Source organism: Cupressus sempervirens, chromosome 1, assembly GCF_028749045.1.
Source record: "Cupressus sempervirens isolate cs-2001-9-10 chromosome 1, ASM2874904v1, whole genome shotgun sequence".
Classification (NCBI taxonomy): domain Eukaryota; kingdom Viridiplantae; phylum Streptophyta; class Pinopsida; order Cupressales; family Cupressaceae; genus Cupressus; species Cupressus sempervirens.
In genome coordinates this window covers 654,826,355-654,898,443 of record NC_143118.1, presented here as the reverse complement: position 1 = coordinate 654,898,443, position 72,089 = coordinate 654,826,355, and the positions used below count along the sequence as shown (strand labels likewise).

General features: G+C 35.0%; 2 long non-coding RNA genes across 2 annotated transcripts; one reads left to right on the top strand and one right to left on the bottom strand.

The window, feature by feature from the left end:
- Positions 1-44,379: 44,379 nt before the first annotated feature.
- Positions 44,380-45,316, bottom strand: LOC149579595 (uncharacterized). The gene is made up of 2 exons (XR_016352433.1): positions 45,174-45,316; positions 44,380-45,018 (listed from the first exon to the last, which is right to left on the bottom strand). It is a non-coding gene; the product is annotated as an uncharacterized LOC149579595 (long non-coding RNA).
- Positions 45,317-47,271: 1,955 nt separating this feature from the next.
- On the top strand, positions 47,272-71,705 carry LOC149579594 (uncharacterized). The gene is made up of 2 exons (XR_016359105.1): positions 47,272-47,771; positions 71,122-71,705. It is a non-coding gene; the product is annotated as an uncharacterized LOC149579594 (long non-coding RNA).
- The last annotated feature ends 384 nt before the right edge of the window (positions 71,706-72,089 follow it).

Genomic DNA, 72,089 nt, shown 5'->3' with positions numbered 1-72,089 from the left:
GTTGAGAGTTAGTGAGCAAGACATTGCTATCGCTTGCCAGCATTTTGATGTTGCTCGTCAGTTGTTAGCAGTTTATGGATGGGGTTCTCCTACTAGTGATGAGCAAGGAGGCAGTTATCTTTCCTTGACAGAGTTCCACTCTTTATGGGAGGCTATCTAGATTCTGAGATAGGATTATATGCAGTTGGTAGCCGATAGAGATTATCTTATGGAGTGGGGAAGTACAACATATGATGCATTGTTGGCCAAGGAAGATGAGGTGAGTGAGCTTACTCAGCAGCTTGAGGTGACTTCTAAGATTCTTGGGGGTACACAGTTGGCTTTCAAGGAGTCACAATTTCATTTGGCTAAGGTGACCATGGAGTTAGAGCAACTACAGTCTTTACCAAATTCTATACAGTCACAAGCTATGGTGCCTGGTGATCCAAGGATGTCCATGGTCGAGATTGTCAAAGATGATGGAGATGGGGATGCATCTAGCCTTGATACTAACATTGGCATATCGAGTTTTTCCCCACTAGAGTCAAGTTCAGTTGAGTTGGGTGCTGCAACAGATTGTTGTGGTATGCCTGACATGATGGTGACCTCTAGTACTAATGGCATGAAGACTAGAGATGATGTATCAAAGACCATGTGTGATGTTGGTGAGCTGACAGTTGGCATGGTTCCTGCTAGTAATACTACTCCCTTGGAGATGTCTTCAGAGGTAGTAGTCAGTTCCAACTTGGTTAGTGATCAATTGCAGTTAGTTACATCTAGATTGCAATCTGATCCACTGACTGAGATTGGCGCATTCTATTGACATTACATTGTGAGGTATGCTCATCAATTCACCTTTGATGACCATGTTGGTGAGATGATGATACAGAGATGTACTTTGGTTCCTAGTGCTTATCATCAGTTATGGGATAGTTTGATGCCTCGGGATGAGAGTTGTGATGGGCATGACATGGTGATAGGTCCTGCAGTTGACAGCTTGATAATACATGACTTAGAGCAGGAGTTTTGGAGTGATTCTTTGGCGGGTGTTGTTATTGATTCTACTCCTTTGGCTATGGCATCTCCTGACTTAGCTGGTGATCAGTCACAGTGGGTTGTATTACTTGTTCATGGTGAGCTGTTGACTGAGGTTGGTTTTTTTTATCAACATTATATTGCAGGGTATGTACATTAGTTAGCATTTGATCCTTGTGCTGTGGAGTTGATGGCAGAAAAACTTGGTTTGGGTTCCATTGCTTGCTGTCTATCTTATGATGGCTTTTCACCATCAGGGGTGCATGGGAGTTATGGTTATGAGACAGTGGTCGATAATCTACAGAGTTGTGTTGACTGTAGGAGTTGTACAATGTGTGGATTCTCCATACTTGGTACAGTTTCATTCGGGAGCGTTCACCATTGTTGCAGAGTTGGATTGTACATTTCGTATAGGCTAGTGGGATGCGTTGATGGTATTTACTATGTTGGCAATTTGATTTGTCCACTTTAATTGAGTTTTGATGTTCTAAGAGTTTGTGTCTCATGGGTTTCTGACTGTGGAAGTTGTGACTTTGGAGTTTGGTTTAGCAGTAATTGTCAGTTTGATTATGGATTCCTCTTGGTTATATTGCAGAGGATATTGCAGGAACCTGTGTTAATTGGCAATAGTATAGTTCATGACTACATTTGGGATCCAGGTGGATTGATTGGTCTATTTTTCAGCCATTTCTTGAGGACAAGCAATATTTGGAAGGGGAGGACTTGTCATGTCCCCTTTTCAAATAATTAAAAACAATAATCTTTGCTAAGGCGGGCAGGCCCAAAAAGGTGAAGTTTCGGAAAAAGGGGATAATCTTTGGAAGCTAATGGACTAATAAATGAAAATTATTATTCAAATATGTTTTATTAACCCCTCTTGGATGTGAGTTAGGGTTATGCCCTCTTTTAAAGGGTTTGGAGGCATTTTGGGCTGATTTCAGAACTTGATTTTTGCACATTGCTTTGTTGTTCTTCAGAGGCTGCCAAACCTGTGGAGAAGGAGACCCAAGAATGGGAGTTTGTAGGTTTCTAAGAAGGCTAAGGATGGTATTTTTAAGCCATTCTATGTGCATGCTCATGCAAAGTTTTCCTTTTGTGCTGAACAGTGCAGATTTGTGGTTTTTCGGGTGTGTTTTTTGTAAGAGTTTGGTGTTTTCGGTTGAGTATTTCATATCAGTTTGGGTTGCTGCTGTATTTAAGACTTTTAGATGTTAAAATAGAGCTGAATATATGTATTGATCATGATTATACTTCTATGATAGATTATTAGTGTTTTTGTGGTGTTTTCGTGCTATTCTATGTTGTTTTTGGGAGCTTGATGAGCATTGTTTTTATCCTCCATTTGGGAGCTGTTGTGTAAATGTTATACAGATCTGAAAATTTCATTTTGTAGGCTGTTATGCTGCTGAAATTTCTATCAAAATGTCCACTTTCAGATTTACTAATAATATGTGAAGCTGTGAAGTTTTTGGCACTATTTTCGGCATACCCAATTTGGGGTTTATTGAGAAATTGGTGGATCTTTGAAAGATTGGTTGTTTGATCTTAAAGATCTGATTAGAGGATTGAAATATCATATAAAATCAGTAAAGGGAAATTTCATTAGTCACAATGAATGTCTTATTTGTGCATGCAAACTCTCCTTAGCTCTCTGACAATTCATAAAAAGTTTAGGATTTTTCCTCCTTAAGAAGACCTAGGTGACTTAGGGTTAGGCATGAAACAACGATTATGATTCAACCATATTTTTGCTTAAACCTTCCCTTTACCTAATTGGATGCATGTAATACATAGAGATTCCCACTTAAGATTCATCCTTATAAATAAAATATTGTGATTCAAGCCTTAAGTCAGCCCAAAAATAGTTTACATAGTAGTTTGTGCCAATACAAATAACTATAACAAAACTATGTTACTCGACATCTGAAGTCCCTAGTGCTCAGCACTAACTAAGACTTCAATGCCATCACTTAGCAACTGAATGAATCGATATGCACTTCTTGCTTGGTTCCTAAATCACTCGGCACATACTAATTGATCGACACTTGAGTGACTTGACACATGAGTAACTTGACATTCATTTTTTACTTAGCATGCTCTTACTTATATGTTGTGTTCGACATATGTTACTTTGTTTGGCATGAACTAAGTAAATGAATTAAGTGTATAGACACTCAGGTGTCAAAACCAATCTAAGATTAACAATCTCCCCCTTTGACATGAGTGTCAAAAACACTTGGTCATACATTAATCTTATTCTTACAAGCATAACATAGATGTCTATTCAGCTTCTATACAAAATTTCAAAATATCAAAATTTTGCAACACATGACTTATCCCTCAAAATTTCATAACTTCCCTTGAGTTGTTTGATCTATTTTGTACTGTACTCTATATCAAAATCTTTCTCCTACTAAGTAGATTTGTGTCAATTGATACTCTCTCTATTCTTACTCCCTCTTGGATAGATATCTCTTTGTTCTTCTTGCTCCCCTATGACTCTTACTCCCATTACTCTTACTCCCCTTTTTTGACATTGATGTCAATGGGTTATACTCTAATAGTGTATTTTTCCAAAAATGATTTATGGACCTCAAGTATAATTTTAAGAGCTACATTGCAAATATCACAAGCTACCTCTAAAGACTTAATTTGGATGGCTAGCTCGACAACAAGGTGGACTAAGCCGTCTAATGTAGAAAGATTGGGATCTTTCTTCATAAGTGTTTCTACATAGCCTACTTCCTTGTATAAAATCTCCATGTGAGGGGTTAATGTCGATTGGATGATGATCAATTTAGCCCTTATGTTTGCTTCATCTTCTTGTAAAGATGTTGACTGACTTTGGGATTGCAATAGGGTCCTAAAGTTTTTCTTACTTTGAGTTGGAGAATTGGGCAATGTTGCATTGGATGATTACATTTGGCTCTCCAAACTGAGGATGTGATTTCTTATCTCTTGTGTGAAGAGTGTGGATTACTTAGTTTGGTGTATAGAGAGAAAATGTTCTATAGTACCTTCTTCATATTATCCATCTTAGTTGCCAACACAACTTGCGTTAGTGCAATATCACTAGATGTCTTCTCATTCACCTTATTTTCAAACTTCTTTTCAGCTCACTCTAATAGTTTGACATTAGCATCTAGGTCTGTGTCACTTACTCTTTACACAATACTCGTCAATTGTTCAATGATTGGCTTGGTTTCATCTAGAGTAGGTAGACTGAATGCATCTAAGAAAATTTCTTTGATATCAATCAAAGCTTGCTTTTGCATATGCTCCCTTTTGAGTAGTTCTTGATGTTTCTTCTTTGCTAGATCTTCTTGTAGTATACCCATCTACATAATTTTTATTATTGCATAATCAAATTTAGGCAATACAATCTCTTCATCTAGGCTGATATATCCATAAGTAATTACCTCTTGTGCCTTAGATGAGCTAGCACTCGAAACTAAGAATTGTAATGGTGTAGCATTTGCGCTTGGCTTTTGAAGAGCTTGACTAGAAGGAGTACCAGATTTTGATAATGTCACTAGTGCTTGGATTGCTACTAACTCCTTCAACTTGGGTGTCAAACTAGTCTTGTTAGGCTTATCCTTTTCTATCTTTGTGGTTTCAGTTGCACCTTGGTCTTATGTTGGAGGTGTAAGTATATCTACCTAACCTGTTTGGTCTTGAGTCCCATCATTACTCAGTGTTTCAACCTTGTCCACTCCAACTATCTCAACCTTGTCTTTATCAGCTTTGTGTGCATTTTCTAAGACTAGAGTGTCTTACATCAGTGTATTGATAGTGTAACTTGTTGTCTCCTTTCTTTGGTATACAAAAATGGGTTGTGAAGGTTGTACACTTATGACTTGAGGAGTAATTGTAGATGTTTCTTGTGTTTTCACCTCCTCCTCTGCAGTTATAGATTCTATCCTCTGTATTTCATAAACACTTACCAATATAGGGTTTTCGTGCATAATTTGGCCTAGAGAGTGGACTAGACAAGTATCCTTTCAAATCTTCATCTGTAAGGGGATTGATGTTGTAAGTAGTAGTGTCAAAAACATCCTTTACTTTGACAATTTTAGTGTTTACACTTGTCACCTATGGAGGGCTGGCACTCAGCATTAGTCTACCTTGTTCACTATGTTCTGGTTGTTGTTCTTCCTCAACTGATGCCTGATTGTCAATATTCATATCAGTCCCTCCCTCTACTATACCTTGATCATTATCATCTTCTTCATTCTCTCCTACCTCAATAGGTACTTGGTTAGCTTCTTTGGTTGTTGACAATCCATACGTGATCTTCCACATTTGTTTGTATTTTTGTACAACATCCTCTACATTATTTTGTAATATGCTAAATGCCCTATACTTAGGTACAAATCTTGTAGCATATTTCTTTATAGCTTTAGACATTTCAGCCTTACTAAGTTTTGGCATAACTTGAGCAAGGGATGTCTCCCTAATTTATCTTTCTGTGTTCAAATAATAATTCCATTTTTTCTTGCTATTGAACCAAAAGATCAACCTTTAGCTCTTTGTGTTCTTCTTCGAATTCAAATGATGTTAAATGAGAAAAAATCAATCAAATAGGCCTTAAAACACTGCATTTAATGCTAAGTGCTTACACAACTATAATCTTGGCATCAATTGATTTTCTGCTCACTCTGCATCCACATGTCTTTCCATATGCTTGGAAAACACTAAGAGCTTGGCCTCAACTAAAAAAATTTGTTAGCTCAACATCCACTAACATTTCATTTGACAACCGTATGAAACTTTTCATGCTCAGTAGTAACATGAAAAACTAACAAAACTTGAAGATTTATCCTTGATTTCTAATAACACTTTGCATCTTTATTCATGCATATGTAAGCTTTTCAAAAAATAAATCCTTGGAACTGATGTATGGTATATCTTTTAAATATCAGTTCCACTTACCTCTTGATTACTTAATTTGACGAGGTGTGACCACTTGGCACATTGGGTGAAGTGATCCCATCTGCACTTGATGTGATACAATCCTCCTTTCTCTTCCACATCTTGTTCATCTCATCTTTGACATTTTCAATATCTTCCTTTTCCTTTGCCTTTGTTGAACTTAGAACTTGGTGCCCTTGACCTTTTTGGACAATATCTCCATGTGTGACTAGTCTTCAAATAGCTAAAACGTGTGGTTTGACTTAACCACCTTTTGTAATCACTTTTAAAATGTATCATAATATAGTTCTCAAGAACATCTCCATACTCTTGACAATGGAAAAAGCTATACCTTGTATTATAATCCTTATTATAAGAGTTACCATTGCTCTTTACTATTGTTTTCTTGTTTGATAACCACTTGGGTTTGGATCTGCACTCAAAATCTCTATGCCCATACTTTTGACAGTTATAATAGTATCCTTCAAATCTTTGAGTGTGCATGGTCTCGTTTTTGCATTCATGTGCCTGATGACCTTGTTTGTTGCACTTGTGGCAGTGACCCATGTTCTTTTACTTAACATTCTGACTTACAGTCTTGCTCCTACACACATTAGAAGTATGTCCTTTCTTGCCACAATTATGACAAGTAGGTTTAGAGTTCTTACCTTTGTTACTTCTTTCTATAGCACTTTTGGAGATTCTCCTTCAATACTGGTGTACTCCTAGTCCAAATGTATCATTGTTAGATCTAGGGGATCTCATCAATTGTTCAAAGTACTTGATGGCTTCATTGGGTTTATTGAAACTTTTATCAAAATCCTTTTTCCTTTTTAGATCATTGCTCAACTATTCATTCTACAACTTTAATGTTGTGATTTCAATGTCCCTGGCATTCAATTCATGATTTGCAATCATCATTTCACCCAAAGTTTCTAATTGCATGTTAGTAATTCTAGTTACCTCTAATGATCTCTCTTCTAGTCTACTAGTCAAAACTCTTTTTTCATCTTCAATCATGACTTTGTCTTCCATAGCTTTCTTTTTCTATTCGATCACCTCACATAGTAATATGGCTTGTGATTTTTGCTCTATCTTAAGATTTATGATCTCTTCAACTAGGGTTCTGTTCTTTTCTATTAGATTTGCAACTATTGCATCAAATTCATTGGAGTTTACATTTGCAAATAGCTTAGTAGTGTCTGTCTCTTGGTATCATGTGTCATTCTCCTCAATAGCAATTTCCTTCCTTCTTCTCAATTATTTCATTAGATCTTCTTTTGCTTCATTCAATTGATGTAGAATTATTTATATTTCAATATCCTAGTTCTCAATAACATTTCCCACCTTATAGACTTCCATTTATAAGATCTTTCCTAAAAGTTGTTAAGCTTTACATTCAAAAAACTGTGCTTTGATACCAATTGTTGGAATTACAATAGGAAAGGTAAACTCTGAAGGGGGGGATGAATTAGTGCTTTAAAATTTAACCCATAAAAAAATCATTCACCATACATCCATCCCATAATTTAACAAGTAAATTGAAATACCATGTAAAACATATACATCTAAAGTACGTAAACAAGTAAGCATTCACACATATATGACACAAGATATGATTACCCAAAAACCCTCCAATGAGAAGGTAAAACTAGGGTGGGGATGACACCCACAAATATTCACTACTATAATAATAAAGTGTAAAAATGAAGATTGCAATGTTTGATCATGAAACATGATCTACCCTTTGAAAGGTCTACCCTGTTAAAATCTTACAAAGACTGTTAGGTCTTACTCTGTTAAAGGATTTTAACACCTGTTAGAAGTGTGCCTAGTTAAAGGACTTAAACTCACAATTAAGTAAGCACCTTGTTAGAATATTTCAATATAGCATATTAGGACTACTCTATTAAGAGATTTAACTGATTCACCTGTTAGAATATCTTAGCATTGATCCTGCAATTAGCACTCTATTGCTTGATGTCAAATCACCTCTATCCTGTTGTGTACTTGATCCTTCTTGATTAGATGTCTCTTTGTTGTTCATTATTTCCTTCCTCTATTATCCTTTAACTGATTATGTAATGTAATTTAGATCATAATACCTTAGTCACCATGAATGTCCTATTTGCACATGCAAACTATCCTTCTCTCTCTCTCTCTTTGATCATTCATAAAAAATTTAGGGTTTGTCCTCCTTAAGAAGACCTAGGTGAATTAGGGTTAGGCATGAATCAACAATTGTGATTCATCCCTATTGCCACTTAAACCTTTCCTTTACCTAATTGGGTGCATGTAATACATAGGGATTCCCACTTAAGATTCCTCCTTATCAACAAAATATCATAATTCAATTCTTAAGTCAGCCCAAAAATAGTTTACACAGTAGTTTGTGCCAATACAAAAAACTATGACAAAACTATGTTACTCAACATATAAAGTCCCTAGTGTTTGACACTAACTAGGAATTCAATGTTGTCACTCAACAACTAAATGAATTGGCATGCACTACTTGCTCAACTCTTGAATCACTTAGCACATATTGACTGCTCAACACTTCAGTGACTCGACACTCACTTTTTACTTGGCATGCTCTTACTTATATGTTGTACTTAGCATATGTTACTTTTAGCATCAATGTTTCGAATCACACTATGTGATCCATCATTAGGATTAGAAAGCAAGAGATGTAAAACAATGTAAGTTGCAAATTTAGAATAGACTCACAAGATAAAATAACCAAGAAAAGAGGGATTGCACAAACCCCAAAGCTAGAAAAATAATAATAATACAAGTGGGGTAAAAAACTAAACAAGAAAGCACAAGGACCAAAGAAAACTAGGAACAAGAATAAAAATAAATGTTAGAAAAGCAATTAATAAATCTTAAGAACATGCTCGATGAAAAAAGGTCGGGAGGGGGGAGAATAAAAACACGAGTTAAGAGGAAAAAACTAAAAAAGATCTAACAAATATGTGCAAGCCAAGAAAATCCTATATGTGTGTCTACAAAATATATAACCATAAAAACATGCATGTCAAAAATTTCCTATAATGCAAAAACATATCAATGACCAAACACCTATATATATATGTATGTATGTATGTATGTATGTATGTATGTATATGTGTGTGTGTGTATATGTACATGTATATATGTATATATGTGTACACACACACACACACACACACACACACACAGAACAACCTTAACAACACACATACACCTATATATATATATATATATATATATATATATATATATATATATATATATGCACATGTGTATATGTATGCATGCTTCCCACCCATACATATACTTTATTGAACATACACATCCCTATGTGATTATGTGCTTGCATAAGTGATTGAGGATGTGTGTGTGTGAAAATAAGAATGAGGGACCAAATAAATGAAAAGATCACCACAAAAATAAAATTAAGAGTAACATGTGTGTGTGTGTGATCCCATACATTGCACAAAGAAAAATATGAATAGATGCATGAACCTATCTATATATATGTTATTTCAATGTAAATAGGTATATATTTACATATATCTACAAAAAAATTTAACTATATGCTTACATATGCACATATGTATATATTTACATACATACGTGTGTGTGTGTGTGCGCGCGTACGTGCGTGCGTGCGTGCATGCGTAAAAATAAGAGAACAATAAAAATAGAAAAAAGGAAACAAAAAATAGGATGGAAGCAAAAGGAGAGGAAGAACAACAATCAGAGCACCTAGGATGAAAGTGCAATGAAAAGACACAAAGTATAAGAGGAAAATGAGACACGCCTAGTTAAGAGGACCTAAGAGCCAAAGGAGTAGAAAAGCACCGACAAGACAAAAATAAGAAGAAAAACCACACCACCCAAAAAGAGACAAACACAAACTAGACAAGCACAAACAATGAGAAAAGAGGAAGAACCACAAAGACACAAATGTTGCTACCACCTAGAGGAAGGGGGGCCCAAACCACCTAAGAAGTGGAGGAGGACAAAATCCCAAGGACAAGAAACAAGGAGAGGGAGAGTAACCAAGCAAGAAGGAAAGGGAGAGAGAGATTAACCATCACAATAAGGGTTTTTGTCCCTTGAGGACAACATAGGATGCCAAGAGGGGTTGAGGATCCAACCATCATCATGATTGAGGTTTTGGGTGGTGTGGTTTTTCTCCTTATTTTGGTCTTGTTGGTGCTCTTGTAGTCCTTCAGCTCTTGGGTCCTCGTAATTAGGTGTGTCTTTCTTTCCTCCTCTACTTTGTCTCTTTTCATTGTACTTTCATCCTAGGTGCTCGATTGGTGTTCTTCCTCTCCTTTTGCTTCCATCCTATTTTTTGTTTCCTTTTCTATTTTTATTGTTCTCTTATTTATGTGCATATGCATATATATACACATACACATATATAGATACACATGTACATATGCAAATATGCATATATGTATGTGTATATGTATACACATATCTATACACACACACACACACACACACACACGTGTGTGTGTGTGTGTACATAAATGTATACATATATATACACATATATGTTTATATATATATATATATATATATATGTGTGTGTGTGTGTGTGTGTGTGTGTGTGTGTGTGTGTGTGTGTGTGTGTACATTGAAATAACACACACACACACACACACACACATAGGTTCATACATCTATTCATATTGTTCTTTGTGCAATGTATGGGCACGCATGTATGCGCGCACACGCACACACATATGTTACTCTTATTTTTCTTTTTTTGGTGGTCTTTTTTATTTATTTGGTCCCTCATTCTTCTTTTCACTCACACATGTCCTCACACACTTATGCAAGCACGTAATCACATAGGGATGTGTATTTTCAATAGAGTATATGTATGGGTGGGAGGCATGCATACATATACACATGTGCACACACAAATACACATATGCATCTCATATGTATTTACATATTTACATACATTTATGTACGTAATTACACACATATATTTATATATACATGCTAATATTCACACATATGTAGGAATATATAGACACACACATATGTACATAGATATTTACATATGTATGGATGTGTATATATATATATATATATATTTGTAGATGTATGTGTGTTGTTAAGGTTGTCATATATATTCTTGTGTGTGTGTGTGTGTACACACACACACACACACACATATGAATATATATAACAACCTTAACAACACACATACATATTTGTAGGTGTATGTGTGTTGTTAAGGTTGTTATATATATTCATATGTGTGTGTGTGTATATGTGTGTGTGTGTGTGTGTGTGTGTGTGTGTGTGTGTACATATATATCTGTGTGTATATATACATATATACATACATTATATACACATACATACATACACACACACACACACACACACACACACACACACACACACACACACACACATATAGGCATTTGGTCATTGATATGTTTTTGCATTATAGGACATTTCTGACATGCATGTTTTAAAGGTTTTTTATGGTTATATTTTTTGTGGATGCACATATATGATTTTCTTTGCTTGCACATATTTGTTAGATATTTTTCACTTTTTCCCTCTTATTTTGTGTTTTGATTCACCCTCCTCCCCATATTTTTTCATCAGGCATGTTCTTAGAATTTATTAATTTATTTTCTAACATTTATTTTTATTCTTGTTCCTAGTTTTCTTTGGTCCTTGTGCTTTCTTGTCTAGTTTTTTAACCCACTTGTATTATTATTATTTTTCTAGATTTGGGGTTTATGCAATCCCTCTTTTCTTGGTCACTTTATCTTGTGAGTCTATGCTAAATTTGCAACTTACATTGTTTTACATCTCTTGCTCTCTCATCCTAATGATGGATCACATAGTGTGATTTGAAACATTGATCTTGTGAGTCTATGTTAAATTTGCAACTTACATTGTTTTACATCTCTTGCTCTCTCATCCTGATGATGGATCACATAGTGTGATTTGAAACATTGATGGTAAAAATCTCAACACAATCTAATCCAAAAGCTTAGCACCATAACTTTTATGGATTGTAAAAATCTGATCTCCTTAATATGTTACTTTTTTTGCATGAACTAAGTAAATGACTTAAGTGTATAGACACTCACTTGTCAAAACCAATCTCAGATTAATAGTAAACACATGTGTGCAGTAGAGAACATACACATGTGTGCACCCCATAAGGGTACAAAACTACAAACAATATGACCATTTAGGGGTCATAAAGCACACCTAGCACACCATGAAGGTGTACAAGATGAACTTATGTACATTTCAGAGCTTAAAAGGGGGATTTTAAGTGGTTTTTAAAAAGGTTTTGATGTTTTGGGTTACAATTTTTGTATAGTTAAGGTTTTTTTGGGTTAGATTTTTAGCCTTCTAGACTAATGTTTGCTTCTTTGTGTAGATAAAAAAGCATCCTTAACTTGTCGGGATCATAACTTTTGACCTAGAGCTCAGAATTCAAAACCATTTACACCATTGGAAAGAACTAAAAATCCAATTTTAGTCCCTAAAAAAGTGAGCCTTTGGCTACCCATTTTTAGGGACCGATGAAAGTTTCAACTTGAAATTTTGAGAAGACAACCTTTGAAAAAGCCAATCAAAAATGCCTAGAAAAGCTTTTTAAAAAAGATATGAGAAAGTTTCAAATATTTGATCATTTTGGATAATCTAGATCACCTAGTCTCTGACTGGGAAGGATCTGGGAGTTCAGATAGAAGAAGTAGGAGGAGTTCAAATCTATGAAAATATTTAGCTATAAAGAGGGTATAAATCATCAAAACGGGAAAAATAAGTACACAAGAGTGCTCCCAGACCTCGTTTGAGAAAAATCCAGAAACTATTTTCAAAACTAAGAACTTTGATTTTTTGGTGATTTGAGCACCTTGCACAAATTTCACTAAGGTGCACTTCTCCAAAGGTGCACCAGAAGCTTTTGAAGAAATTAGATGTTCACCAATAGTTAATTGTTAGTTCCAAATTTAGAGCTTTCCATGCATTGGAAACACATTCTGATGGCAGTTTAAATCCTACAAACATCCAAGGAAGGTTGAGCTTCTATTTTTGGCATCTCTAGACACTCCTATATCATCTAATGGCTTTCTTCTTCATATTTTCTCATGCTTTCTTTGTTTTAAGACATGTAAAGGCTCATGCACCCATTAAATGATATAAATAAGGGTGGAATCCTACTTAGCACTAGTTAGAGAGTCAATTTGTACATAATTAGATTTGTTTTATTAGTTTTAAGTATATATTTGCACGAAGGAATCTCTCACTCTCAACACAAATTGAGGAGAATATTTCCTATAGATTAGGGAATTAGATATGTATTATGGGTCATTATTTTGATGCAATAATATATGCTATTGGTGCTCTAATTCTGAGTGTAGTTATTCTTTTCGGAGTGTGTTATTTTTGTGGATTCTTGTTCATGATAATAATAGATCCAATAGTTTTATTGTGTTAATTTAATTGTGCGATATTTTAGTTTTGGTGTTTGTTGCGTGTTGATGAATTTCGTTTATATACAGAGTTAGAGAAGAGATCACCCTATTGTTCCTACATAGCTTCTCATCTTGCATGAGTGCACTTCTTATGGCCATGTGGTTTGATAAGAAGTGAAACATCTTTCGGTTTTACTAAATTTCCATCAACAATTGCATCAATAGATTTGACGAACCACTGCTCCTATTTTCGTTGGTTTTCTACTCGATCTTTTCAATGATTTAACTCAGAGACGTATTGTTATCATGGTTTATGTCCATTAGGAATTTCCCTTTCATGATATTTGATTTCATCTATTGTTACCTTATCTTTGTTATTTTCTTTGCTAAACCATGGTTAAATTAGGAATTCATATAGTTGCATTGTTAGATTGCATTCACTTAAAAATAGAAAATACCAAAAATATATCTATTTTTGTGGTTAATTTTGAAACAACAAGTAGATTCAAAATCTTATCCAAAATTGGTCAAATCAACAAAGGCTTCCTCATGAACACTCACATTTATCTTCTATTGAGCGTATTCTAATAGGTTGCAAGATCGCTCGAAACCTTGGAGTTGATCCTAGATTAGCTTTTCAAGAGAGGAGTTTGAAAGGATTCCTGATGTTTAGCATCATACAAAATGACAACTCAATAGAAGTGGCACTAGAAGGAGGGTGCCAACCATTCAGAATAGAAGAAAACAACTTGCAATATCAAAATTTTGCATTTTTAACAAGCTCAATTTTTTTTGAACTATCAAGGTTCCAAGGTGCACTTTTTGGAGAGGTGTGCTTCTACAGAGGAGCATTTTTTCCAGAATTGATGCAAGCTAGAAGATCCTAATTCATCATCATCATCCACTCTATATTCTACTTCATATATTCCTAGCATTATGCACCATGTCTTTCTTCAATGCCCAAAGTTCACCTTTGAATCTAACTAGTCCATTACATGACTTGGCCAAAAATCCTGAAAAGTTTTGCCCATGGTTCATCTATGGAGAATCATGAACAATAGAAGATCATATTAAAATTTTCAAGGAAATCTATAAATGAAACCAAATTTAGCATATGGATGTGGTATGCTACCTTTTTCAATACACTCTGGGGTAAACGATATTCAATTGGTACCTCAATTTGCCACCAACATAAATAAGGGATTGGAACTCTTTTGAGAGCAAGTTTCTACAACAATTCAATGTCTATATTGATCCAGCTATCCTATATCATAAATTCATCTCAATTAAGAGGGATCACACAAAACTATTTCACAATTTAATCATCACTTCTATAGGATGTATCAAAGAATGGAGTTTCCATACATTATACCACAAGAGGTTGTCATCTAGATCTATTTGGTAACAATGGATTCATTAACTTCTATTTTTCTAAGAAGGCTTCCACCCAAAGACAATGATACCATTGAAAAGGTCTTCAAAGAGGTTGTTACATTCATGAAGCAAGTTATTGTTGCTCCAATGCCAATAATTACCTATACAGGGTATGAGCCTCAAAAGACTCCATTCTTTGAGCAAAAGACTTCTAAACCTGCTAAATTCAAAAGCAATATGGCTATAGAAACTTTAAGACCATGAAGGAGATGATGTCTCTTTTATCTAATGGAATCATCAAAATAAAGTTGAATTCCTCAAGAAAACAAGGAAATTATTCAAGACAACTTGCCAGAATAATTATTCTCAAAATTAGAGCAGAAATTTTGGCCTTTACAAAAACATGAACAATGAGAATAATGGTATTATAGGTATGAGTCCAAGTGAAAATGGATATGGGCACAATGATGTTTCAGATCATCCTTCCCAAATCACAGAGTAACCTTTACAGTTTAGTGCAATGGTGTTTGAATCATGTGATAAATCTATAGAAGGACAAAATGATGAAGATGATCAAGAGGAGTTTGTATTCCCATTCAATGAAGAGGAAGGACATGGACACTCTGGGATACTTTTTTTTTGTAGCAATAATATGAACACACAAAGTTTGAAAAAAAGAGAAGATTCTCTAATGGACGATGTCTCTTTATGGTTGCATCCTACTCCTCTAGACATGCAAGTCTATAATACTCCAATTCATTATGAGGCTCCAACCAACATTACCCTATCAAATCAGAAGGGATTACATGTAAAGGATAAGATTTTGAAAGGTTTTATGGATAGCATAACAAGAAATTTGAAGTATCTTGGAGAAGGTTAGAATCCAAACATCCTTTTGCTTCCTAACTATTGTCACCTCCATCAAAGGATTCAATCAGAGTTGGAATGTGCTAGCTTCTAAGATGCAATATCTAATGTGTTAGCATAGATAGATCAACCCATTGAAATTTTTCAAAGTAATGAAATTGTTTCAAGTTTAGATGTTGCAATAAGTATGGATATGCAAAGAAATTTTGAGGATGCAAAAATTTTTGAAGTTCCAAAACTCCATGGAGTTGAAAAAATTCTCAAAGTTGCAAAAAGTGATGGAAATGCAAAAGATCCCAAGGTTGGTGAGATTTTTGAATTAGGAGGTCATCAAGAAGAAGACACCAATGCTTCCTATTATGATATTGATTATCTCATTGAAAAAATATAAGATACCTCCCTCAAAACAAGACATGTCATTAGAAGAGATGGATAGAGTGCTCAATTTGGTCTCAAGCTTGACTAAAGAAATCTCTATTTGTGCGTATTCTACACATATATCAAACCATGGAATAACTGAGTCATGTAGAATCTATACATTTGGGTTCCATTTAGAAGAAAGTTGTCTTGATTTCTTGTTAGCTTGGGAGATCGCAATGGAGGGAAAGTATGGTTTTGAATAGGCTTCTTTTGGGATATGAGGGAGAAAACATCTTGATCGATGATATTAATGAATCTTATAATTTGAAAGGAAGGTTGATGATTGATTTTTCTAGTGTGAAGGAACCTAAAGTGTTTTCTCGTGTGCATGGAGTTCTGTACGATGAAACAAGACCACCAAAAGGAGAAATTACAATGTGTGCGTGTACCTCTATGGTGGGGGATTTTCTAGATTAGGTGATATTTTCCCATTATCACTCTCAATTTGATGATTTTCAATTTGAATATGATGCTAAAGGTAAGAGAATTTGTTTATGGATTAATCATGGTCATGGAGAGTTACCACAACTTCTAATTTTGTGTGATTTGTGCTCAAAATTTGAACCAACATTGTCCAAATTTTATTTTTCTAAGTATAAAGAAAAGTCAACATTTTTTAGGACTATACGGGGTGGTTCATTACTATTGCACATAATGAGAAATCTACTGATAACCACCCCACATTCTTATCATTCAAGGTTTTCTATATATAACTTTTTGTTTTTTTTTTTTTTAAGTCTTTAGTTAGGTGTTAGTTTTCTTTTAGTCGAGTTTTTTTTTTTTTTTCTTTTTTTAGTCATATTAGTTCGGGGGTTAGGTGTAATCAAGACTCATTCTTGATGCATTTCATAAACCACTCCTTGTGGTTTCAACTTTTAGGAAGAGGTATTTCTTTGCTAGGGCATTTATATATTTTTTTTATTGTACCAATTGAAGAATGGACATTACTTACAGTTGTAGAGTACTTTTAGTCTTGAAATCAGAGTTGTAGATCAATAGTTCTTAACACTTCACAAATCTAAAGATTGACTATTTTGGTGTTTTCAAATCAAGGTTGATGGCAACAAACAAAAGGTCTTTTCAAGGAATTGCTAAGGTCATTGTTTGGCATAAGAGTTTCCATAAAGTTCTTAAAAGAGGAAGGCAAAGGTTATCAACTATAGAAGGAATCTAAGAAACAACACCAATGCCTTGGCCATATAGTCTAAGCATGGTCAAGGTACAGAAAGAAAACAAAAAATTATGGTGTTAAGAATGAAAGATTCTAAAAGGTCTAAGAAAGATAATCTGAGAATAGGGATATGCCCTCCAAAATGGCTATCTAGTACTTATACAAATTGCTTCATGGAAGAATCAAATCGAAACATGTGAGCTTTGTCAAGCAGGATTCAAAAGATTACTTAGGACCTGAAATGCAAAATATGATAACCTGTCAAGAGCCCTTTGAATTCTTTCTTTCATCTAGTTAAATCATGATTACTACACATGATCTATGAGGATTCCTGATGAATGGACCGGTGAAGTGGAGGATTATTTCCAAGTTTCCATAGACTCATGATAGATTGCATTTTGAAATGTCAAAGGAAATGAATACACTGTGCACACATTGTTGGAATTATTTTATAATAGCTGATGGGGGGGTGAATTAGTTATTCAAGGTCTAGATGTACAAAGAAAACTTTTCACAATTCAATGAGCCTATAAAACTTTCATACCCATGCATGCATTCATTGTGTATCAATTAAAACTTATATGTTACTGTCAAATCAACTTGCAGAAATGTAAAACATGAAAGACAACACATCCATCAACACATTTGACACAATGATTTAATGTGAAAACTCAATTTGGGAAAAACCACTAGTAACATGCTACTCCTTTTTCACTCTTCTGAAGTGATGCCTTGTTAAAGGCCAACCCTGTTAAAGGTTACAATACACATTGTTAAATGTGATCTGGTTAAGGGATTTTAGTCACCCTATTAAAAGTGAGCCTTGTTAGAAGACTTTAGGCCATTCACTTGGAATGCCACCCCATTAAAGGATTTTCCAGTGACTGTTAATTCAACCTTACTCCAAAGGATTTGCCCTAGACTGATACAATTGTTAGAAAGTAACAGTAGAGCTTTGATCTAATATAACTTACAACCTTACTTGCAGATTATAGATCTCTATTCAGTCCTCAACTCTACTTGGCTTCCACTCTTTGTGGCTCTGACAACTTGTTCACCCTTCAAGCATTCATCCTCTTAAGCCTTCTTTCTTAGCATGCCATTATAGACTCTTCTCTTGGGTCACTCAATGAAGCAAAACCCCTTTTCCTTCTCCTTATTAGATTCTTGTCTCAAACTCTCAAACTCTTTTTCTTTATGACCTAACATTCCTATATATAGGAAATTAGAACATTTTCCCACTCATTATCCATCGTTTGAATTAGGGTTTTTGGATGGATTAGGTAGGATATAATGTATCTACCCCATATATTTTCTTCTCTAGAAACTTCTCTTAAAATCCATTTGAATTCACCTTTAAAATGGTTTACATAAGATTTTGTGCCACCAGCTCATCAACCTTATCTTCCTCCTAATTCACAAGTCTACTTTTATTTGAGGAATTGTTGATCTTTGTCATAATGCAGCAGCTCAACATTATCAATCTTCTAATGCTTGACACATACTACATCACTCAATATCAACTAAAAGTTACTTGACATCTACTAACTTGCTTAGCATCCACTAGAATTTGTTTTCACTAAGCTCTAACTAACTTTTTGCTCAGCTTGAACTAACTTTTCTCAGCACCTACTATCCACTTGGTCAAGCTTGGCAAATGAACATTGTTTAACTTATTCTTCTAATCTTTCTAAGTGTAGCCAGCCATTTTGTAACCTCAAGAAGATCACCAATACATTATGTTATCACTATCTTAATTGATCATTGTAATTCATTACGTAATCATATCTCAACCTTTTCTCTAGGTAGTTTTGTTACATCTTGTTGATCAACTCTCCCTCATCAATCAACTAAGTGATAGTATTTGAAACATATAAGCAATTGTCTTACCAGTAAATAGTAGGTTTGACATTAGTGACAAAATAGAATTTGAAACACGTAGTCTTCTTCAACAATCTTTCTAATCAATGATCTTTTCAATCAGATATCAACAATCTCCCTCTTTGGCATTGATGGCAAACCAAATTGATCAACCAAGTCAATCAAATGGTGAACATCTTGTTCCATCAAACTAACTAGGTTAAAATAGTAAGACAATACCAAAAATAAAGCTTGTATTGTAATTTCTCCCTCTATTAGAAACTTGCATCTTCTAATTAGGTTACAAAATATAACTCCCTCTTTGTTCTAATCCTTTCTCTGATTTCTTTCTCCCTTTATGATCGGTATTTTCTATTTCTTGATCTTCAGATGATGTACTTTCTCCATTTGTTCCTCTTGCACTTGATCAGTTTAATGTACTTTCTCCCTCTTTGACAACAATGCCAAAGACATAGACTCAACACTTGGCATCTATAATATATGCAAATATAGACTGTTGCAAGTTCTTTAATTTCTCCCTCTATCACCTTGCTTGTGACTATTTTGTAGTTTCAATTTTGTGATTACTTTAGGCAATTCCTAAAATAAGATCCACTCCATCAATTTGTATTAAATGAATGTCAGCTTGTTTGATGCAAGACACTCCCTTTATCTTTTACATGGCCTTTGATAAGGGTATCACCCTTAGTTTACCTCTTAGATACTCATAAGCATCCTTAGGTAATGCTTTTGTGAAGATATCAACAATTTGCTTCTTTGTGTTAATATATTCCATCTTCACCTTGTTTTCTTGAACCAATTCCCTTACATAATGATACTTGATTACAATGTGCTTTGTCTTTATATGCATCACAGGATTCTTTGATATATTGATAGAACTTGTATTATCATAGTAAAGTGTCATTGGTTCTGTGATTTCTTCCTTCATTCCCTTAAGTAGTAGTTTGATCCATACAATGTTTGTGCAGTTAATAACAGTAGCAACATGTTGAAAATAATCAAGACTAACAAGGTTACTGAGAGGGGAGGGGTGAATCAGTAACTCTAAAACTTTAAATCAATTCTACATAATAAATTATTCACCATTTATCCATCTAGTCTACTGTATGCATGAAGAAATAAACATTCATAACTCATGAACACACTGATTTGGTGACCCAGAAACCTTCCAATTAGAAAGTAAAATTGGGGTGGGGATGATACCCACAAAAATTCAATACCGCAGTATAAAGTTGGCCGGTTAAGGCTTATAATGATCACTTCTGATGATCTGCCCTGTTAGGAGCAAGTAGGACTGCTAGATCCACCTTGTTAGAGGATTTACAAACATACACTGAAGTATGCACTCTGTTAGGAGATTTACAAAAGACTATTAAGTCTACCCTTTTAAAGGATTTACAAATTGATTCACCTGTTAGGATGAAGCAGTGGATCTGGTTACAATTGATTGCCGATAAGATCCTTTAGGCTCTGATCACGCGATGTGATAGATATAACTTTTCTGCATCTATGTTGACCTTACTGTATTCCTATGTTCTGCTGTTGATTTGCTTTTCTTCTTCTCAAAATATTGCAATATATTACCAACAATGACATACAACATTGCTTCTCTTCAAATGATATATACCATTCCAATATTTACACTGGCAAGGTCGGCCAAACACAAGAGAACAAATCTTTACTGAGTCGGCCAGATAGTAGAAACCTCGAGTTCCTCAAACTGACTTGGTGACCTTCTGATACTTGGCATCCACTACAATACACTGCATCATCATGCACTCGGTAAGAATAGAGGCACGATCCATACTAATCACTCTAAGTAGCTTGGAACTCGGTAACCATTGGTGACTCGGTGAATATTATGTCACTCGGTGAAAATTGAATCCATTGATAACCTTCTTCACTTGGTAAACACTGATTCCTTCATTTACCTTGTTTACTCAGTAAAAACTAAGTCCTTCGTTTACCTTGATCACTCGGTAAACACTAAGTCCTTCATTTACCTTGATCACTCGGTAAACACTAAGTCCTTCATTTACCTTGATCACTCGGTAAATACTGCGAAGCTCGGTGACCACTAACTGCTTGGAGAACACTGTTCTACTCGGTAACCACTATAAACTTGGCAAACACTGCTGAACTGCCCATATGCTCAGTTTCCAAAGGAATGCTCGGTATAAACTTGTAGAATGAGTGATGAGCTCAGTAAGCATCCTGAATCGAATAAGTGTTTGCACTAATGACAAATATACCTTAATTCCAACAATCTCCCCCTTTGGCATTAGTGACAAAAACACTTATGAGTCAAAACTTATATACAACATCTGACATACTGACGTCTGATTCTGCTGAATATACATGGCTTCCTTACATATAACTCCCCCATACAATATACACAAGGTATTTACATGAGTTATATGACTTTTATTCACAGTATCTCTTTGTCCCTTTTGTACATTTATCTCACTAATATTTCAATATATCTTCCTGAGTATTTCTTTCTCCCCGTTTTTGACAATAATGCTAAAGAATAAAATAATGTATTTACATAGAGACACCAAAATGTGAGATGAATTCAGAATGTACCTTGAGAATGAGTTGCAGAGTCTTATCCCAATTCTCTTGCAAGATTTTGCATGTGGATAGAGCTACTTGAACTTCTGCAGAAAGTTCAATTACATGATTTTCCACAGAGAAATTGTTGTCATGGATCAATGTTTTGAAGTATGCAATATGTTTCTGCATTGTGTCCATGATAGGAAGAACCATGTTTTGGAAATCTAGCAGTGTAGATTGAATCCTTCCTTCTTCTCCGAGCAAATCTGCTTGCTTCTCTGACAAAAATTTGAGCCTTAGGTGATGAGATGAGCTTGAACTGGGGTCAAGCTTCAGGTTTTGTGCACTTGCCTTCAGATCCTCATCTATCTTATTCAATTTCTCTCTTATCTCCTTAGTATACTCGATAACATCACAAAGCTTTGCAAAAAGAGATGTTACATTATTAAAAGAATTTTCAATGTTGGCCAAAACTGTGGTTAATTCAACCTGTTTTACTGCTATATGCTGAGCAATGTGCTCAAGTACTTTATTATCAAAAAAATTTTTGCCTTCTCCATCAACTTTTCTTGACGAAAGGTGTCCTCATTGAATTTATTTACAGCCTCTTCTAACTGAATCAAAATGTGTTGAGTAGAATCTACTTCAACACCTACAGCTTCTGTAATTATATTCTGAGCATTCTCAATTATTCTATATTCCTTATCCCTTTCAGACCTTAGCTGCTTCTGCATAGCCTTCATCTCAATTAGTTGACTAGCATACCTCATTTCTTCAATGGTTGCATTTTCATAGTCAATCTTTGGAATTACTATCTCTGTGTCTAATTCAATATCTTCAGGAATTTCTTTTCCAGTGATCATAAGTCTTAATGGTTGCTTTTGTTTGACTTCTGTGATGACTGGTTTGACCTTAGGAATAGACACAATAGTAGAGATGGAAGGACTGGCAGTGAAAACTAGGATGCTTGAAGACTGAGTGCCAATAGGAGTATATACTGGATCAAAAACTGGAGTACTTGCCAAAAATGTTGATACACTCAGTAATGCAGTATCTGAACTAACTAGGTCTGAAGTAGATGCAGATAATGTTGACAAAATTGTAGAACAAATTGGAATTGACAAAATTGTGGAACTTACTGCTATACTGATTGATGATAATGGAGCTGAGGAGGCTAGCTCGGTAGCTGAAGAAGAGAGATGCAGCTCGATAGTTGAAGTGGTAGACACTTCCATTGATGATACCTGGAGCTGAGATGTGGCAGGTGCAGATGATAAATCTGATGTAGATGTTATCAAACTTGCTGAAGCTGACTCCAACCTTGATGATGTCACAGTTTTAGGTGGAGAGTGAGGAAGGGATGCAATAACTACTACTGCAATTTTCATCGAATCATCTTCCTCCTTATATTCCTCTTTAGCTTCTTCCTCCATGTCTTCTTCCTCTTTATCTTCCATCAGTGCATGGAGCTCTCCTAGTGAGACTGTGATGGATGGAGTGCTATCAAACTCATCATCATTGCTGCTATCATCATCTTTGATTTCCACTAGGTCTTCATTGGGCTTATGTAGATGATAGATTTTTTCCCACATTTTTGTAGCATCATTTACAACATGCTTAATGTCTTTGATCAAAATCAAATAGGTGTGGAATCTGATCATCATTTTACCTTCATGGCTTTTCATTTTAGTTTTTACTTGTGCTCCAGTGAGACTTGGTCGAAGGTTCTTTAGGGATTGCTCATAAATATCTTTTACCGTTTGGGTGGCTGACTCCCATCTTGGTTGCAATCTCTCCAGTAGTTCTTTTGAGATTTGAGGGGCAATCTAGTCTGGGAAGTATTTCCATTTACCCATCTTACTGAGTACCAGTTCCTCAATCTGCATTTTCTTAGCATCTGTTCTAGTTTCAAATTTCAATGCCTTGAAATTTGTGATGCCAACTCCTTCTTCCAATAGTTTGAGTCTTTTCTCGAATGTGGGTGCAGGCCTGACTAGTATAGGTTCCTGCTTACCTTTTCTGGTTCTTCTAGTAAATACTGCAGTAGGCTTCTTCTTAGGTTTGGTAATGATTACCCTACCTTTCTTCTTTGGTTTTTCTTCTACAGATTCTTCTTCTCCTTCTTCTTCTTCTTCACCTTCTTCATCTTCACCTTTTCCCTCTGTAAGCATAAGAGGGCTAGTATCAGTTTTTAACTTAGCAATTTTCCTCTTACCTTTGTTAATTGCCTGAGGCAGCTTGATTTCAAGTTCAATTCTTGCTTTTGCCTCATCATAGGTACCGAATGCTGGAACATTGGGAATAGCTAGCTCACTCACCAGTGCTTCAATAATATCTCTTGCTTCATCAATATTCAGTTCATAAGGCAATGGTTTTACCCATGCCACACGGGGTATGATTGCCTGTATATACACTTTGTCACAGTCAACCATGAAACATACATCTTCTTTATAGTCTTCAACAAGCTTAGGGGGAATTCAAAACCTGTTGTTCATTCTCTCTTTGAAATCTTCAAAATAATTATCCATTACTTTATCAAAATTTATACCCATTTCTGCAATAAACTCATTTATCTGATACAAAAATGGAATATCTTTTCTCCATACAACTGTACCTTTAGAAGGGAAAAGCTTTTGTACATAGAAAAATAAAAAAACTAACAAAGAAACAAATTTACAAGGATTGTTCTTTGAAGTCCTTATGCTATCCATATTTTTTTTTAGTTGCTTCAACAACACATTTGCTAGATCAAATTCCATATTCTTCTTTACAACCTTATAGGCTAACTCTACAGCCTCACAGGGCACACTATTCAATCTGCTGGAACTATACATCTTATATGCAATTAAATGAATTCCAAATCTTAGCTCTACATCTGATACATTGTTAAGTTTCAATCCTCTGCCATCCCGTTCAGCTAGGGTTAACTTCTGAAGTTCATCCCAACTTAGGGTTTTAGTGGTTTTGGATTTGCTCAACATAGGTAAACCCGTGATCTTATGAATCATCTTTTTCGTTATCAGGATGGGTTGCTCTAACCACAACTAACCATTATGCACATGGCTTAAAATTTATCTTATCCATTTCATTTGAAAGTTCCTTGGCAAGTGCGGGATATGGGTCAAATCTTTGGTTTCCAGATGTTTGAACTTAGGTTTGAGGGTTCCATCCACACATAACTTGGCTAGGGAATTATCCATATCTAGTGTCCCTATCTCTTGAACAGTGCATTTGAAGTGAGTACGAATGTCGTTTATAAGTAGTACCTTGGGTGGAATCCGTGACTGAGCTCCATACGGGTCAAGCGATTCAGCTTATGGCAGGAACAAGCTTGAAGCTAGCTGCTTTCCATTCCATTCCCTTCACAAGTATTTCAGAGCCTCTCTTTGCCTTGCTACTGCTAGTGCTTGTGGATGCCATTGCTGCTCGGTGAGTGAATGATTTTGTAAAGCAATTTTTTTCGCTGGAAAATCACTTCAAATCGCTTGACCTCACTTGCGTGCTCTTGGAAATCTCTTCACTCTGTATATTCTAAATTCTCAGTAAAAAAAGAGATCAAATTTTTCCTTTTTGATGAAAAATTTGTCATTAATGCTCAGGTACGAAGGTAGCTAAGATGACCTAGGGTTTGTCAGATAGTCACCAACTTACTCAGTAAACCTTGCAACTTGGTGAAAAAACAAAACTTTAGTTACTCCCGACCTAGCTCAGTAAGGTCTTCAACCAACCTTGCTCGGTAGATGCAACACGGTGAATGATAACCTTTCTTTGAACTTTGTATCTGAAATACTGATTTGACCATTTGCACTTTTTCACTCTGGAACTGCTTAAGATATGGCTATAAGATATAGTTCTTGATTCTTCTTAAATCTAATTGGAAATGGTGGAGTCGCCCATTTCTTGAGTGACATGACCATCATTTGAGCTGTCTTGCTTGGTAGATTTAGGAATCCACTATTGTCTCATCTGCTTCCGAATGTTATCAGCTTTAGCTTTCTTTTCATCTTCAATTCTTCCAGTATTCATACAATTCTTGGCTATATGACCAAGTTTAGTACAAGTGTAACATCTTATGGTTGTGTCCTTCTTTCTTAGGTGATGTCTTGCATAGTTTATCCCAATGTGTCCATATTCTCCACAATAGTGACACTTGCACCAAGTATTGTAGTCCCAACCAAATATTGCTTTGATAATTTGTTCTGCTGGATTGAATGCTTTGGATCTACATACAGATGCCTTGTGACCTTGTTTCTTGCATTTGTGACATGTGCCTTCAAACTTTGGTTTCTCTTTGCATTCGTTTGCTTTGTGACCATGCTGATTGCAGTTGTAGCATTTGCCATTGAATTTTGCCTTTCCATTACTCCAACATTTTTTTGATGTATGACCTATCTTGCCACAGTGATTGCAAGTGGGTCTTTGATTCCCTTGAGCACCTTGCTTGGAGGTTTTACCTTCTTCCTTGTATCAAAGACCATCTTTACCTTTTTGTTTATGAAATTTTTGTTCACTTTGCTGATTTAATTGAGTCATGTCTTTTTGAGATTTCATCATTCTTTCATTGACTTGCTTGATAGTTGACCTACAAGATCTTCATACTGAAGGGATTGATTATTTCTTACCTCTAAGTCTTCATTTTCCTTGTTTCTCTGTTCCAAAACTTCACATAGCCTGATGGATTGGATTTCTTGTTCTCTTTTGAGCTTTCTTACTTCTTCCTGCAGAGAACCATTCTTTGCTAGGAGTTCCTTGATTGCTTCATTAGCTTCATTTGCTTGATGGTAAAAGGTCTTCAATCTTTTCTTCAATATACTGATGATCATTCATTTGTCTTGCAAGTTCCTTCCTTCTTTTCAGAGATTGAGAAAGATGCTCCTTTGCTTCTTTAAGTTGAGCCATGGTTATTTCCAAATCTAGCTTTTCATTCTCAATAGATTTGTCAAGTTTGAATATCTCCATTGTCCTTGATCTTTGCTCAAGCTGTCAAACTTTATCCTGAGAACCAGAAAGCTCTGATACCAATTGTTGGAAATAATCAAGACTAACAAGGTTACTGAGAGGGGAGGGGTAAATCAGTAAATCTAAAACTTTAAATCAATTCTGCATAATAAATTATTTACCATTTATCCATCTAATCTACTATATGCATGAAGAAATAAACATTCATAACTCATGAACACACTGATTTGGTGACCCAGAAACCTTCTAATTAGAAAGTAAAACTGGGGTGGGGATGATACCCACAAAACTTCAATACTGTAGTATAAAGTTGGCCAGTTAAGGCTTACAATGATCACTTCTGATGATCTGCCTTGTTAGGAGCAAGTAGGACTGCTAGATCCACCTTTTTAGAGGATTTACAAACATACACTGAAGTATGCACTCTGTTAGGAGATTTACAAAAGACTATTAAATCTACCATTTTAAAAGATTTAAAAATTGATTCACCTGTTAGGATGAAGCAGTGGATCTGGTTACAACTGATTGCTAATAAGATCCTTTAGGCTCCGATCACCCGATGTGATAGATATAACTTTTCTGCATCTATGTTAACCTTGTTGTATTCCTTTGTTCTGCTGCTGATTTGCTTTTCTTCTTCTCAAAATATTGCAATATATTACCAACAACAACATACAACATTTCTTCTCTTCAAATGATATATACCATTCCAATATTTACATTGGCAAGGTCGGCCAAACACAAGTGAACAAATCTTTACGGAGTCAGCCAGATAGTAGAAAACTTGAGTTTCTCAAACTGACTTGGTGACCTTCTGATACTCAACATCCACTACAATACACTGCATCATCATGCACTCAGTAAGAGTAGAGGCACGGTCCATACTAATCACTCTAAGTAGCTTGGAACTCGGTAACCATTGGTGACTCGGTGTGAAAACTAAATCCATTGATAACCTTCTTCACTTGGTAAACATTGATTCCTTCATTTACCTTGTTTACTCAGTAAAAACTAAGTCCTTCATTTACCTTGATCACTCGGTAAACACTAAGTCCTTCGTTTACCTTGATCACTCGGTAAACACTGCGAAGCTCGGTGACCACTAACTGCTTGGAGAACACTGTTCTGCTCGGTAACCACTATGAGCTTGGCAAACACTGCTGAACTGCCCATATGCTCAGTTTCCAAAGGAATTCTTGGTATAAACTTGTAGACTGAGTGATGAGCTCGATAAGCATCCAAAATCGAATAAGTGTTTGCACTAATGACAAATATACCCTAATTCCAACCCAACATACTCTACTTTAGTAGTAGATTGGGAAGTACAACTCTGCTTCTTGCTAGTCCATGTAACAAGTCTTTAACCTAAGAAGAATGCTCCTCCACCAGTGCTTTTTTTGTCATCAATGTTTCCAACCCAATCAGCATCAGTGTAGGCTCTAAGTTCAAACTTTTCATTCTTCTTATAGTATAAACCAAACTCTTATGTTCCTTTCAAGTATCTCATTATTCTTTTCACAACCATCAGGTGATTCTCTCTAGGATTAGCAAAGAATCTTACAATTATACCTATATCTAATGCAATATTAGGTCTTTTGTGTACTACATATTGCAATTTTCCAATCATAGATATGTATAATGTTTGATTTACCTCAACTGAATCATCATTCTTTGATAGCTTGAATGCTATCACCTTAGGTGTGCTTACTAGTTTGGAGTCCTGTAATCCAAATGTCTTCAATATCTCTTTAACATATTTTGACTGAGTGATATATATACCATATTTCATTTGATATACTTCTAGTCCCACAAAGAATTTGATCTCACCCAACATTGACATTTCAAATTCTTGCTTCATCTGATTTGCAAAGTCCTTACACAAAACATCTTGTCCTCCAAATATAATATCATCAACAAATGTTTTAGATAGCAGTATACCTTTGTCCTTTTCTATCTTCATGTACAAATTTTTTTTATCATCAATCCTTTCAAATCCAGTCTTCACAAGATAAGTATGAAGTCTCTCATACCATGCTCTTGGTGCTTGTTTCAATATATAAGGCTTTGTGCAGTTTACATACCATGTTCTTGTTATTTTTGTCAACAAATCCTTTTGGATGTTCCATCTGATAAACTTTGAAACCTTTGTATGCAGCATAAGCAAGCAGAATTCTCACTCCTTTCATTCTTGTAATAGGGGCAAATGTCTCACCATAGTCAATTCCTTCTTCTTGTGCATACCCTTTGCAAACTAGTCTTTCTTTGTTCCTTGTAACTTCACCATTCTCATCTAGCTTATTTTTGAATATCCATTTGGTGCCAATCACATTCTTGTCTTTTGGTCTAGGAACTGGACTCCATGTCTTGTTCTTCTCTATCTGTTGAATTTATTCTTTCATAGCCTTGTACTAGTCATCATCTTCCAATGCATCTTTTACTTTCTTAGGTTCCTTCATGCTTAAAAAACATGATTCACTTCTCAATCTATTTCTTGTCAGTGGCCTTGCATCTTTGTCCCCAATGATCTGATCTGCAAGATGATGTCTTTTTATATATTTGGACAATCTTGGCTTAGTTCTTGTAACTACATTTTGTCTCTCAGCTTCAGAATGATTGTGTACACCTCTGTCAAGTGTTTTAACATCTCTTTCATGTATGCTAATCTCAGAATCAGAATGTGTATTTTCTTTATTCTCCAACTCAGCATCTGAATGTAGCTCGATTCCTGAATGCAACTCAATATTCACAAGTTGTGACTCGGCAGTTATTGAGACTTGTTGTTGGTTTGCAACTTGATTTGTAGCATCTTCTTCAGCAGACATTCCTTCATAGAAGTATACAAATGATCTATATTCTTCTGCTTCCTTTGTAGGTTTAGCCTCATGTACTTCAGTAAACTCATCAAAATTCATGTTTGCACTTTCCACAATTTTGATAGTGTTAGTATTTAAACACTTGTAGGCTTTACTTCTTGTGAAGTAACCAACAAATATACCTTCTTCACTTTTTGCATCAAAATTTTCACTCCTAACATCTTTAAAAATATAACATTTACTTCCAAATACCTCAAAGTATTTCACATTAGGTGGATATCCATACCATAGTTCAAAAGTTGTTGCATAAGTACCTTTCTTGACTTGCATATGGTTCAAGGTATATACAATAGTACTTACAACTTCTCTTCACTATTTTAAAGTAGCATTCTTCTCTATCATTAATGTTCTAGCATAGTCCATTATAGACCTATTTCTTCTTTCAACAATTCCATTTTGTGGAGGGGTCCTAGGTGTAGATGTTTGTCTTTTAATTCCTCTGTCACTACAAAACATCTCAAACTCATTTGAAGTGAATTCTCCTCCTTCTGATCTCAAACTTTTACCTATCACTTTTTCAACTCTTGCCAAGTACCACTTAAACATTTGAAAAGCATCAAATTTTTGTTTTAGAAACATGACTATCATCATCCTAGAGTAATCATCAACAAATAGCATTATGTTCTTATCTCCTTTGTATCTTTGCACTTCAATAGGTCCACACAAGTCAGTATGAACAATTTATAGTATTTTCTTAGAGGTATAAGCTTGACTTTGTCATCTTGCCTAATTGACATTGTTTGTATGTTATATTATCAGGTTTCTTCAACTTAGGAAAACCTCTAACTCTTTTCATGTTACTAATACTAATCATATTATCAAAATAAACATGACATAATCTCTTGTGCCAAAGCCATACATCATCAAATTTTGCAATAAGACAAGTAGCATCTTCTATATCAAATAAAATAGATTACTTCTAGTTTGATCACCTTTTCAAATCAAGTTTCCATTTGTGTCATATATCTTGGCAGTTTTATTTTCAAAGTCAACTTTGCATCCCAAATTATTTAATTGTGACACACTTAACAAGTTATAATTCCATCCTTCAACATAGTATGCATTGTCACATGAAATCTTGTCTATCAGTTTGATAGACCCTTTTACTTTTATCAAACATGGTGCATCATTACCAAAACTTACACTATTTCCATCATAACAAGTTAAGGTAACAGACTTAATTTTGTCTCCAGTCATGTGATGTGAGCATCCACTGTCAATAATCCATTTATCATTCTTGTTCACACAAGTCACAAGTGCAGTTGCCTCATCCTCATCAAATTTGTCCTTCATTGCAACATATACCACTTCATCATCATGTTCATTAGCAATGTAGCATGACTTTTTACCTTTTTCTCTGTAGTCTCTTCCATCATCTTCTCTTCTATTGTTGTTCTTTTTTCCTTCTTTGTAGTTCTTCTTTTGTGTACATCTTGCAGCAATATGACCTACTTTACTGCAATTGAAACAAATGATGGGTAACTTACCTTTGAACTTGCATTTTCCTCTATGAAATCTTCTTGCTAGCAATGCTTCCAATTTTTCAACGTCCTACTCATCTGTGTTGCTATCACTGGACACATATTTTATCTTTCTTTTCTTCTTCTTCTACTTTACCTCCTCAGAATCCTTCAATAACAATTTTTCTTTGAAAGCTAATTCAATACTCTCTAATTTATACTTGTCAAAATTTGTTAGCTCAAAAGTAGTGAGTCTGCCTACCAAACCTTTAAAGGTTAGATCATTTCCTAGTATACATCTTAACTCTTTAATTGCAGAAACTCTAATGGCATAAATAGGCAATAATGTCCTCAAGACTTTAATTAATACAATATCATCATCTATTTTACCTAAAACTTCTTTTATGCTAACAACATATTGAGCAATATTCTCACTTTCTTCCATTCTCATGTCATCAAACCTACCTCTGAGACTCTCTAACTTGGCTCTTTGAACATTTATGTATCCACCATAGATAGTGGCCAAGGAATCCCACATCTTCTTTGCACTATCAAGGCCTTTGATATCATCAAATTTGGCATAGCTTAGGGCAAAGGCAATCTCAAGCATTGTCTATTTGTGTTCTTTCTTTCTCTTCATATCTTCAACAATTAGGGCTCCTACTGGACTAACATGCTCCACTAAAATGCAAGATTGTGCATGATCTCTAAGTCCTCCAACGTGTGGCTTTATCAAACTTTGCCATCCAAGAAAGTTATCTCTGTTGAGCTTGGGTACTTCTCTTTTTAAAATCTTGATCTTTGTACTTCTAGTACCTTAAAACTAATCCTCTTAAGTAGATGGATCTGATATCAATTGTTGGAATTCTTCTAGAATAACTGAGAGCGGGGGTGGAGGGTGACTCAGTTATTCAAGGTCCAAATGTATAAATAAAACTTTTCACAATTCAGTGAGCCCATAAAACATTCATACCCATGCATGCATTCATTGTGTATCAACTAAAACTTATATGTTACTATCAAATCAACTTGCAAAAATGTAAAACATGAAACACAACACATCCATCAATACATTTGACACAATGATTTAACATGGAAACCCAATTTGGGAAAAACCACCAGTAACATGCTACTCCTTTTTCACTCTTCTGAAGTGATGCCCTATTAAAGGCCAACCTTGTTAAAGGTTACAATACACATTGTTAAATGTGAACCAGTTAAGGAATTTTAGTCACCTTATTAAAAGTGAGCCGTGTTAGAGGACTTTACACCATTCACTTAGAATGCCACCTTGCTAAAGGATTTTTCAATGACTGTTAAGTCAACCTTACTCCAAAGGATTTACCCTAGGCTAATACAATTTTTAGAAAGTAATAGTAGAGCTTTGATTTGATACAACTTACAACCTCACTTGTAGATTACATATCTCTGTTGAGTCCTCAACTCTGCTTGGCTTCTACTCTTTGTAGCTCTAATAGCTTGTTCACCCTTCAAGAATTAATCCTCTTAAGACTTTTTGCTTAGTATGCAATTGCAGACTCTTCCCTTGGGTCACTTGGTGAAGCAAAACCCCTTTTCCTTCTCCTTATCAGATTCTTGCCTCAAACTCTCTAACTCTTTTGCTTCATGACCTGACATTCCTATATACAAGAAATTAGAACATTTTCCCACTCATTATCCATCATCTAAATTAGGGTTTTTGGATAGATTTGGTAGGATACAATGTATCTACCCCACATCTTGTCTTCTCTAGAAACTTCTCTTAAAATCCATTTGAATTCTCCTTAAAAATGGTTTGCATAAGATTATGTGCCACTAGCTCATCAACCTTATCTTCCTCCTAATTCACAAGCTCCAAGAAAAAAAACTTGTCGGCTTTTATTTGGTGAATCTTCGATCTTTGTCATAATGCAGCAACTTAGCATTATTAATCTTTTGATGCTCGGTACATACTGTGTTACTCACCATCAATTGGATTTTACTAGTTCTCAACATCAACTAAAAGTTACTCGACATCTACTAACTTGCTCGACATCCACTAGAATTTGTTTTCACTCGGCTCCAATTAACTTTTTTCTCAGCTTGAACTAACTTTGCTCGACACCTACTATCCACTTGGTCAAGTTTGGCAAATGAACATTGTTTAACTTATTCTTTTGATCTTTCTAAGTGTAGCCAACCATTTTGTAACCTCAAGTAGATCATCAATACATTATGTTATCACTATCTTAACTGATCCTTGTACTTCATTACATAATCATAACTCAACCTTTTCTCTAGGTACTTCAGTTACATCTTGTTGACCAACTCTCCCTCATCAATCAACTAAGTGATAGTACTCGAAACATAGAAGCAATTTTCTTACTAGCAATTACCAGGTTTGACATCAGCGACAAAACAATGATTGAAACACATAGTCTTCTTCAACAATCTTTTTAATCAATGATCTTTTCAATTAGATATCAACACACAGTGAGCTTGAAGATTTGAGATTGTGAAGTTTTGACTATCAAGGAACTTTAAAATTGTTTGAAGTGTTTAAATTTTAGTTTTTATTTGACACATGTCAAAAGTATGCTTGCTGGTGAAGAAATGCCTTTGTTATTTCTTCCTTTTTGTTGGGGCTATTTGTTGTGGTTTCACAATGCACACCCCATATATCCTAGAAATGGGGACCTGCTAGTAAATTTTTTGTCTCCTAGACCCCTAGTCCAAAGCCTAGGTCATTTTAAAAATTCTTCCTGAGTCTAGACCAAGTTTGTGTCTCTAATTGAGAAGTCCTGGAGTGTCAAAATTGGAAAAATTTTGGTAAGCGTTCTTTTTTTAAGAGCCCACATGTGCACCTTTGAAGGTGCCCAAACTTGCACACACACATAAACCAAGTTAAATTACACCAAAAGGTGTGCACATGCACACCTTTATTCATGGAGAAACATAAAAGAAACCTAGAAACTTAAGCCTAACCTAACATGTAAGGAAAGGTGTGCATGTGCGCACCTCCCTATGTTGCACACATGTGCACCTTCCTTAATACATAATGCCCAAGTTAATAATCCTAAGGAAAAACATAAGGGTGTGCATGTACGCACCCTTTGTACCTTAACAAGATTACAACTTCTCCCCCCTTTTTTGCACATGTAAATGCATGTGCGCACCCCATAAGGGTGCACACCTACATAGGTGCATGCTTTAGGGGTCAAAAAGCACACCTAGCACACCAGGAAGGTGTGCAACGCGCACTAATTTACATTTTAGGACTTCAAAGGGGGATTTTAAGTCATTTTTTTAAAGGTTTTGATGTTCTAGGTTATAATTCTTAATAGTTAAGGTTTGTTTTGGGTTAGATTTTTAGCCTTCCAGACTAATGTTTTCTTCTTTGTGTAGGTAAAAAAGCATCTTTAACTTGTCAAGGTTGTAAATTTTGACCTAAAGCTCAAAATTCAAAACTATTTATACCATTGAAAAGAAGAATTAAAAGTCTAATTTCGGTCCCTAAAACAATGAGCCTTTGGCTACCCAACTTTAGGGACCGATGAAGGTTTCAACTTGAAATTTTGAGAAGAAGACCTCCAAAAAATCTAGTAAAAAATGCCTAGAAAAGCTTCTTAAAAAAAGAAGTGAAAAAGTTTCAAACATTTGATCGGTTTGGATAATCTAGATCACCTAGTCTCTGACTATGAAGGATCAGGGAGTTCAAGTAGAAGAAGTAGGAGGAGTTCAAATCTATGAAAATGTTTGGCTATAAAGAGGGTATAAATTATCAAAAAGAGCAAAATAAGTACACAAGAGTGCTCCCAGACCTTGTCTGAGAACAACCCAAGAATTGTTTTGAAAACTAAGAACTTTGATTTTTTGGTGATCTGAGTACCTTGTACAAATTTTAATAAGGTGCACTTCTCCAAAGGTGCATCAAATTTTTTTGAAGAAATTAGATGTGTGTCGACAGTTAACTGCTAGTTTCAAATTTAGAGTTTTCCATGCATTAGAAACACATTTTGACGATAGTTTAACTCCTACAAACATCCAGAGAAGGTTGAGCTTCTATTTTTGGCATCTCTAGACACTCCTACATCATCTAATGACTTTCTTCTTCTTATTTTCTCATCCTTTTTTTTGTTTTAAGACATGTAAAGGTTCATGCACCCATTAAATGATATAAATGAGGGTGGAGTCCTACTTAGCACCAGTTAGAGCGTTAGTTTGTACATAATTAGATTTGTTTGATTAGTTTTAAGTATATATTTGCATGAAGGAATCTCTCACTCTCAACACAAATTGAGAAGAATATTTCCTATAAATTGAGGAATTAAATATGTATTCTGAACCATTATTTTGATGTAATAATGTATGCTATTGGTGCTGTCATTCTGAGTTTAGTTATTCTTGTTGGAGTGTGTTATTTTTGTGGATTCTTGTTCATGATAATAATGGAGCCAATAGTTTTTTTGTGTTGATTTGATTGTGTGATATTTTAGTTTTGGTGTTTGTTGCATGTTGATGAATTCTGCTGACGTACAAAGTTGGAGAAGAGATCACCCTATTGTTCCTACATAGCTTCTCGTCTTACATGAGTACACTTTTTGTGGCCTTGTGATTTGATAAGAAGTGAAATATCTTTTGGTTTTACTAAATTTCCATTGACGAGTGCATCAGTGGATTTGAGGAAGCGTTGCTCCTATTTTCATTAGTTTCCTACCCGATATTTTCAATGATTTAACTCACAAACGTGTTGTTACTGTGGTTTATGTCCATGAGGAATTTCCCTTTCACATTATTGCTTTCATCTCTTGTTACCTTATCTTTGTTGTTTTTTTTGCTAACACTTGGTTAAATTAGGAATTCATATAGTTGCATTGTTAGATTGCATTCATTTAAAAATAGAAAATACCAAAAATATATCTCTTTTTGTGGTCAATTTTGAAAAAGCAAGCAAATTCAACATCTTATTCGAAATTGGTCAAACCAACAAAGGCCTCCTTGTGAACACTCACATTTATCTTCTACTGAGTAAATTCCACTAGGTCGCAAGATCGCCTGAAACCTTGGAGGTGATCCCAAATTAGCTTTTCAAGAGAGGAGTTTGAAAGGATTCTTGTCATTAAGCATCATGTAAAATGATAGCTCAACATGTGGTAAGAACCAAGGATTGTGAATTGGTCTTGAGGAAATGGATGGCCAGGATGAAGTTAGTTAAATTGTGAGAGATGAAGTAGGAAGATGGTTGGATTGTCTGAGAAAAGTAAGGAGGACACTCCTTCTACATCAGCAAGCTGGCAGGACATGCAAGTGAAGACAACACATGGACCATGAATCTCTTCATGAATAGAAGGTGGAAGAAACATTCCACAATATTGTTATGTGAGAGAGACAATAAGCTACATGACACATGTCTCATGAGTCACCACTTACAATTTGGTGAGGTGGAGAGACCAATGTCTTGAACATAGGGAATATGGATATAGAAAAGGGGATGTGGTGATACATAAGCTTCTCCCTCCTTATGAATAGGAATGATGGTTGAGAATAAATAGGAAATTAAATATTAAAAATGCTTAATAATCTTAGCCACGTGTGCAATATCTTAGAGGAATTGACTTTGTCATTTGACAAAGAGTAATTAAAAAAAGAATCTATTTAATCCTAAGAAATTTAGAAGGCTTTAAACTTACAAGAATAAAGTAGATATGAAACACAAAAATAAATTAGATTGTTGATTTAGCAATAGAAGAATAGAAATTAATTAAATAATAGATATTAAAAATAAATAAAAGTTATTTTTAGATTTATATAGTGATAACTAAAATATCATTAATCAATTTTACATGTACCAATAGCCTCTTACTTGTATCTCGATAGTATGAAATTTCAAATGATTATTAGATTTGTGCAACTTTATTGGTACCCATAACACATGACTATTAGTACATTTTTGCATAATTATTGGTAAATTTGCATGTGGTTGTAGTGCATGATAATTGGGGAATTTTGTAATGAATAGATTTTTTACCCTTGTATAGATAATTAATCCCATCTCTTGCATTGTTACTATCTTTGGGGGAAAAAAAACACTAGACATAAGCAATTGAGTCACATATAAAGATTAAAAAGAGTTGTCACTCTCACTTGTATCTCAATAGTATGAAATTTCAAATGATTATTAGATTTGTGCAACTTTATTGGTACCCATAACACATGACTATTAGTACATGTGTGCATAATTATTGGTAAATTTGCATGTGGTTGTAGTGCATGATAATTGGGGAATTTTGTAATGAATAGATTTTTTACCCTTGTATAGATAATTAATCCCATATCTTGCTTTGTTACTATCTTTGGAAAAAAAAAAAAACACTAGAGATAAGCAATTGAGTCACATATAAAGATAAAAAAAAGTTGTCAAAATCAATATATTTAAGATCTTTGGTGCATAAAATTAGATGTAATGATTACTGACCTATTTCCCCTATTACTCAACACTAAATGTTTAGGAGCTATTTGGACACACTTCTCCATTGAAAGTTTCATATTAAAAGGAAGAGGGGGTTAGTATTAAAAAAAAGAGGAGGGTTATTTTAATGGTAGTTAATTGTTTTAGGAGAGGATCCACATTGAAAAGAAGATAAGGGTTATTTGAGTGAGCTTCATATTCTTAATTCTTCCATATTGGATTAGCAATCAAATCATAGTTGGCAAGCCTTTACAAGAAAGATCCCAACCTTAGCAATAACAATGTCATATTTTAGTGAAGCCAAAGATGCAACTCCAGATTCTCTAATATTCATAAAATCATAGTTGATGGAACTCTACAAGAAAGGCCCTAACATTAGGCAATACGATTTCATATGAAACACATGACTTTATCTTTAGTTGATGTGTTGGTACCCCATACTTCACACTAAGAGTACCACCAAAATTGCTAGTAGCCCAAAAAGAATTTTTGTATTTTATCAATCACATAATTCAACCTATTTTTCTAATGAGTGCAATGTGAAAATTCTTATCACAGTCACTGATTATTAAAATATTATCTTAAATGACTATTTAACTATCAAAAATTAATTCGTAGCTAATATCAAAAAATAACACAACTGCAAATTTAGCAATAAAATACAGAAAGAAATAAGCAACACAATGACACAATATTTTTGGACAAATTGTCCCTTGAAAAAAACCCTAAGGGAAAACTAGTTTTACAAATGAGGAATTATATTAACTTTAGAAAATCAAGAGATACAAAATTCCTTGCCTCTTACTTGTAGAACTTTGACAACCTCCCAATTTCTCACGCTGGTAGTTTCACATGGCTATCCCTAATGTCATCACTATGCCCTTGTTCACACTACAAGACTATTTTCTATCACTCCAAATTCATTTGCTAACATTGTAAATTCTTCTCCAACTTGTGTTCTACAAATGCCCTTGTGACCCTCTTTTATACTACCATTGTTGGAAATCGAAGATCAAGATTGATTCTCAATTAACGGATGATTTCAAAAAAATATATATATATTAACAACTCTAACCAAGTTAGTTTCTAGTTGCTTTTAAAAGGAGTTGATTATTTTAAAAAAATTGCCCCTACTCTAACTAATTAGTTAGTAAAATAATTATTTACTAAACAATTACATATGGATAAGCAACTATCCAAAACTTAAAAAACTAATACCCCCTCTTAGCGAGGAACTTGTTCTGCATGACACCTAACTTATCTTTGAATAAGATTAATTTTTCCTTCCCTAGTGCCTTAGTCAGAATGTCTACTACCTACTCTTTTGTAGGTATGTATTGTAGTTGAACAACCCCTCATTGTACACAATATCTGATGAAGTGATATCTAATGTCTATATGTAGGTAAGTGCACAAAAATGGGGGACCAAAATGGGGGTATAAGTTGCCACTTTTTTATGAAATCAGACAAATTTGAACTTTGGTGAGAAATTGAAGATAGTTGGACTCAATATTTAAAGATGTGATAAAAATAAAAGTTGTAGCCCTCTGAATCTAGATTCTAAACTACTAATGTTTTTATTAAATAGTGGAGTTTAAGACCCTCCAAAAGGGGGAGCACACAAAGCGATCTTGTTTTTTGACTAAATTTATAACATAGTGTCAAGTGTCCCCCCCCCACCCCCCGCCACACTAAAAAAAAAAAAATTTATTTTATTTTAATCACTCTTGTGAAGAGATAGTTGACATTATGTAGTTTATCCCAGATTTTTTTGGTAATTTTTGACTTTATATATATATTTTTAATGGTTTTTTAAAATGGAGTCATCTCAAAAACATGAAATATTATTATGGCACACCTAGAAATTATTGAAGAATAATTTTTTTTTTTTTTTTTTTAAGTGTGAAGAATGGAATCTAGTTTCTAAAAATATAACTTGTTTTAAGAAATGATGAAAGATTGAGAATCTATCCCCAAAATACTACAAGTTGATTTTTTAACAAAAAATCAACATACATTGAAAAAAAAATAGTGATGAAAGGCTTAAAACAAACCAAGTTCAAAAAAAGTATATGGTTAGATAGCTAGCAAGGAGATAAACAATCTTATGTAATCTGATTCTCTTGTTATATAACCATAAGAAAACCTAATGGATGCCACATAACCAAATCTACATTTTTTTGAGTAACTTGTTGGAAATCACATCTAAGACCCATTTCAGATGTCCAAGCCTTTGGGTTGGATATCCAAGCTAAATCCAACCCTTAGGATTGGGAATCTTCAATGAAGACCATAGTGCATACACACTATTTAAATTTGAAAATTTGACATTTTTTTTCTTATTTTAAATAGTGCATATGTGTTATTTAAATTTGAAAATCTAGACTTTTTTTTTCTATTTTTAAATAGTGCATACGCACTATAGTGCGTAAACACTATGTTTTTCCTTGTTCAAGTCTATGGTTCGGGTAATACACAACATAGTGCATACATAAAATAGTGTGTACGCACGATGTCCTAGATTGAGGGAAAACAAAAAGTGGCAACTTTTTGGTCCCCCACCTTTATGTACATACCCATGTCTAGAGCTATCATGAAATACTGGTTTCTCAAATAATTTGATGCAACTCTGATTGTCATAGTGTATCACAGTAGTCTCAACCTTCTAACCAAATAATGCTACTAACACCTTTCAAATCCATATCACTTCACATGTCACCATGCTAGTTGCTATGTATTATGCTTATATTGAACTTAGAGTTGCAAACTTTTGTTCCCTGCTAAACCAAGATACAACTTCTGATCCCAAACTGAAACAACACCTAGAAGTTCTCCTTTTGTTCATTATACTACCTACCCAATCTATGTCAGTATAGCCTATCAACCTGATACCTTCACCTCAAGAATATCTAATCACATACTCAATTGTATTAACATAAGTAACACAACACATGTTTGGCCATTGTCTAATGCATTCTCTATGGTTGAACCATGAACTGACTAAGAGAGTTTACTACAAATGTTATATTTGGCTTGGTGTTGACCACATACATAAGAGAACCAATCAACTACCTATATAAGGTGGGATCTACATCTTTTTTCTTGGATGTATCTACCTTCCTCCAGTTTGTGATCATGGGTGTAGACATGGATTTGTAATCCTCCATTCCTAATCTCTTCAATATTTCAATGCAATATTTCTCTTGACCAAGGAAAATATCTCCATCTATTTGCCACACCTCCATGCCTAGGAAGTACTACATAAGTCCCAAATCCTTCACCTCAAACTCTTCTGCAAGGTCCCTCTTACAATCCTCTATAAGATCTAGTGAACCTGTAAGAAACAAGTTGTCCACATAAAGAATAAGAATGAGAACCCCACCCCAACCACCAAGTAGTAGAGGTTAGTATTTTCTTCACTCTTCACAAAGCCCATTTCCTACAAGTATGTATTAATGCATTGATACCATGCTTTGGGAGCCTACTTGAGTCCTTACAAAGCTCTCTTCAATCTTTACATGTGGGTCTATTTGTTGTGTGCTACAAAGCCTTCTGGTTTCTCTATGTATACCTCCTCCTTCAACTTGACATCACATCTAACAATAATAATTTTGGTCCTAAGGATAAAAATCTTAGATGCCTTAGAGGGATAATTGTACCCATCTAGGTACCCTCTCTTTATAGTTTAATATAACTTTGTATGTGTATAATTTGGAATATGACAATATGCAAAACTCCCAAATATGTTGAAGTGACTAACATCTGGATTCTTTCTTTTGAAAGCTTCCTCTAGTGTCATCTTTCCTAGCACCTTGTGTGGAACCCTATTCTAAATGTGAACTATTGTACAACATGCCTCTAGCCATAAGTAATGGGGCATGCCCTAGTCATGTAGCATAGCCCTTGTTGCCTCTAATATAGATCAATTCTTCCTCTCAATTACTCCATTCTATTGTGGATTGTAAGGAACAATTCACTCTCTTGATTCCTTCTCTGGTACAAAACTCCTGGAAGAAGTTTCCATTGTACTTGCCTCCATTGTTTGACCTCCATTGTCTAACAAATAATGTTTATCTTCCTTCTTGTCGAGTTCTCCACAAGAGCCTTAAACACTTGGAAGCAGTTGAAAACCTAATCTTTGGTCTTCAAGAAGTATATCTAGGTCTTCCTAGATAAATCATCAATAAAAGTAACATATTGCTCATATTCTGTGAGAGATTTTGTCAAAATTGGTCTACAAGAATCTAAATGTACTAGATCAAAAACACCCTCAGATCTGGTGTCACTCCTTGGAAACGATTCTTTCACAAACTTCCTCAACATACATCTCTTACATACACCATCATGCTATGTGCTCACCTCTAGAACACCTATCACTATCTCATAAAGCAATTTAAGTGCTCCATGATGAATATGGCCCATCCTCCTATGCCATAGCTCTGCAAGATCTCTAGGATTACTGCTACTTATGAGTGCCTTAGGAGTATCAAATTGTAGCCTATTTAGGCGATCACTCCTAACTCCAATAGTTATGGGTGACTTCCAATCCTTATGCTTGATCAACACATGTGTCCCTCTAAAAAGTACATTATACCCTTTATCCTTAAGGGAAAATATAGAAACCAAATCCACACCTAAGCTTGACACATGCAACACATCATGAAGTGGAATTATCTTTCCATTCTCCCTTTGAAACTAAATAGTCACTTTTCCAATTGGGTTGAGTTTGGATGAGTTTCCCATAGAGATTTGGATATTGGTGTTCTCCTGCTTATAATTAAAGAAGTACTCTCTAACTCTTGTCATATGAAATGACACCCCACTATCTATATACCAAACACACTATGAGGTTGAGCTAACCATACAAGCTATGAGTGCAAACTCATCCTCCATTATATTAGAGAGCTCTTTTGCACTTGTTCAAGTTGCCACCTGCTTCTCTCCCTTCTTCCTTTCTAGGAAATCATTGACATAGTGACCATACTTGTGAAAACCAAAGCACTTGACCTCTGAAAGGTCCTTCTTCTTCTTCTCACTCTGTGAATTTGATCCTTTGCTAGACCCCATATTTTGTTTCCCTTTTCCTGCTAGGGCAATGTTCTCTTGCTCCACCTCACTTTTCTAACTCTTATTGGCCCCATTGACAAGACTTAGTCTAAACTCCTCCTGAGTGAAATCAATCCATAGTCGTTCCCAACTCGGTAAGGTGTCTTATCCATAGACAACTTGAATAAAGACACTCCATTGCTTAGTAAACCCATTTAGGGCTATTCTCACTAACTCCTCATCACAAAGGTTATCTCCAACATCTGCTAACTCATCTTTGACAAGTCTAATCCTTGTGAGGTAACTTGTGATGTCTTCTCCCTGGTTCATCTAGGTATTCTTCAACTTCTCTTTGAGAATAATCTTCCTATTGGTGGTAGCATTCTGGTACAAATTCAAAATGACATCCCACATTTTCTTCTTGTGTCTAGCTCTGAGATATGTGGAACAATATGATCCTTGACACCATCAAGGATTATCCTCCTTGCCTTGGCATCGTCCTTATTTTATGTTGCAAGTTGTGTTGCATCTGTAGGTACATCTACAACATTGGCAATATAATCCTTGATACCATTCTCTTCCAATAATAAATAAAGTCTGGCCTTCCAGACACGAAAATTTGAGGCACCATCTAATCTATCTTGATCTCTCAAACCAGTTTATGCCATCTCAAGGGATTAAAGCAATAATAAATCTATAAAGATCAAACTAGGTTTAATAAACCCTCAATTTCTTTCCTAGGGAAAAAATTTTCTACCCTTAACACTGCTCTGATACCATGTGAAAATTTCTATTGTTGTCACTAATTATTAATTATCTCCTATCTTAAATGATTATTTAGCTGTCAAAAATTAATTCACAACAAATATTGAAAAAACATAACATCAACTTCACCAATAAAATACAAAAAGAAATAAGCAACACAATGACAATATTTTCAGACAATTTGTCCCTGGAAAAACCCCTATGGGAAAACTAGTTCTACAAATGAGGAATTATATTAACTTCAGCAAATCAAGAGATACAAAATTCCTTGCCTCTTACTGGCAGAACTCTTACAACCTTCCAATTTCTCTCGCTAATATTTCCCCATTGCTATCCCCAATGCTATCAGCACGCCCTTGCTCACATTGCAAAACTATTTGCTATCACTATAAATTCATTTGCTCACACTACAAATGCTTCTCCAACTTGTGTTCTCCAAATGTCCCCCTTTTATACTACTCTTGTTGGAAAGTCAACAACTGAGATTATTTCTCAATCGACAGGTGAGATAAAAAATAACTTAACAACCCTAACAAAGTTGGTTTCTAATTGCTTCTAAAAGGGGTCAATTATTTAACAAATAATTGTCCCTACTCTAACTAATTAGTTAGTAAAATAATTATTTACTAAACAATTACATATTAGCAAACAACTGTCGAAAGCTACCAAAACTAACATTCAAGGCTTTATTTTACATGTTTCTCAATTGAATATATTGAGAAAATTGAGACCAAGGTAATTATGATTATTAATTATTTATAAGGGTCTCCCAAAACAAATACATGATCTTAGTTTTGATAAGAAGAAGATAAATGTCTATATAATTGTATAACTTCGTAATGACATTATATGAAGCACTAATTTGGAGTTAAATTTCTCATTTTATTATTTTACAATGATATTTTTTTAAAATCAAACACATACCAAATGCATAATTGAACATTCTTTATATTAGGGAACACAAATTTCTATAAAAAAACATTTACTTAAAACAACCATGGAAATTCCAACATTGCAAATATAAAGATTCAATCAAAGAATATTTACCTATTTGCTAACCATTCATGCCAAACTCCTAAAACATCTATTCACTATATCCTATTTAATTTTTAATCTTTTTAATATTGCACCATAGACTATTCTAAGATGGGGTCTTTTGACCACTAATAGATTTGTGAAACATATTTCTTTTGTTAATTTGTGTTTACTATAACAAAACTATAAATTATTCTAGAATTGTTGAAAGAATCATAGTGAGGCTTATGGCTATTGTAGCAGCCTTGCTAAGGATATAAATAGCAAGTTAATGTCTATGTATACAACTCTTGTAAAATTTTGATTTCCGTTTGGTTGCACACATAGAAATTGAGAATTAAAATGCATAGTGGGAATATGAATGACTATTCCAATAATTACTACCTCTTGGAATGGACATAAGCTCATTTTAGAGACAAAATAGATATATGTATTCCTATTCCCTATTTCATTGACACACCAAATAAAGAATAGAAAACATATTCCTAATTTCCTTTTCCTATTTGAACAACAGAATTGGGTGGTGGGGATAACTAATGCCACAATCCTTGTTAAGAAAAACTTATATTTTAATTAAATTCCAACAGAGGAAGGAAGTCATGCAACTTAGATACACCCCGAGGCTTAAAGTCATGAAATACATCGAAAAGAGGTGCACCTAAGTTGTACGGTAGATACTGCCCAAAGCCTATACACCGTTTCAAAGATCCAAAGATGCTATTCTGACACTAGTGGGAAGGCTGCCATTTTCATTTGCTTGAAGATTTCTCAAGCCCTGTCAATAGAACATCCAATTTTGTGAATATTCTGTGATCATCACATTCCATAAGATTACATCACTTTTGAGACATTTTGTCAAACAGTTCACACATTTTCCATGCACGTCTAGCAGGGCAGTTGAAACTACAAACAAAACACCTAAACCCATACCCTGTTTCACTACTCCCAAATTAGCCCAGGCACGAAGGATGATCAGTCCATAGATCCCACAACGCACAATATGGCTGGATTTCAGTATTGAATTACTCCATAGGCTGGAAGACATTATATTACTTGCAGCAGAGTTACAGAAACAAAATAATGCAATAAAATTTATAGGCATAAATCGTAAATCAAAGAATTAAATGGAAGCCATTTTTATAAACAGGGTTCGTATTCAAACATGAAGTACCTGAATCTTGAACATAAACATGAAGTACCATAAACATAAAATACCCTAAAAGAATCTGTATCTCACAGTACATCTATCTTAGTGTTATATAATAGATCCTCCCTAATTATGTCCGCAAGGGAAGCAAATTCAAAGACACGAAAATCTTCATAGCAGCTCTACCTTTCCCATGAGATTTGCTGGGCTTTGGAATGACTAAAAATTCTACACCCCCATTTGGTATCTACTTAAATATGATCAGCATTGGGGACTTTGTGGAAGAGCCTATTGTTAGACTATTTATAGTTGTTCGACTGGTGGTTAAGTTGAGGCGGTCGTGAAACTTCACGGCAGTCGTGAAACTTTTTCAGGTGTGGGACATGGGGTTTCCGTCCAGGACTTTCCTCACAATAAAAATAGCCTGCTGGCCCTAATTAGCCATTATTTAAACATAACAATGTCCAGTCTCCAGACACGTTACATTAGGGTTTTTGGAAATACTTCTTCGCTGAAAGGTCCGCTTAAAAATGTAAAGGAGAGTCGGCACTTCAAAGAAGAGCTTTTTCTGCAGTGGCAGTTAAGGGCGATTGCATTAAGTCCAATTTCAAAAGTGAAATTTGATAAATCTAATTCCCGTTCTCGAATCCGCAGCTGAAAATGGCCAGCATTACCAGATTAGCAGAGCAGGTGAAATGCCATGATGAGCTCATTGCAAACAATACTTTCTAGGGCTTCAAAGCGATGGCAAACCCTCCCTTTTAATCTAGATTTTGCTCATACGCATTACAAGAAATTTCACTTACAATCGTGTCTCGTTGATAGACTAACGGCAAATGATACTACAACGAGGCCAGGACGATATCGGTTCCGCTCTTACAATTTCCAAACGGGTAATCCTTCCATTGTTTCTTTTTCTGTGGAGGGCTTAGATAGTTCTTTCCAAAATGGGGAGGTTGATCTATTTACTGCATCAAATGAGCAGTTGTGCTTTTATACACATTTATCTGAAGATATACCTGTGCTGTGGGTGTACAACTCTGTGAGGGAAGGTTTTTGAAAAAGTAGTTAATGTCTTTCAAATTTGGAAAGGTTTTTGAAAAAGTGGTTAATGTTTTTCAAATTTGGGAAGGTTTTTGAAAAAGTTGTTAATGTTTTTCAAATTTGATATAGACATGATGTATTTTGTGATATTGTTATCATCATTTAATTATGTAATTTTTGAGTCAAACAGTGATCCATATTTTATGAGTACTGATTTACACGGACTCATCTCTCATGAATACTCTCATGAATAAATGGAACAATTAGTAGTGACAGTACTAATTGGATCTAGGTGATGCTCATAGAGGAGATGCAGTCGGACTTCCGAGGAGGTCAGCCATCCTCATGAAAATAAATGGAACACTTAATGCTTGGATCTAGGCAATGTTCACAGAGGAGAAGCAAGCAGTGGGAGGTCACCTATCCTCATGCTTCTCTTCTTCTACTTAGATCTAGGTGATGCTCACAAAGGAGAAGCACTGGGACTTCTGTGAGTTCACCCATCCTCGTGCTTCTCCTGTGCGAGCATCGCCTAGAATCAATGAGTACTAAGTGTTCCATTTATTCTCATGAGAGATGGATTTGTGTAAATCACTAGTCAACAGCTAAATCCTAACCGCAATATCACAATTTAACTTACACTCGAAAATATCTCCTACCTATCAAATGTGCATTTACTTAAAATTTGCTATGAGCAGAGCATTCTAAAAGCTGTGCTGGCAGGCTTCTCAGTCTTTCAGAATCGGCAATAGACCTTGGTATTTGATTCTCATTCAACTTTGTTGTATGAGGGTCCATCGATATTGCGCTCTACTGAATCTCTGATACATAATTGCAATTATTTAGTGACTCGACATTTTTTAATGGTGTCATTTATTTTGTTGCTAGAGTAAAAAACATAGATGCCCAGGAATTAAAGAAATTGGAGATGTAGAGGCCTTATTTAGAGATGAGTTTAATCGTTTGTACATGATTATGGGCTACGATGTGCATCAAAACCAATGGGTTTCTTCTATTTTTGTTTCCAGCCACAGTAGGCTATATATTGCCTCATTGAATGGGAGGGAAATCTACTAGTCTCTGCATCTAATTTCACAGAACAGAAAGACCTTTGTGAATCAGATAATTACATACAGCTTGGCTGAGGGTGATGGGAAATTTGTGTTCTGGATTTTAGATACAGAACATAAGTTGTGGATTCGAGAACGGGATTTAGATTTATCACATCTGTTTCACACTTCCTGGAAGGTATCTGCAAGTGGTGGCGTAGTATGATTGCAATACTCTATTCATCGACTAGATTATGCTTCTTTGTTGCCGCAGGTAAAAATTACAATGTAAGTATCTTTTGAGCCCACTTTTTTGTGATTTTGAATCTATTTTTGTGGATGTGGTAATTGGATTACAATTCTGGTGTTGTTTGCATATGTGAATTTGTGTGTGAGAGAGAAAATACTGACTCGTATAAACGCTCGTGTGTAAGTTTGTAATATTGGTAATATTGAATCTATACTCCCTCGTTTGCAAACAACTCATGGTTTTTTTGTAGAACTTGTAAAACTGATCATGATGGGTAACCATGCTTACTCATTCAGAGAGGACAGAAATCCTAAAATAACAGGGCACATGTGACTTCAGAACAAAGCACAAAAGGAGGAGCCCTTAATATGGGAACTTGCTTCTCATTTTTTTGAGGATTTTTGGAGTGTACAAGGAAGTGGAAAGAGAAGTGTTAGTCATTCAATTGAAATTTTTTCCTCCAATCTAGTGCTGCAATAATTTAATACTACTTTTTGGTATATGGATAAAGAAGGAAAAACACAAACTCTGTTGCCTGCTCCAAGAATGAGATACAATATTTCAGTAATATTTAGCTAGAATAATAGCTAATATCAGCATGGGTGAAGTAATAAAAAAATTCTGGAGAAAAGAAGTCCTGCTGAAGCCTCTTAAAGAAATTGAAATTGGAGATTCTCAATAAAATTGACTTCTTTCTCTGCAACTATGAAATTGCATCATGGCTTCTAAGTCTATAGGTTATTTTCCTTGGCTGTTAAGCAAGTTGGACTAGCCTGTCCAAGAACTAATGGCATGACTGGAATCAGTAAACACTTGACTTTTCGTTTGGCCAAAGAAAATCATATACATGCTTTGATTAGTATTATAGCATCTGACTTGATTTGTGGAGTGCAATGATTCTATGATTGATACCATGAGAAATCTGTTGAGCAATGGATTATAAGCTAAATTTACTTGATAGCAGAGCAATGAGAGTTATGGAAACTATTATATTGAAGAGGAAAAGAAACACCTACCAGACTATAAAAAAGAAACCAGCATAGAATTTGGCATATAAGAGGAGCTGATGAATTTCCTTAAAGACTTCTGATGCGATGGAGAAGCAGCTTAAATTTGAATAAAGATCTGCACGAGCTAAATAAGAAAAAGAAGTGAAAGGAGATGGAAAAAATTAATTATTAAAAAGTTGAGCACAATAATTTGAATTCCCAATTCGTTCATATGTTGCGTCATAAGATTGGTAGATCCGTCAAAATTATGATTACAGGCGGAGTTGTAATAGAGTGACATTAGATGTAAAGATGATTTGTGGACACCATTTTTGTGATACAAATTTGAACTTATAATGAAGGTTTATGCTTTTCATTCTCATTTATTCTGGGATCTTCTTATTGGAAAAATAGAACAGCAGATTTTAAACAGAGAGAAGTAACTTCTAGCTTAATTTTATTGAATAATAGATGCAAATTTGTACAATAGACAACATTCCTAAATGACTGCTAATTAGATTAACAACAAACAGCTTCATGATTGACAACACACACAAACTTGACAATTAACTGAAATTTATGGACACATCTAACTCAAACACATTTACAATAAGAACTTGATTCAAGCCAGAACTTTTTGACTCACAACTAAACCAAACTTGTGTTACCAGCATGTCACATGTGCAACAATTATTACTGAGTACTGTTAGAACATCAACTCCAACACCCTTACTTAATGTAACAACTAAAGGAAACATTATGTAGAAACTATACTTTGAAAATATGTTATAGAGGAGTAAGACATTTTCATAGTTATGCAGCTATCATCGAGCTTCGAAACACCATTGAACACACCATCTCCACATGAAATGCCTCATAACCCTCAAGGTACGATGCCAAGCTTCCAAACTTTTAGATCTTTCTTAACTATTGGACACACCATCTCCACATGGAATGCCTCATAACCCTTGTAAAGGTATAGCTTCTTCGATGTTATTGCACCTCAAACTATTTGAGCATCCATCTAGCCTCTACCACATTCTTTCCTATTTTCGGAGCATAGACTTCTTCAAAATAAAATAAGGTCTTCATTTTCAATGATGTCATCATCACTAACATTAGGTGATTCAACATGAACAATTATATTTGTTGATTCTTTAATTTTACCTTTGAGAAGGTCATTTGCACGAATTTTACAATTCATTGCAATGTCCTACCTTTTTACAATAGAAACACTCAGTTTCATTCTTACCATACATTCTCTTTCCCATATTGCTCCTTGAATATAATGCATGAATGAGTTGAGTATTTTCTCTTGAATCTCCTATAATTGTTCTCTTTTCTTCAACCAAGAGTGCTAAAATCACATCGTCTAAAGTCTGTGAAGATATTTGACGGACAGTAAAAATAACATTGCTATATTTTGAAGTCAAACTATTTAGCAAGATAGCTTTAGCATCATCTTTATCAATTACAACACCAACTTCACCAAGTTGTTTAATTAAAGATCTCAAATTATTAATGTGGTTAGATATAGTAATTTCATCAAACATTTTAAAACTAAATAGCTACAACTTTAAAGAAAATTTTACATTTGTTTCTTTTGCTCCAAACAACTTAGTTAGTCCATCCCAAATTTGTTTAGATGATTTCTCTAAATCAATATAATGTAGTTTTGAATCTGAAAGAGCAAGACCAATAAGAGACTTAGCTTTGTCATCTCTGCTTTCCCAACCAATCTTCTTTTTAGCATCTGTAGGTACTATTTTAGTGCCATCATGTAATGTCCCTTCCTTTGATTTTATATGATATTTCAAACCTCTAATCAGATCTTTAAGATCAAACAACCAATCTTTCAAAGATCCACCAATTTCTCAATAAACCCCAAATCGGGTATGCCGAAAATAGTGCCGAAAATTTCACAGCTTCACATATTATTAGTAAATCTGAAAGTGGACATTCTTATAGAAATTTCAGCAGCATAACAGCCTACAAAATGACATTTTCAGATCTGTATAACATTTACACAACAGCTCCCAAATGGAGAATAAAAACAATGCTCATCGGGCTCTCGAAAACAGCATAGAATAGCCCGAAAACACCACAAAAACACTAAGAATCTATCAAATAGGTATAATCACGACCAAATAAATATATTTAGCTCTATTTTAACATCTAAAAGTTTGACATACAGCAGCAACCCAAACTGATATGAAATACTCAACTGGAAACACCAAACTCTTACAAAAATCACACCCGAAAACTCACAAATCTGCACTGTTCAGCACAAAGGCAAACTCTGCATGAGCATGCACATGGAATGGCTTCAAACTCCCATCCTTAGCGTTCTTGGAAACCTGCAAACTCCCGTTCTTGGGTCTCCTTCTCCACAGGTTTGGTAGCCTCTGAAGAATAACAAAGAAATGAGCAAAAATCAAGTTCTCAAATGAGCCCAAAATGCCTCCAAACCCCTTAAAAGAGGACATAACCCTAACTCATGTCCAAGAGGGGTTAATAAAACATATTTTAATAATAATTTTCATTTATTAGTCCAACGGTTTCCAAAGATTAACCCCCTTTTTATGAAACTTCACCTTCTTGGGCTTGTCTGCCTTGGCAAAAATTATTATTTTTAATTATTTGAAAAGGGACATGACAAGTCCTCCCCTCCCAAATATTGCTTGTCCTCAAGCAATGGCTGAACATTAAACCAATCAATCCACCTGGATCCCAAATGTAGTCATGAACTACACTACTATCAATTAACACAGGCTCCTGCAATATCCTCTGCAATATAACCAAGAGGAATCCATAACCAAACTGACAATTACAACTCAACCAAACTCCAAAATCACCACTACCACAGTCAGAAACCCACGAGACACAAACTCTTAGAACATCAGAACCCAAGTAAAGTGGAAAAATCAAACTGCCAACATAGTAAATACCATCAACACATCCCACTGGCCTATACAGAGTGTACAAGCCAACTCTGCAACAATGGTGAACGCTCTCGAATGAAACTATACCAAGTATGGAGAATCCACACACTGTACAACTCCTGCAGTCAACACAACTCTGCAAATCACTGGCCACTGTCTCATAACCATAACTCCCATGCACTGCTGATGGTAAAAAGACATTACAAGATAAATAGGAAGAAATGGAACCCAAACCAAATTTTCCATGAACAAGTGATACAACCCACTGTGACTGACCACCAGCTAAGTCAAGAGATGTCATAGCCAAAGGAGTAGAATCAATAACAACAACTACTGAAGCATCACTCTCAAACTCCTACTCTAAGTCATGTATTATCAAGCTGTCAACTGCAGAACCTATCTCCATGTCATGCCCATCACAACTCTCATCCCGAGGCGTCAAACCATCCCATAATTGATAACAAGCACTATGAACCAAAGTACATCTCTGTATCATCATCTCATCAACATGGTCATCAAAGGTAAATTGATGAGCATACCTCACAGTGTAGTGCCCATAGAATGCGCAAATCTCAGTCGGTGGCTCAGACTGCAATCCAGATGAAACTAATTGCAATCGATCACTAACCAAGTTAGAATTGACTACTACCTCTGAAGGCATTGCCAAGGGAGTAATATTACTAGTAGGAACCATGCCAACTGCCGGCTCACCAATATCACACATGATCTTTGATACAGCATCTCTAGTCTCTGTGCCATTAGTACTAGAGGCCACCACCATGTCAAGCATACTACAACAATCTGTTGTAGCACCCAACTCAATTGAACTTAACTTTAGTGGGAATGAACTTGATATGCCAATGTTAGTATCAAGGATGGATGCATCCCCATCTCCACTGTCTCTGACAATGTTGACCATGGACATCCTCAGATCACTAGACACTATAGCTTGTGACTGTACAAAATTTGGTAAAGATTGCAGTCGCTCCAACTCCATGGTCACCTTAGTCAAATGAAACTGTGACTCCTTGAAAGCCAACTGTGTACTCTCAAGAATCTCAGAAGTCACCTCGAGTTGCTAAGTAAGCTCACTCACCTCATCTTCCTTAGCCAATAATGCGTCATATGTTGTACTCCCCCACTCCATAAGATAATCTCTGTCGGCTACCAACTGCATATAATTCTGTCTCAAAATCCGAATAGCCTCCTATAAAGAGTGGATCTCTGTCAAGGAAAGATAATTGCCTTCCTGCTCATCACTAGTAGGAGAATCCCATCCATAAACTACTAACAACTGATGAGCAGCATCGAAATGCTGGCAAGTGATAGCAATGTCTCGGTCAATAACTCTCAACTGATTAGACACATGATGGCACTGGCTTGATTGTCTCCTACAAACCTCCTCTGATGCACTGTCTAAAGGAGTATCCTCAAAGTTACTAGTCTCTAGAGTATTACCATCCATATCCTATGAATCAACTCTAAAGCTCATATCAACATACAGAGTATCAAAAACTGTAGCACTGCTGTCCAAATCCTCTGTACCCAAGGAAACTAAGTCTTCAAAACTGTCCACTGCATCCTCCTGGATGTCATCAATGCCAATATGATCCTGGGACTCATTTGTACACACTGCCAAATATGAAAGATCATTAACACATTCCAGCAAGTATGGTCGACTAGATATATGAACAAAGCCCAACACCGGTGTATAAAAACTAATACCAACATCGGATAAGCTCCTGGCACAAGAAAAGACAACACCATGCAATCTGCTAATCAAATCCATGATAGCACCCAAACAATCACTGCTACCAAAAAGTGTTAAAGATTTCCAGTCAACTGAATCCCAAATGCCAATATAACAATCTCGAGTCCATATACGTAAACTATAATCAGCTGGTAACTCAAGCAAACTCCTCACCTGAGTAATATGACCAATACCAACTAATTCCACATACCTGTCTGACATTGTCCCTATATCCTAGATGTGAATGCAAGATAAACTCGCAACATTACCAATGACCACATATGATCTACCGTTTGCAGAATGCTAAGTTTCAGGAGTGCAAGATGAAACTAAACTCAATTTCATCCCATGCTTATCCCCATGCCTCTCCCAGTCTTGTAATGCCAATGGAGTATTCACCAAAGAAGCTCGAGTGTCCTCAAGCTCGTGAGAAAGCCTATCAACTTCCTCCTCCTTCCTCCTCAAGGCATCTGAATAGTCTCCAACAAGGCTAAGAAAATGGTCACGATCTAATAGAAGATGTAAATAACTCAACTTCATCATTCCCATTCCTTCCCTAATCGCTTGTAAGTCAACACAAGAAGACTTTGCCTGAACTCCCTTATGTCTACCTTGTAACTGAATCATCCGAATGTGATCCTCTATCATATCCCGCATCCTGTCATGATGAGATAATGAAGTCACAATACTATCTTTGTTCACCTTCAGCTAGCTGGACAAATCATGTGAAGTACTACCTGCCTCAACCTCATGTGACGAAGCATCTAACTGTGCCTGGTACTCTTTCTCAGCAAAGTCATGAATGCTTAATGTCTGCTCATCTCTACCAGGTATCTCACCATCATGCACAACAACATCCTCATAATCATCATCTAAACCCACTACCTCCTGTGGCAGAGTAGAATCTGAGACCTCTGCCTGGCTATAAGCTAGTTTCTCAAACTCCTCATGCAAGTTTTTGGTAATTGTGTCATCTTCCCTGTGAGAAAATCTTCCAAATAGAAATCTAGTCAACTTATCCACCTTAGCTGGGTCGGACAACATGTCATTCATCATACGGTGGTGCTCAACCAACTGTTCAAACATGTCATGGCTTATTTTCCTAAGTTTATCTCGAATGTCTAAATAACCATCCTTTCTACTATTCTGACTCTGGATATCAATTGTCCAAGATCGTGTCCTCTGAGACTCTGTACTATACCTGTACATTCTGGATAAAGTAGAGTGTAACCCCAATAGGTTATAACTTCTTCAAACACCAAGAACTAACATGCAAATGATTAGAAGTAGCATGCAACCATAGATTTTGACATGCAGCTGATTAGAAGCAACATGCAACCACCAAATTCACCAAGAACTAACATGCAAGTGATTAGAAGTAGCATGCAACCATAAATTTTGACATGCAGCTGATTAGAAGCAACATGCAACCATAAATTATGACATGCAAGATTTGGGTTGTTGTCAAAACTGACATGCAAACTTCTACAAACCCTCAGGCTAGCAAGATCATAGCTCTGATACCACTGAAATGTCTCTTTCTCTGATTTTATATGATATTTCAAGCCTCTAATCAGATCTTTAAGATCAAACAACCAATATGTCAAAGATCCACCAATTTCTCAATAAACCCCCAAATCGGGTATGCCAGAAATAGTGCCAAAAACTTCACAACTTCACATATTATTAATAAATCTGAAAGTGGACATTTTTTATAGAAATTTCAGCAGAATAACAGCCTACAAATGACATTTCCAGATCTGTATAACATTTACACAACAGCTCCCAAACGGAGGACAAAAACAATGCTCATCGAGCTCTCGAGAACAACACAAAATAGCCGGAAACACCACAAAAGCACTGATAATCTATCATAGAAGTATAATCATGACCAAATAAATATATTCAGCTCTATTTTAACATCTAAATGTCTGATATACAGCAGCAACCCAAACTGATGTGAAATACTCAACCGAAAACACCAAACTCTTACAAAAAGCACAGCTGAAAACCCACAAATCTGCACTGTTCAGCACAAAGGCAAACTCTGCATCAGCATGCACATGGAATGGCTTCAAACTCTCATCCTTAGCCTTCCTGAAAACCTACAAACTCTCCTTCTTGGGTCTCCTTCTCCATAGGTTTGGTAGCCTCTGAAGAACAACAAAGCAATGCGTAAAAATCAAGTTCTGCAATCAGCCCAAAATGCCTCCAAACCCCTTAAAAGAGGGCATAACCCTAACTCACATCCAAGAGGGGTTAATAAAACATATTTTAATAATAATTTTCATTTATTAGTCCATTAGCTTCCAAAGATTATCCTATTTTTCTAAAACTTCACCTTTTTGGGCCTGCCTACCTTAGAAAGGATTATTATTTTTAATTATTTGAAAAGGGGACATGATAGATTATGTGTCTCAACCAAGAATCAAGGATATCGATGCAAATGACCCTATTGAAGAGCACAGAGAGGAAGGAGCTCAGAAGTGAAATACCAAGTTCGAAGAGCTCTGCCTAAAACACTTCCTCATCCGCAGTTGTGCTACATCTTAAGGATTTGATGCCCTCACAAATGTTGGAGGAAGTGAATAAGAGGCAATGGGAAGGTGGGTGGGCTCGCCAAGAATGTCATGAAGAGTGGAGGCATGAGAAGCGAGAGATCAGGGATCAAGGGTAGAGGGCAGACTGGGGTGATGGGGAAATAAGGTGCGCTAGAAAAGCTTTGGGCAATGGGAAAGTCTGTCACGAAGGGATTTTTCATTGTGATGCACTCTGAAACTGCTTCTTGTGGTGAAGAAGACAATGATATGAAATGCACAATTGGGTGTAGGAGGAGGAGTGAGCAACAAAAGTCGAACGTAGGGAGCGGTGGAAATCCTTACACTCATCGTCAAACTATTGTTTCATGGGATAGGTCTTCCAACACATTAGATTGAGAGGCGAAGAGGAGGTGTGGTGGGGGATGGAAAGAAGAGTTTACTCCCAAATAGCAGCTACCAACAAGCCATACATGGAAGAGGCTTGGCTAGAGTTTGAGAAGCAACCAAGAGAGAGAAGTCACCTAAGATGGAGGATGAAGAGTTCACAATCACTCTCAGTGACCCAGAAAGATATACGAGGACCAACAATCATGGATGGGGGATGAAGAATGGGAGTGAGGGTGGGATGAAAAGCGGGCAGTGAGGCTAAGGAGGGCATGATCGGCTAAGGGGAGGTGGATGACCATGAAGCAGTTGGTGGAGGGGATTAAGGAGGCACAAGCAAGGACATAGTCCACCACACTCGTACCACTACAATGCGATCAACAAGTGAAGAGATCAGAACCCAGAAAGAAAGAGAGATCATTCAAGATCACAAAGTCAGAAGACTCACAAAGTTGGAGAAGGTGGCAGTCATAGCATGAAATAGGTCCGTGACAATCCTCAGAGAGGTGTTGAAGACCTAAACTGTTGGGATTCATCTCATGAGTACAAGTCAGGTTAGTGCAGCGCTCATAAAGAGGAGTCTAAAGATCTCTAGTTCATGCATTAAAATCTCCCACAATTATGAATCACCCAAGCTAGGAAACTTGGAGATACATTGTGTGTGTGTGTGTGTGTGTGTGTGTTTATATATAAAATAAGGCTGAGGTGTCTATTTCTTAGTGCAAAAGACATGATATAATTTAGACTTAGAGCAAGTGTCATTTATATAAACTGAAACACTTTTAGACAATTAAATATGGACTAAGCATGATATAATTTCATAAACAACTTCATAGATTCCAGAAATTATTATTGCAACAAAGTTGTATTAATTTCACAAATCTTACAATTTGAGCTATATTTGTGACTGATTGAAAATTCAAAAGCAAGATTTTTTTATTTTTTATTTTTTAATTTAGATAATGACACTCAACTTAATCTTTGTGTAGATCTCCTAAAATAACATATGCTAAAAATGAGGATTTTTATGGAAAGCGGATACTTGAAGTGCCTGAAAAATAAACAAATGGTGAAAATGAGGATATTCGTGAAAAACTAATTCTTGAAATACCTTGGGCTTTTAATGAATTCTTCAAATATCTTGGATTTTTCAAGTAGAAGAGAGTTAAGAGTTGAGAAATGTTGTTTCAATTTGATTCTCCTTTTACACTTAGTTATCATATGACCGATTGAAGACTCAATTCTTGATTTTTGTTGTTGATTAGCTTATAGGAGGATTTATAATAGAATCTATGCTCAGGAAAATAATTATTGGGGTGCCAAGATCGCAAGTATAATAGTGCCCTTATGAAACCTTTGCAACTTATAGAAAGAGTGATTCTATCACATGAATTGAAAGTGCTTTAAAACCACTAATTGGAACACTTGTAGGAATTGCATTACTGCCCTTGCCTTTGCTTGCACATTGACTGGTTAAGCCACAACTACTAAGGGTGCTATTGAAACAACTGAATGTAGAGCCTATGAATATGTCATACGTTGTTGACTCTTGTATGAGAAAGAGTATGGTACACAAATCCAAAAAATCAAGACAATTTATTTACCACTCTCATTCAAGCCAGCAGATTTTACCACATCAAATTTTAAATGTAGTGATCATTTTTTTACGCTTTTTTTATCACTTCCACTTAAATGATATTGTAGCTAATATCTCTGACCATTAATCTATTTTCACTTCCTTCCATTTGTAATTGCTTAGATTTTTATTAAAATATATTTAACACATGCATGTGATATTTTCTACTTGAGCATGTATTTGTAATGACCACCCTTAAACATCACACACTAAGGAAGAAATTAAGCTTGGAAAAATAAGTCAACTTTGACTATTTAACCCTTTTAACTTAGGAACCAAGCTTTAGTAAGTGGTCTAATTTGGAGCTATCAAAAATAAGTCGTTTCTAAAAAATTTTAAACTACTATTCTGTCAATATATTTAATATTACAATACCAATCAAAATCATGATAGTGGCACTTCAAATTTATTAAAATGCAAAAATGTTTACAACCAAAATCAATAAATTTATGTTAACTACTATTATGTATTGCCCAACTATCCTCTTTTTTTAAGTCCCCTCCCTACTCAATTGTCTTGCTTTTCTGAAGTCCCCTCCTTAATTTTTGGATTAGGTGGCAACCCTCTTTTTTATAGTTATAATAAAGAACTTGTCTATGAAGGTCTTTCTAATGTAAGAATTTGTATGTTGATAGTTCATTCTAAGAAAAAGACTAAATGTGCTATACGCCTTAATTTTTGGATTAGGTGGCAACCCTCTTTTTTATAGTTATAATAAAGAACTTGTCTATGAAGGTCTTTCTAGTGTAAGAATTTGTATGTTGATAGTTCATTCTAAGAAAAAGACTAAATGTGCTATATTCTAAATTGGAGATGGAATTGGAGTCATTTTGTTGTTTGGACAATGTACAACTTAATTTTCATTATTTTCAATAGGAATTTTTCTTATAAATATATAAAATTATGAAACATTTTATTAAATTTATTTGATTTTGAATATTATTTTTAAAAAAATGGTATGTATTTTTTTCTAAAGTGATAAGATAAGTTAAATTTATTAATGTCCAACAGGGGACCAACGAGGGTCTAAGAGATTGGAAACAGTACCAAGGGAAAAAGTTAGCAAGGGGGAGCACGAAATGTTATCTGTGGAAAGAGCGTGAAACAAAAACAACAAAAGAACCAAGGGAAGGAAGAGGAAGAACTAAGCACTCCTCACAGGAGAGAAGTAGTCAAGAATGGAAAAGTGTGCACTAGAACAATCGGGTGCTTTGGAAAGTCACCTCTAAGGCCTACAGGAAGTAGTAGTAGTAGTAGAGAGGCGTTGTCAAGTGTGATCTCTGTAGGGTCTCAAAGATCTGGTGTAAATTGAGATAGTGTAGAGATGTCGATTTGATCCTCGAGCAAGAACTGTAAGACTGAAAAAGGAGGTGATGAGTTTTGTAGGGGTCGATGTCAAGAAAAGTTGAAGTTGTAGTGTGTGCTCAGAAAGCTGCATGGTCTCCTAAACGTAAAGTGCAAGACAATGTTGGTCAATATATCTAAAAACTGAGGGAAGAGACTGGCACTCTCTGAATAGACAATAGAATCTCCCTTGGATCTCATAATAAATGGGACAATGAAAGATAAAGTGAGACTCAGTCTCAACCTCTCCGAGATGAAAAAGGTGATAGATCCTAACCTCCCTATTAATCTGGTGATCAGTCTGAATACGTAGCCATTGGGATCCCACTCTAAAGGATCACTAGGAGATGCGAAGAGAGTGAGTCCAACGATGAGTGAGATACCAGGGGCGTAGGATGATCTCGTCCTGGATATCAAACTATTTAAATTATTATTGGCTTTCATAAGAGCCTAGAATGCTAAATTTCATAATTATCTTTAAATGAACAAAATCTTGTTTTGACATTTCAATAATTAAATGATGTTTTTATTTGGTGACACTTAGATAATTTAGACATGGAGTATTCAACATTTAGTTCTCTAAGATCAAAATTATAATTTCTTATGGGAAAAAACACAGTCCTATAATTATACTCAAAGGAATGACTCAATAATTTATTGGTAACCTATTTTCTATCAATATGAATGTAGCTATGGACAACCTTGTGTTAGGCCTATCAAACAATTTCTTGCATAACATCATAAGAGAAAAATGTTCTTTCAAGCTTATGGAATAAATGTATGCAATAAATAAGATATAACTTGGAAAAATAATGGGAATTGCTAGTAGACTTGTAAAGACATCCTTGTTTGACTAAAAATGATTGAGTATGAAATAATTGTTAGAGTAATAAAGTTTTTTCTTATTAATTAAATCATATTGATTTAATTGTTAAGCCACTTATTATCTCTAGTTTACTTAAACTAAACTTTGGCCGTATAATAGTTAAATCTTTTATTAATTACTATAATACAACCTAGGTTAGATTCATTATAGGGTTTCAGTCTCCTTTTCTACGGACGTTCTCTCTTTCTAACATTCATTCACTTTTGATAATAGCAATATCTCTTGTTGCTCATCAAGAATGTGTCATCTATAGATCTGGGAATTCCAACCTCCATAGTTTTTGCTTCTCTCTTTCTGTGACAGGTGTTTGCATGTAGGTGATTCTAGGGCCTATTGTTTTATTGTGCCCTACCCCCTAGCTATTTTATGGGCCATAGAATTTTATGGTGGGCCCTACCCCCTACATTTATCAGATATCATCTGTCCTAAAATTTTATGGGGGCAAATCAAATACCTAAAAATTATAGGGTCCACCTATCTAGCTGAGGGGATGTAGGCAGGTTAACTAGAGTAGGAGGAGGATAAGAACGAGCAATGTGGAATGAGGAAGGAGTAAATAGGTGAACCGGCATGCTACAAGGTAGAACTAAGAGAGAAAGGCATTTTTCCAAGATGACCTATTGGGTTGTCGCAGTACGAGGAAGAGGTATTGCAATAGAGGTGAGTTCATATGTTTGGTCATCTTTATCATCAACTTCAACATGGTATTAGAGTTATAGATCTTCATGTCCTTGTTCTATTTATGAGAGGTTTGACTTGGCTTTCAAATCTGTGCCTTTTCTTTTAGAGGGTTTCATTTTCAGAGTAATTTTGTATTCAATCTAGGGGGTCATTGATTATCGAGTCTTTTGAGCCCAAACGTACATCACTGTTGAGCTTAGAGTGCCCAAAAACCTCTATTTTCAAATAAAATCTATCCAATTTTGACACAATTGAAATTTGAGGAAAAAAAACATTGCACACGAATTGGGCACATTTCTCGGGTAGTGATTTTGTGATTTTCTTGAATTTTGAGTTCAAACTTTCAATAATACCTCTAATTATAATCATTCCCTTTGATTACCAATATTATCATAACTTTAATGGTGACTTTAACTAGTGACATGAATTTGAATATTTAATCTACGTCTACAAAAGTGGAAGATTCGACGACCGTTGTCTGGGTGGCACAATATATGGATTTCGGTTCATTGTAATCATTTCTTCTTTCCATAAATACATCGATGTGTTGTGTAAACTTGTCACTGCTGAGGAATACATTTATCCTTTTTCCATGTATATTTATGTGTGTCTTATCTGTGTCGACTGGTCTCAACCTAAAGGACCAAGACAGTGCAAATGGCATTGTTTCTTGTTATGTGTTTCCCTCTTGTTGATGCAGCTCAGGTACCTACCTATTTATATCCAAGCATTCTCGTGATGGTATAGGCTCAACGAAATTAATTGTGAAGCATATGTTTCTTCTCCTTAAGTTAGTGTAGCATGTGATATCCAACAAGTGTGTGAGCATCAGCTATCAATCCACTCCACTCATTGCACAACCAATATGTTCAGCAATCTCGATGATTTTCTCCACACTTGGCTTTAGATTGTCCCTCTTTTGTAGGTGCAGATGAAGATACTTGGAATGAATTCCCCTTGGATTGAGACAACATTGACTTCCTTAATATGACCTTCACACTCACTAGCGAATAAATTTTATACTAGATGCAAAATCTGTTCTAGGCAATCTGGAGGATCTGATGTTGAAACTCGACTACCATTTTGTAAAACTTCATCATAAGCATGCAAATTGTCATAAGCATTCAAAGACCCTCTCCTAGAGAGAACAATTTGTGACTCTATGACAGGGGCATCCATGATTGGATTGCTGTTACACTCAACCTACATGTTGTGCAACAAATTTGACTTGTATTTTGAGACATGTTTCTACTCCTTTCCTTCATTTGATTGAATATTGTGTTGGTCTATACATATGCATGAGAATAAGGCCCTGATAGAATTATTGAGTCAGACATGCCATTGAATCTTCATTCATTCTTTTCAAGAATCCACAATTGTCAGTATGCTTCTACCTTATTACCAATGGTTCTGAGATTCTTCTGCTATGTTTGTTTTTGAGACCTTATTTAGTGACTCTAAGAAGAGGAAAGAATGATTAATTGGTGATTCATGCGGAGTTAGAGCAAGACCAGAAAACTCTTCGGTTCCAACAAACTATTACGATAATAGATAGTTTCTATTATCTCTATTTATTAGCTAATGGTTATCTATTACAATCTTCTGTAAATCTTTAGCTATGACAATCAGTAGTGTCTTGCACTTTATATACGGGGGACCACCCAGCTTCATGAGCATTCCCTACAGTCAGTCACACCTCAGGGTCATACCTCGAACCAATTCCAATTCATCATCGCCTTTTTCTCACCTTTGTCTCCTTCACGGGGTGTGAAGAGACGATCCAGTATCACTTCCTCTAGATCGGTTAGACACTGTACTAGTCTCTTCAAGTAGCAACACTCCTCCAGCGGTTCTCAACGACGATCTATGACTCTGAATCATCCAAGGTTATATCTTTTTGTGACTAATTTCTTTGTACCAAGGAAGGATCCTTAGTTTTCTTGGTTCATGTCTTGTTTTGTTTCTTCTTAGTCACCGTTTGGTGCTCCTACTTTGGTTGTATCTTCTGTTTATATGCTCATTCCCATAAACCCTTTGTGGTTTTTTGTTGGACATTAATATTATTATCTTATCTTATCTAATATTTAGTTTTCTATTCTAGAATAAAATGTTTCTATTCTTTACGATTGTTTCTTTAGGAAACATCATTCAATCTCTTGTGGATAGTGACCTCTTCGCCTCTATTAATAACAAGAAAGTATTTACCAATTCCTCTGTAATATGGTATTAGAGCCACTACTCTAAAAAAATTCGAAAATAATTATAATTTCTTTGCTTAAATTATCTGCCTTTTATTTTCGAAATTGTTTTACATGCATATTTTCTTCCAACTCTCTCTATAATTTTCTTCCAACTCTCTCTATAATCCGACTATGGTTTCCATTATGAGAGATCTAAATCTATCAACTTCTGGTTCGGTTCTGCAACCCATTTCTGTCTAGATTTGCCTATTTTTTCTGCACATTTCTGCCATTTTTTGTGGTTTTTTTTGCAGCAGGGTTGTTTTTGTTCAAAACCCCAATTTTTGGGTTCAAAATTTATTACTTTGATTGTAGATTCTTGGTGGGTTTTTCGAGAGCTCAACTTGGTTGTCATCAGATTTTCTAGGTGCCTTGACTTGGGTGCCTTGATTTTCAAGCCAGTCGATCCAAAAACTGACAACATATTCTTTCTGGGTTTTTTGAGCTTTCTTTTGGGTCACCCTTCAAATTTTTTGGGTCTCTACTTTTTGAGGGTTGCATGTACTTGCATGTTCTTTGCATGTATTGCTTTACCACATGAAGTCTCATGTTTTACCTCCCAAAAAATTTATGGTTTTGATTGATTTTTCACCTCAAAAATCATGTTAAGTTTTGATTGATTTTTCACCTCAAAAATCAGGTCAGGTTATGATTGATTTTTCACATAAAAAATATGATGGGTTTTGATTGCTTTTTCACCTCAAAAATCATGTTTTTTTTTTAATTGATTTTTCACCCCAAAAATCATGTTTGGTTCCTTCAATTTTCTCCTAAAAATATGGCTTTTTGTGGTTTTTTTTGGAGCATTATGCTCATCTGCAAAGTTTTGGAGCATTATCCAAAGTACCATCAGCAATCTTCTTAGCAGACATCCTCTGCTCAAGATTGAGAAGGCTCCTAGAAGAAGAACATTCAATGCAACTATTGCCACAAGTTTGGGCACGTGAAGGATGAATGTCAGAAGCGCTTAACTTCCATATCTAAGCAATCTAGTTCGTAGCCCATAGCGAACAGTGCAGAGCACCTTGAGCAGACATAATCTACCTTTTATATTTTTTGACAGCTTCCTACTCTAGATAGATTAACCAGTAAGGGAGGGTATTACGATAATAGATAGTTTCTATCATCTCTATTTAGTATCTAATGGTTACCTATTGTAATCTTCTGTAAATATTAGAATGTTTCTAATATTTAGTTTTTTGTTTGTAAAATAGAATGTTTCTATTCTTTACGATTGTTTCTTTAGGAGACATCGTTCAGTCTGTTGTGTATAGTGACCTCTTGGTCTCTGTTAATAACAGGAAAGAATTTACCAATTCCTCCATAATATAAACTTTGTGCGTGCAACATTCAGCACAAGGGCTAAAAGTCCAGAGACTTCCAAGTATATATGTGAATTTCTCCAATGGAGTATAACAATTTGGGGTGCTGTATTTATCATTTACACACTTGTATGGACAAGATGGTTGAGTCACAGTAGTTCTGATTAATGATGATAGGATTTGCAATATTTTTCATGCATGCATTCCTGATAGTTATGGTCTTAGCAAAGCTAGAGCCATCCTGCCATGTTTTGATAAGCACGTTAATAAGTTTGTCTTCAACAGCTTCCTCTCTTTCTATACTAGTATTGAAAGACCGCTCAAGATCTTCCTTGTACTACTGCTTACACGAAGTTCTTTCACAATCAGCAGCATGGACAAGGTCAACAACAAATTTCTAAACATAGCGGATGTTTTTGGATTTGGTGCTTGAAAAGTCTTATCATGTTTATTTGAAATAATACTAGTCTCTTCAATACTGCTAGACACAATAGAAATGTTTCTCTCATATACATCTTCACATTCTACTTGCCTTAATAAACCTTCCCTTCTAGTGAGTATTGAAGCTTTTTGCTTTTCTTGTGTTGCATTTAGATGCTCCAATTCAAGTTGACTCCTTTTATTTTTGTTCACTAACTTCTTAATATTCGTCATTTTTTTTGGTATTACATCAATGGCATCGTTGAATCTCAAACACTAATTCATAAATGGAGGCCTTAATTTGCAAAATTTTAAGGCTCCATCATGAGGAAAGAAAAGTTACTTGAAGGACAACCTACAAAACTACTTATGAAGAAGATAGGACCATTGAAAGTAGTGCATAAATTTGGAAACAATGCATATGAAGTGGAATTTCCCCCTAATCTAGGCATTTGGCCTATTTTCAATGTAAGGGATATGTATCCAATCAAAGGGAGTGTAACAAATAATGACAAGTTGATTATGTAATATCAGTTGAAACTAATTGGATTAAGGATCTACCCCTAGCCAACCATTATAGTTGGAATGCATTCTGGATTCTAAAGTGATCAACAAGAGTAGAAAAAGAGTTTATAAAGAGTACCTAGTAAAATGGGCTACTTTAATTGAGGCTGAAGCCACTTGGATGCTAGAAGGGAATATCCTCAAACATGGGACAACTATCCAAGCCCTATAAATTCAAGGGACTTAATTTTTTCTGTACTTTGGGTGTATGGTGCAGGAGCATCTTAACCATTTTGTTGTGTGTTGCAATTAAGAGTTGTAATAAGGTCTAAAGGCGACAATTCACTAGATCCATTTTGTTTGCAAAACCTAATTGATGGACTTAGTCAATTTTGTGGTCTTGTGCCACCAAGGGTGACAAGATGCAAATATTTCTTAGGAAGCATTTCCTAGGGTTAATCAGGAGTTTTTCATGATTTCTAAGTGGATTGGGACACTTAGGAGAAGATTTGAGCATCAGGAGTCAAAATTGCAAAGTTGCAACTTTTGCAAGAATGCAACTTGTAGCCTAAAATTTAGTTAGGAATGAGCACAATTGATCCAAGAGGAAGTATATGGCCTTGGAATCTAATTTTGAGGTGTTTGGACTAACCAAGGCAAGAAAACAAGTTTTGGTGTTGTGCTTTTACTCTGTTTTTCCTGTTTGCTAGTTAGCTTTTGTACTGCAAGTAAAGGTACATTGATTAGTTTTTCTGTGTTACCTCTGTGGAACTTTAAAACTTAGTATCTTAGCTTTCTTTTGCAGTTTCTTTGAAGTCCTAAAGTTCTTTGGGTAAAGAGAACCATTGTTTTAAATATACACTGGCTTGAAACCCTCAAAACCTAGGGTTTTGTACTTAAAATGAGTTTTCCCTAGCACCCCACAATCAGAATTCAATATGCCTTCTTGGAATGCCAGGAATGCTTGTATAGAGTGTTTGAGTTTTTTTTTTGTACTTGCCAAGATCTATTTTCTACTTCAACAATGATGCCCTTGGCTGATCACTGGATAGTGGTGAGCCAAGAATTGTGAAAGAAAATCCTTTTACAGAGAAAGTAGATTTCATGATGGAATCCAATGCTAGGTTGGAATTCCTCAGACTCATATAGTCCCCAGTCAAGTGCTAAAACTTCAAGAAAAGTGCATTGATGAAGGTTTGGAAGCATTGCTCAAAAAACTTCTTAAAAGTTGCTCATTAAGCCTAAAATTGCTTAGTTTAGGTTGTAGGCCTTGGAAGCAAAACACAAGTGTCATTCTCGATTATTGTATAAAGCATCCAAATCAGTGTTCAAAATAGTAATTTTCTCTGGGGGTTGTTCAGAAAATTTGCAAGAAATAAACCAAATACCTGATAGGCAGGGTTAGTTGCATAAGTCTACTAGGCCTTCCTGCAGAAAGTCTAGAACCAAGATTGTGCAGAACCCATTGAACTAAGGTGAGAATAGAATGCAATATGTCCATCACAATAATGACAAATAAGGTAGGAAATGTTAAGGTCCTAGTTGGTGGAGGAGTTGTGGTAGTAGACCTTCAAAAGGAGTTAAATGCTAGGTCAAGAAGCTTGTAAAGGTTACAACCAAGAAACTAGTTGGCTGGTCTCCAAGGAAGCCTTGCAAATGTGTAGACAAGTCTTCAGTGGTTCATTTGGTATAATAACCCCTGTTGGCTCAACTTTGACACACATCACTTTTCTTTAGTAGTCAGATGTTTGACATTTAATCAAACACTTTGCATGCAAGCTTTATCTCTCTGTACTTTATTTTCAGATTGTGTTTGGGTTGAAATGTTAAGCTTTTGCGATGTGAAAGTCATACAAATGAAGCAAATTGCAAGTACAATGAAGTATAACTAATTAATGACAATTATAACAGTGTTGTTACAAATTTAATGGACTATAGTTTATTTATCTATTTTCGTAACAGTTCAAAATATACATCCAAATGACTAGTACAACAATACTTTGCAAAGATTCACACCTAAAATGAAAAATACACCATTTATTTGTAAATTTGGGCATGAATGGTTACTGCTGTAGCTAAAACTGCAAAGTTTAGAAAGAATTCGTTGCAAGAGAACCCCATGTCACCTCTCAAATTCAGGCCGTCCAGTATGTATTCAATTGCAGATTTGAATGCTTGTTTACAACTCTACAAAAGCCTCTAAATGATAGTAGATATAGCAGGAATGCAGGTAGGAAAAATGAAGCCAAACTCAGAAAACTTCCATGGCACAAATCGCAGCAAATCAATGGATTTTTGGTATATAACAGCACTAGCAATATCTAGATAATTGCACAATGTGTATATAGAAATTAGACAAAATTCACTAGATCCCTTACCGGCATAGACATCATTTACTCCAAAACCTTAAATAATTCCTTGGCATAGGCTTCCATGAATTAATTAAATAAATGGACCCTTCCAGTAATTACACAACCCTCAACTTAAGTGAGATTATTAAGTTTTATAACTTTATTATAAGCCATTTAATGTTTTAATAGTAATTTGGCCACCAAAATAATAACTGCCAAAATACTTATTCTTTAAATATGTCATCTAAAATAGAAGTCACATCTATTATTTCTCTATGTAACCAAACACACTTGCCTAAAATGGAAAAGGTTCTTCTCAATCATCACCTATGTCACAAGGTTCGAATTCAAATTCGAGTTTGACAACGATGAAATTCGGAAAAAGTTCGGTGAGGACAAAAAAATTCAAAAAATTTTTTGCCTTATATAAATTTCTATTTTTTTTAAGTCTAAATATTAAATCTAAAAAAGTAAAAATATTATGTTAAATTTCTATATAATATGAATACGTTTTAAAACATATTTCTATTATGAGATTTTAAAAACTTCATTTAAATATTACTAATATATGATAAGAGTTATATTAGAACTTTTTAAATTAATTTAAATATATTATAATCTAAATATTCAAAATATCAAACTTTAATATATTTAATAAAATACAAATCAAATAAAAAATTTAATAATTTAAAACATATTTAAGGTAGATAAATTTATATTTAAATACTAAATATTATAGTTCAGGTCATATATTAAATTCTAAAATATATTACTAAACAAATTAGAAGATTTAATAACAAGATGCTAAATTTTTATTTTAAAACAAATCTAAAAGAAAACAAAACTTAAAACTAAAATTGAATATTTAAATTAAATCTAAATGTTTGAACTTTGAATTTAATCTAGATATTTAGAGTCAAAAGGGAAGCCGACAATCATCTAATCTATCGAGTAGAATCAAAAACTTCAAAAAGGAGCCGAATCATTATTAGATGTTCTATGCCTTAAAACTAAAATTGAATATTTAAATTAAATCTAAATGTTTGAACTTTGAATTTAATCTAGATATTTAGAGTCAAAAGGGAAGCCGACAATCATCTAATCTATCGAGTAGAATCAAAAACTTCAAAAAGGAGCCGAATCATTATTAGATGTTCTATGCCTAAATATTTCCGTGGACAGAATTTGCAGGTTATCATTTACACTTATTCAACATGGAAATGGACTGCGAAATAATTATTCTGGTCGGCGGTGGATATGCTCATTCCTGCCCTTCTTATTGTGCCATTCAACATTGAAACCTGTTGTATTCGCCAATGAACATTTCATCGCTGCTTGACATGAAAGGGCCTTGCGAAAATGATTTTTTAATATATTTTATTTAAATAATCTGTACCCTCCTCTTGAATTTTGTGACAAACTTTTGCAATTTTTTAGCAGAGTTTTGAAGTTTGCCAAATTTCGAACTTCATGGTTGAAATCCGGTGAACTTTGTGACTCAGATCATCACCATACTTGCCATAAATAGAAGGTGCATGAAACTAAGCCCAAACGAAGGCCAATCTAAGTCAAACAGAGACCAAACTAGAACATATTGAATTGTGAAGAAGACAAGACCCTCCCATAGCCAAGCCTCTACCTTGGAAGACCCGCTATCCACAATAAAGCTTACGAGGATCAGAATAATAGACTAATCCCTCAAAATCTGATGCTAACAAAAATGAGGACATAATATTTAGAAGGCCACTGAAATCCTAACCATTGGCTGGTCAATGTGCCCTAATTGGCTAGTTAAGCCTTATTAGAACCAAACCACAATTTCCTTTGCATCATGTGCTATCCCGTACAAGTGTAAGGTAGTAAGTTTTATCGCTTCTTCCAAACAGTTTGATGACACTATTGATTCCCGTATTTGAAGGAAGTATAAGCGATAATATGAAATGGCCATATTCATTTACCATCAATACTTGGCATATATTGATTTCTATGTTAAATCTGCAATAACATACACTTACCCATAAAATCATATTGTAATCATTAACAAATAGTTTCTCATGATAATCATACAAATCGTATTCGTTAGCCATTAGCAAATAGCGGTAAATGATAATGAAGATTGACGATTGTGCATCATGCCTCTTCAACACTTAAACAAAGCCGATCAACAATCAAAGACATGAATTGGAAATTGATTTTATAAACTAGACTCCCTTTGAGATTCTGCTCGAGCAGAGCATACGGTTGCTATTGCAACCTTCATATAAATCCAAGCATTATTATTGCAGATCAGAAACGACACCAAACCAGAGCTTATGCATATTTGATATATCAAAGAGAACTCAAGAATAGAAGAGTGCACAATCAACAATGGAAGATCGGAGACGATATTTTCTGCCTAGTAATCATCCTATAATTGCAACATACGTCACATTGTATATAAGAGATGACTCACCGAGTAATGTGTGTATTCCATATTGCTAAATCGGAGACAACCAGTTTATATATATTGTTTTGAATTGCCAAGTTATATCGCACCAATAGAAGTGAACTTTGATTGTATTCCATTGTGGCATTGGGATTATGTTTGTACATGTATATGTTTTCCTTCTCCATTTCTTAATTCAATATCATTTCATTTGTTTATTGTATAATAGTGTTGTAGCATAATTCCTTTGTGCATTTCTATTGTCATAGCGTTTGGAGTTACCAGCCCCCTATATTATTGATTTTTATTGTAATTCATTATTGTTGCACTCATACACAAATAAAACATATATTTGCATCTCTACCACAAAGCATTAATAGATAACTGAAGAGGGTATTCGGTAATTCCCGTAGTATCTGTATATTCAGAAAAAAAAAAAAAGCAGACATTATAGATCTCGTTAGATAGGGTTCCTCAACAAATCAAGAGCATGGCTCTTTCTATTGAGATGCGTAAAAGAATCGTTGTGCCTCGTTGATTTAATGGCAACTAAAGTAAATCATCATTTCCAATCCATTTAAACCCTTCACATTCAATATACTTTTCAGATAGTTTCCTCTACAAATAAGGAACATGACCCTTGATAGTGAGATGTGTAGAATAAAACTTTTGTGCTTCACTGACTTTATGGAAACTAAAGTAAACTTTTACTTTCAAATTAAATTCTCATGTAGCCTTTGTATTAATATTGAAAGGAATTCATTGAGATGCCCTTATCTTTACCTTCATTGCTATATACTTCTCGATGAACTGACTCTTATGGCAAGATTGTCATCACCTATTAATGTATTGTTGATTCTCAACAGAGATAACTGTTGCTTTCTGAATTGGTTTTCTCTATTCTCACATAAACTTCACTTTTGCTTCCAACAAGTTGTTCTACACATAATTTGTCCATTCTTCTCACATTTCAGATACTTTGCTGAGAAACATTGGATGGATATTCAGTCAAGTGAAGCGGATCACTTTTATAACATGGAACCAAGTATACAATTGGGAAAAGAATTGAAAATGGACCACATGCGCCACCCATATTTGTTGGGACTTTTTATTACCGAAAAGAAATTGTTTTCAAATGTGTAGAAAAAGAACAGTGAGAAATTCGAGCGAGTCATAGATATTCTTTGCGAGGTAGATGGGCATCCACATATAATAAACTTTCATGGTCGTGTGAAAGAAATGGGTTACTTATATATGGTGCTGGAAAGATGTGAGGTTGACTTGAAGCATTTTATTGATGCCCAAAATTGTTGGTTTTTAAAAAAAAGGAAAAATGGAGAAACTTCTTCAATCCAAAATCTCTGTAGACAAAAAAATATAAAGATGTGGGTGAAGAACAAGAAACAGGAGAGGATTCCCACAAAACTAAATTTGGAGAGGATTCCCACAGAACTAAATTTGAAATTAATAAGGTTTGTTGTAAGATAACTTTTATTTTTATATTTAACAAATGGTTTCTTTTAACTCTAGTAATAAATAGAACTCCTTCTTCTTGTGCTATGATCTTTTGACTTTCAAATAAAAAATTCTTATGAAATGTTTCTTTTCCATATAGAAAAATTATCCTTGGTCTTAAGCACATTCACAATAAAAGAATCATTCACAGAGATTTAGTGCCGGCTAATGTTTTATTGAAGATTGAAGATGAAAGTCTCTTTGTAAAACTTTCTGGTTTAAACATAAGCAGTCGGATTGATGCTAGGCCTAATTTTGACTACAACGCCATTGGTAAGGTTATTTATTTAATTTTAATTTTTGCTAATTAATAAAATGTTTTGTTTTATTTTATAATGTTGTACAGTTCTAGCTGCTATTTGGTATGCCAACTGTTTAGTTAATTAAGAAATACATGTATATTCTGAACTTTATTTGATCTCTTGTT